This window comes from Arvicola amphibius, chromosome 12, assembly GCF_903992535.2.
Source record: "Arvicola amphibius chromosome 12, mArvAmp1.2, whole genome shotgun sequence".
In the NCBI taxonomy this organism is placed as follows: Eukaryota; Metazoa; Chordata; class Mammalia; order Rodentia; family Cricetidae; genus Arvicola; species Arvicola amphibius.
Window position 1 is genome coordinate 55,366,172 of NC_052058.2, and position 72,089 is coordinate 55,438,260.

Sequence of the window (72,089 nt, forward strand, 5' to 3'; positions counted from 1 at the left end):
CATCCCATCCCGTCCTGGGAGCTCATTGGCACTCAGGAGGCAGAGGCAGGCAGATCTCTGTGAGTTCGAGACCAGCCTGGTCTACAAGAGCTAGTTCCAGGACAGGCTCCAAAGCCACAGAGAAACCCTGTCTCGAAAAACCAAAAAAAAAAAAAAAAAAAAAAAAGTAAAGAAAAAGAAATACAAAGCTTCATACCCCACCCTTGGCCTTCCAGATCAATATGTATTTAATAAGATCGCAGGTACCCTGTGTGCACACCGGAATGTAAGAAGACAGGCAGCTGGCTTCCCCCAGTCAAGACACCAAACCAGGAACTAGACGGCAACCCTCGGGGATAAGGACAGATGATGAAAAAATGGGAGTAATTCACACTCAGAGCACCAGGGCCAGTGATCGTGAGACGCACACCTCACGCTGCAGTTTGTTAAACCCAGGCTGCATCTCAGAACCGTGGGGGTGATTTGTCAACAGATGGAGAAGCACACAGCCAGTTTATCTGGATTCTGATTCAGAAAATGCAAAGGAACCCGGTGAATGCAAATGGGTCAGAGTTGAAGGCCAGTACCCTGCCTCTCTCCCTCCGTGGAACACAACCCTCCTTAGGCTGGTCACACCTCACAGGTTCCCTTTGGGGCTGAGACTGACACTAGCTGAGACATTGTAATTCCGATCGCAATACTGACAGGCAGCATTGTGTTTCATCTGTGAGTGCTGGCTTCTGCCTTGTGCCTTCAGGGGATGCTCAGGCATCAGGTGGGAGGTGAACCTTAAGGATTAGAGCCAAGGCCCTGAGCAGAAAGAAGGATGATAGGATTCCCACCTCACACTTGCACTGCCCTGGCTCTGGCCCAAACGTTTCCTCTTGGGATCAAGAGTTGGTGGACGGAAGGGCGCTCTCTGATTTGACTGTTAACAGATATTCATGTCTGGGACTGTGCCCTCTACCTGCCCAGCCTAGTCAAGCCAACTGTACAGAGCTCAGACTCAGCACCAACAGGACAGAACCACGGAGTTCCCGGCCTGAGAAGCCATCGGGAACGTGGCACTTCAGAGTGGCAAATGGAAAACAGCACTTTTAGAAAAACTCACCCTGCTGGGGGCTTTATCTCCGATGACAATGGCCCAAAAAGATTCTAACATTAGAACAACCTCAGTGAGCCAGCAACTTGAAAATAGACTTCCCAGAATCCCACTGTGGCCCAGCACCCAGGGGGTTATTGAAACCTTTTAATGTCAGGGGAGGGGAGAGAGAGAGAGACAAAAAAACATTCTTTCTCATCTGGTATGACAGTTTGCAATGATAGAGTCCTATATTTCTCTATGAAAAACAGTATTGTTCTAATTTAGCATAGAAGCAACAAAGAAATTCCCTATACTTCTAGGAAGGTGTGTGTCTGTGTTTGCGTGCCTAGTTCTGTGGTCTGTGCGTGTGTCTTGTTGTGTATCTGTGTTTGTGTGTCTGTCTATATGCGTGTTATGTGTATCTGAGTGTGTTTCTGTATGTTTGTCAGCGTGTGTGCCTGTGTGTCTATGTGGAGTCTGTGTGTGTTGGTGTGGGGGTGTCTATGTGTGTCATTGTGTGTCTGTTTCTGTGTGTGTATCTTGTGTGTTACTGTGTGTGTGTGTCTGTACATGTGTTTTTATAATGTCAGGGCTTGGCTCCTGACGGAACTGATCAGTGACTTCTCCCTTTAGAGCGTACCTGGTGGGACCCTCTTTACACATCTTTCCACCTGTTAGGGGATCTGGTGGTTGAAAACTTTCTGGACTGGATGGAAGAGCCTCAATTTTGTGTACAAAATGGAGGTTGTTTTTTTTTTTTTTTTTTTTTTTTTTTTTTGTAGCCTGGGTGGGAGGAGGTCAGGCACATGGTGGCCGTCTGGGTGATAACTTAGGACTCATCCACACTGACTTCGGAGTCATTTCTTAGCTCATTTTGATCAGATTGGAGCTCTTAGATGATGGCTCACTAGCGTCTCATTGACTTCTCGTTCCTGCATTTGTTCTCTCTAATGATATCAAAGATAGTAATGCAGCGTCCATCGAGTGCTTCCATGCAGAACTGGGTTCTAAGGCCTTTGCCCGTGTGAGCCGTGCTGCAGGTACAGTGGGCCTCTGAGGCATTGTAAATTAGCTCTGCGGTTTACAGACCACAACGCTGAGATTTTACAAGGTGAAGTAATTTGCCCCTGCTGCCCGTGCTGCAGCCAGACAAAAGAGGTCCCCAGTTGTGACAGCATTATGATGGGGATGGACATCTGCCTGACGGGAAGCTGTATTTTGCCAGATTTTAGGAATATCAGCATATGATAATGAAAGCGGGCCAGTTTTAGTCCTCTGTGTGTGCACGTGCGCGTGTGAACATATGTGTATACACAGATGTATATGCCTATGCAGAGGTTACAGGAGGATGTTGAATGTCTTCCCCACCACTTGACTTGGCTTTTTTTGAGATAAGGTTTCTCACTGAATGTGAAGCTCCCTGTCTCAGCTAGGCTGGCTGTCCAGCAAGCTCCAGGATCTGCCTGTCTCCACGCCTCCATGCTGGAGTTACCCGCATGCATACCCAGCCCAACACTTTTTATGTAGGTGCTAAGGATTTGAACTCAGATCCTCTCGGCTTCACAGCAAGCACTCTGACCCACTGAGTCATTGTCTCAGTCTCTTTAGTCATAAAACAAACAAACAAATATAAAACCCTCTGGGCCTCAGAAGTTAAGAACACTTGCTGCTCTTGCAGAGGACCCAAGTTAGATTCCCAACACCCACTTGCTAGCTCACAGCCATCTCTAACCCTAATTCCAGGGAATCCAACAGGTATGTATGTGGTACATAAGATGCATACAGGCAAATATTCATATGCATGAAAGTAAAACAAATCCGAAAAGAATTCTAGGGTGCCAATTTATACCACCTCCATATAACCTTATGTGATATCTTCCACTTCCCCAAAGTCCAGTGAGCCTGGGGCTACCTCATAAACTCTGTGCCCCTCTCCCAACAATCAGCACAATCTCTGATGGACACAGTGAGAGAGAGAAGGGAAGGAGGAGGCCCTCTGTGAGTCCTGCCTAGGCTTCCCCTCACACAAGGCAGGAAGCAATGCCCTCCCTTGTGGCACTGCCTGATGGTTTTTTGGTTTGATCTGTGGTGGTACCGGGGATTGGCAATGACTATTCCAGCCACTGGCAGACTTTCCATGTGTTGGGTGTCCTCTGCCCCCACATGCCAACCCTTCCTCTTTGAGTAGGTAGAGTCGTGGAGGAGAAAAATGCGGTGGGCATGCAATTCTGAGCTGAGCTGGCAGGAGAGAGGGGAAAGGGGGTAAGGATAGACTGTACTCTTCATCAGTGTGCAGGAAACACCCCCCACCACCACCACCAGAACTTGTTCTGCTGGCTGAGTTCACCCAGCGGCCACATGCTGCACACTTCAGGGGGAGGCCACCAGCCTGCCCTAGGTAGTTCAGAATTCAGGACACTTCTCACTGCTAAGCTGCGCAAATGACTGTGTTCTCAGTTTTTGGTTTTCCCCTCAGCCAGTATTACTTCTCTTTATGTACACATGGGTTAGGGCTACAGAACACAGGGTTTTACACTGGTGTGTGTGTGTGTGTGTGTGTGTGTGTGTGTGTGTGTGTGTACAGAGAAAAGCCATGCCTCAGGAGAGTGTCAGAGTCCCTGAGTCACAGAGGGGTGGGTAGCCATTTCCTTTCAGCCTCATTTCCCTGAGGCTAGCATCTTCTATTCAGGCTGCTATGAGTCCATTCCTAGGGCACCTACACAATTTCTGTGTCCAGTAAAAAGAGCTGAGCAGACAAGGCAATGAGTGGCCTCATCATTATTACTGGTGAGTGGCTACACCATCTAGGTGGATGGTAAGGAGCCAGCTGCCTCAGAAGGATAGAACTGTTGTGAACACAGAACTTGAATCAACTAGGTTGATTAACTCCCCCTTCATCCGTTGATCTGATCCGTCCTTCCTAGCAGGCTGTCCTTCGCCCCAAAGCCAAGGTTCAGAAACAGGCAGGAAAGGAGGCCAGGAGACCTGGAAGGACTCTGCTGGGTGGTGGCCCCGGTGATTCCTAGCTTGCCAAGAAATACAGAAGAGATAGCTCCCTGGGCTCTGCTTCCCAGGCTCCTTGGGGATCCTGGGTTTCTCTTTCAGCTTTCACTTCCTCCCCCTGGATCCTTGATCCTGGAAGCCAGCAACAGTTTCTGAGCTGCGAGCTGAAGGCCAAACAACTAGCCTAAGGGGTCGGAACTAAACTCCTCCCTTCGGCCTCCCCATCCTAGACCCCCTAGACCCCCTGATGCTGGAACTTCTGTCCCAAGCCTCACCCAGCTTGCCCATCTCCACACAACCACTTTGTTATTTATCACTTAGTGTGGATTCAGCTGCTAACCCACAAATTGCTGATTTGGGGGGAGACAGGCGCCTCTCTGCTTGAGGCCTCAGTGCTCAGAGTAGGCAGGGGTAGGGAGCATCTAAACCATAGCAAAGGGCGCAGCGTTAGGAAGGTTGAAAACCTCTGCCCCAGATAGTGACTATTTCTAAATCCACATCCTGGACTTTTTAGAACAGCCCCTGATTTCAAATACTGTGTCTCCCCAGTCAGATATTTCTGAGCCTTTGAGCTACTTGTTCCAGCAATGGGATGGTTGTTTACCAACTAATCAAGATAAGAATCATTTTGATCTTGGAACAGGCCTGGAAACTGCCCCCCCACCCCCGCAACATCAGAATGTCTAGTTCTGCTCAGTGGGACACAGTACGGCTGGGACCAGGGGAGGTGAGGGTCACTAGAACAGCCTTTCCTTCAGCCATCATCCCCCTGGAGTTGGCGGGAGAGGGGCTTACTCACTTGTGCAAAGCAACCACAGCGCAGGTCCCACCTTCTCCAACATGGTCTTGCTCATTTTCTGCCCCAAACCCAGGCTGGAACTGGCAAGGCGCTGGACGAGTCTGCGTTGACGGGCTAAATGACAGCAGCCTCTGGCCTGGTTCACCCTGAAGTCCCTGCTGCTCGCCTCCTATTCACCTGGCACATGCCCCGCCCTGTCAACAGACTGACAGGGTAGCTCACCAATGGGCGAGGCGCACACTCCACCCACTCTACCAAAAGCCCCAACAAGAGTTTCCCCCAGCGTTCCCTGGAGCCAGCCATCTCCCTGCTTTCTCCTTCCTCAGTAGTGGTGCAAAGTCCTGGGCCTCTCGCTAGGTGTGGGCCTCTCACGTAACTGACGGGAAATTGAAATAAAAAGGGACCAACCTCAGAAGTAGGTTTCCAAGCTAGTAAAAGAAGGGCGTTGTCCACGTTTGCTGAGGTACATTAAGACCCAGCATTATATTTTTCTCCCCGCCCCCTTTCTTCTCTGACACCCACACTAGGACAGAGACCCTTCATGGAGGGCACAGGAAGTTCCTGCACTCCGGGTTGGTACTCTGCCTGGGAAAGCAGCAAATACACAAGAAACCGAGGAGATAAATATGTCTTCGCTCTCCTGACTCCATTTTCAACACCAAAGTCATGTATCCCCGGAATCCCTCAGTTCCAAAGCAGTGAGGTATTTGTCACCTTTAAATTTAACAGATGAGCCACAGCGCCCTGAATCTCAGTACTCAGAGGCAGAGGCAGGAGGATCTCTGTCAGTTTGAGGTCAGCCTGGCCTACAGCGGTGAGTTCCAGGACAACCAAGGATTCATAGTGAGACTCTGCCTCAGGGCAGGCACTATAGGAAAGGGGGCTTCAGGAGAGCTCTCTGGTCAGGTTCTGCCCCAGACCTCTATACATTATAGAATAACACTCTATACATTATAGAATACACACAAATGATATTATGTCATTTAATAAAACAATCTAGCATTTCCCGCATTCATACACACAGCACCCCGACTTCTGTTTAGTGGGTAACAATATTGCAGTGATATCCTCACCTCCAAGTTTGTTCACATTTCTGAGATATTTATTGGTCTTGAGCTTCCTGGCTTCAAGAGGCTCTTTGTGTTCTTGAAAAACCTATCACTTCTGGATACAGTGATGGCTGCAAAGGCTTCTCTGGGCTTCTCTGGGCGTTGCCCTGTATTCTGAACTCCCTGTGTAAATTACCTGTAGCAGGCTTTTCGAGCTACTAGGCTTAGTCGGCTCACAGAGGTTATTGCTTTCTGTTTATTACCCTTCGCTTAGTCACACTGCTGCATTCTTTAATTGTATAAAATACTTTTTCAATTCCAGTATCTTATGACACCATTGCCAGATTGCTCCTTCTTAGATGCAGTCCCTCTGACACGGGGTCTCTGCTCTGGCCTCTTGTTAACTCCACAGAACTTAACAAATGAACATCCCTCAAACTGTCCTTTCAGGTGTGGTAGGACTCATTCTTCAACGTCCCTCCCTTCCAGGAATTACCTTCTGGAGCGTGTAACCTCTGTCCTGACTGTACTGGGACATTTCTTTATAGCACAGCTCATTCTTCCCTGCCCCAGAACTGTGAGCTGCATTCTCTGCAGTTCCTCGCCTCTATTATATCGGTTATATTTCATCTACCTCATCCTTTAAACGCCTGCTCACACATGGCTTCTCCCACAAAGCCTTTGCTGCCTTCCCAGTTCTGGAGGGCTTGCTCTTTCCTATGGTTCAGTGCAGCGTTCCAAGTTTCTTGTAGGCCCAGAACTACACTCTACCTTACACTTCAGTTATATTCAGTCTGTGTCTCAAGCCTCCTAATAAACTCTGAGCTCATCCATTCATTCAGCCGATGTCAGATGGCACTATACTAGGGACCGTTCCATCGAGCTAGAAAGACGGGATGCTTTCCCCTATGTGTCTAACTATCTCAGTCAAGTACAGGGCCTGGTGCGCAGGAGGTAATTAGTAAACATCTACAAACGTGGAGACAGACGGGAAGATGTACGGATGAAGGTGTGATCACAGAGTGTGGCGAGGGTGAACTGGAGACCAGTGAATCATGAAGATGCATGAATGGAAGGAAGCGGAGTCTCAGGGCATCTAGGATGCGAGGGTCAAATGTTGGGTTACTGGGGATTGTGGGGTGGTGGCGGGAGTGTCATGAGATAGGGTGGGTTTATGAAGCTCTCAAAATTTTTATGTTGCCCCTAGTTACAAATAAGGGCCATGAATGTTGAGGCAAAAATGTGAAGGGGAGGTACAACTTGCCCACTGGCATGGTCCTTACACATTTCTGTTAAAAATGTCAGGCCAGTTTCAAGCCGTGACCTCTCTTTAAACATAACGTGGTGCTCTCCCCAAACCTGTCAATCAAGGACTAGTCTGTTCTGTATAACTGGCATTTTCATTCCTGGGCAGCCTCCGGCGGGGAGGAAACGGGCTTTCTTTAGGTCCTTCCATCCACTGCTAAACTTCAGTGTCTGAGAATCATCCAGGAATGAAGGGGTTAAGTGAAGCCTGCATTCCTTCCTCCCTAAGAGCTGCCACCCGTTGGGGCCAGAGGCTAAATTTAGAGACTAGCTAAGGTTTCTTGCTAACAGCTGTCCCTCAGAGGAGCCCTCCTGAAGGGAGAAAGCTTGGTCCCTCTCTAGCTGGAGTTTCTGGGCATTTTCCTGGGGTCCTTGGCCCTCCGTGTGGACACACCAGTCAGAGGTGAGTCTTCATCCTCTCAAGTCTGCTGTGGTGAGCTGGGACTTAGATTTAGGTGGGTGCCAGTCTGCTTTGAGTGTCAGGCCACAGCCATAGCTGGGACCTCAGGGACTTTTTGTGGCTTGATAGGTTATGGGGATAGTACCTGGCCCAAGGCCTTGGCTGTCACAGTGTCACTGAAGGGGGCCTGCTCTCCCTTATAGTAAAAATAAAGGGTGTGCACATTCATGTAGTTGGAAGGGGGCCTATGAGTGTCGTTTTTAGTCTGGAAAATTTGTTGTCTTTTAACCTCCTGCACTACAGTTAAGGTAAACTTTGGCTTCCCTCTCTACTTCCCTGGTACTTCCATAAAAAAAGGAGGCAAGTTGCACTTCTAAAATATTGTGTCACTTCATGGTGTCCTGCTAACGATAGCTGAGCTCCATCTTATTGGTTCCCCTGTGGGCCCTTTACCCGCTGGGATAGTAGCGTGCAGTACCCTCCCCATGCTCAGTCCACCAAGGTGACATTGGTGACACACCCCCTCCCCCTACAAAGCCTCTGGAATTCCCTAGCCAATCTTTTCCTGTCAAACAGGCCAAGGCTGAAGGCTGAAGGCTATCATGGCGACGGGTGGAGACCCAGAGGAGGAGCAGGTAGTTCCGAACGAGGAGGATGAAGCCGACGTGAGAGCAGTGCAGGCCCGCTACCTCCGGAGTCCCTCTCCAAGCCAGTAAGTGAGCCATGCTGAGCACCACACATGTCCCTCAGCATGCTCCTGGGGTTTACTTTCCATGATGGCAACCTGACAGCACTGAGGCATGGTGAGGACCAGACATTGGTGTCTCCGGGATTTGTGGTGCCTGCCTCACACTGGCATGGTGGTGGTGGTGGGGGGGGGTGACAAACACATGGGGAAGGACCAAAGGCTTCTGGGAAGTGCTGCTGCTGGCCTGAACCTGGTTACAGGAATTTGGCAGGTCTACCTTCAGGGTGTGCTTGACTCACCAGGACCAGGGATGGGTGAGCACTGAGACACCAGAAAACATAAGAGGGGAAATGAAGAAGGAAAGGGGCCGTGGGCAAGGTCTGGGTACTAAAATAATTTTACATCCTCAATGGAGTTGCTGCTTTCCAAAGGCTAGAAACACCCTGGGGCAAATGGCAGGATGCCAATGCGGAGACCAACATCTGCTAGAAGAGCCCAGAACTCTCTGATGAGTCCTTTCTGTTACATCGGACGACATAGGTTGACAGATTCACACATGGGCTAACGGAATGCCATTGGGCTGTAGAGATGATTCTCTGGGGAAAGGCACTTGCCGCCAAGGCAGACCACCTGAGTTTGATCCCCATAGTCCACATAGTAGGACAGTGCTGACCCCTGCACATTGTCCTCTGACCCCCACATACGATCCTTAGCATATGTATCCTTCTCCCTCCACGCACAGAAATAAACAAGTGTAATTTTAAAAATCAAAGAAAAAGAATCTGGGTGTGGCGGCACATGTCTTTAATCCCAGCACTTGGGGGGCAGAGGAATTCTCTGAGCAAGACCAGCCTGATAAACAGAGCTAGTTCCAGGACAGCCAGAGCTACTCAGAGAAAGTCTGTCTCAAAAACAGAAAAGAAAGAAAAAGGAACGACTAAGACAATAGAGCTTTCCCCGGGGTGCCGTTTCCTGGAAAGAAGGCCATTTCCCTTGTGCTCTGAGTCCACCAGCTGGAACTCAGCAAGGCCCTACTTGCTTGCCAGGGTTGATAGGTCCCAGGTCCATGGGCCCAGGGAGAAAAGGAACTGAATTTGTTTATACCCAACAGTCTTGGCCACAGTGTGCCCCTTCCATGAGTCTACCCACATCACGTTTGTGCCCACACAAAACAGTGACTGTCTCAGGCCCGAATGCAGCACCCCCTGGTCTCTCCAGGATGACAGGTAGGAAAGCTTCCAGAGGCGGTGTGGCTGTCCTGTTCCTGGAGAACACGGTGACTCCAGATGTGAAGGAATTTAGTTGAACCAGGACCTGCCTCTAAAAGGAGCTCTTTTATCTCTCGCTCTGGCCTTTGGCTCCTGCGCAACAATGCTCTGTGTCTTTCTTCGTTCATCGTCTTCTATTGCCATATGTGAAGTGGGCAGGAAAGTGAGGCTTCCTTGAAGGCTTAATGGCCTTTGCAGACTAGGTCTTGCACATTGAAAATCGGAGCAAAGTTCATGCTTGTTTGGAAGTAGGATCCCTTCCAAAACTCAATAGATTGTGAAGGGTGTGCACTGGACAGCCCCATTTCAACCGTCATTTGTGTCTTTCTTCCCTGTCTCAACTTGATGATGGTTATCTTGAAGGATCACCTGAAACCGCACATTTGGGTAGGAAGTCGGGAACGGGTTGCAAAAGGATCCATAGCTAGTGTATAACTAACCAGGGCAAGAAGCAAGGGTCGGATATAATCAGCAAGGAAGGAAGGAAGAAAAATAAGGAAGGGAGAATAAAAAATACAGAAAAGGTACAGCAAATAAAAAGGAAAAGTAGAATGTGGGTTTAAACGGAAATGTATACATAATTGCATTAAGTCTGAATAGGTCAAATATTCCAACTAAAAGAGGAAAATTATCAACTCCCTTTTTAAAAAGCCTGAGTGCTGTCTGTAACAAGGAGATACAAAGGCTACCAAGAGAAATCTTATATTTTACTGATTGCTCAGAGCTTCAGAAATCAGTAACATAAAAAAATAAAACAATGAGTCGTGTTGATAATTTGGCACCTAGAAGGGCACAATGAAGTGAGCTTGCCTTTGGTCTAAGATGTCTGAAGCCTGAGCTGGAAGAATTTGAATATAGGGTGACTTTAAGGCAAAGAGACCTCAACAGCTGGGGCTGGGTGTCATAGAATGTCTCACGGTCCTCAGTTTGTGCTATGGCTGACTGGGCGGCTGTTCAGAATGCCCAAGGTTATCTCTCTATGCAATTCCTTCATGTGGGCCACTTTGTCTGCTAAAACAGGGCTGGTAAATGCCAAGAATTGTATTCCAGAGAAAAAGACATAGTGTTTGAGTTTCTTTATACCTAGACCACAAGATACACATCTCTTCTGTTATGGTTTGCACGCGCGCGCACATGCGCGCGCACACACACACACACACACACACACACACACTCCACTAAGTTTCAAAGGGAACAATATAGACTCAATGCCCAATCAGAAGAGTTTCAAGGTTGCATTATAAAGAGAAAACTAGGATCAAAAATACTGTGGTCATCTCTGAATGATAAATCCAGCTGCCACAAATATAGATACAAACAGAAAAGAAGCCCAGACAAGGCAGAGTTTAAGATAAGCATGCCAGAGACAAAGAAGGAAATGGCATAGTGATTGAAGATTCAGTTCACGAGGAAAGCATAATCATTTAAAATACCTATGGCCTAACAACATAGCCTCAAAATACTTAAATCAAAAGCAAAAATAAATCAAAAATCCAGGAAGAAGAGATGGCTCAGCAGTTAAAAGCACTGGCTATTCTTCCAGAAGACCTGGGTTCAATTCCCAGCATCCACACAGCAGCTCACAATGGTCTGTAACTCTAGTCCCAGGGGGCACAACATGCTCTTCTGGCCTCTGTGCACTACACACACCTAGTACACACACACACACACACACACACACACATACATAAAATTAATTAATTAAAAGAACTGACAGGAGTTTAAAAAGTTCACAATTTTAACCAAATATTTTAAACCTCTTATTAAATGATAGAAAGAGATAAACAAATCATGAAGAATACAGATATATTCAAACATCTAACCTAATTGGCATTTGCAGAACATATACACGTGTGTATGTGTGTGTGCATGTGTAATGTCGTGTGTATCTGCCCAGCTACTTCAAGATACTCACTCTCATCATTGGCATATAGAATATTTACTAAAATAGATCCATTAGTGGGCTATGCATATACCAACAAACTTCACTGATCATAGTTAAATTATGGTAAAAAAAAAAAAACAATTAAAAACCCAAATAAAATTAAACCAAAATTTACAGCTACATCATGCTCCACAGCATACCTAAAATGAAAGACTGCTGTTGGCGATATTAAGGAGGGTGTGAATGAATCAGAACTCCCCTGCATTGCTGGTGAGAGTGGGAACTGGCAGAATCATCAGGAGCTTTTACATTCTATCCACTAAAGTTAAACACATTGGCTCTCCTATGACATGGCAAGCTCACTCTCAATACATCCAAACAAAAATAAGAACAATAGGCACCAGAATATGTACTCAAACATTACGAGCTATCCAGTTAACACTAGGCTGGATAAAGGAAGTCGGTTGTATATAAATGCTGCCCTGGAGGACGCGTATTTTATTAACTGTCTCCTGATGTGGGTAGGCTTCTCAGATTATTGGCTGAGGAAGGCAAATGGCAAGTACACACAAAGTAAGGGAAGCCATTGAAACGGGAGGGAGGAGGCCCAGTTGCATTGCTTTGTAGCAAGTTAGCCTACCACAAAACAAAAGCTAATGTTGAAATTACACCTGGGTGGGACCCTTAGCCCTGAAGCAGCCAGGCCCCCTTCACAGGTAAAACTAGGATGAGCCTAAAACATAAGTGGACTCAGATGAGCATCCTTCAGACGTGGTCCAGCATTCATTGCAGATTTTCTCTAGTTCTCAGTGATTGCTGCTGAATCCCACTGGTTTTGATGCCTCTCTTGGTTTGTGTCTACTACTTACAATTCCCTGCAAGCAGATTCAGATCAGCTACCATTTACAGATGTTTTCAAGGAAAGCACACAGATGATGACATGCTATGGGCGTAATCCAAAGTCTGAAGCGTGAGCTATTACTCTGTAATAGCTATAAGCACAGGCGTTTGCACAAGCAATCCCACTGCATTGCATAGAACGAAGCTTGAATCAACCCTGATGAATGCATTCAGTGTGTGGTGGTGGGGTGTGTGTGTGTGTGTGTCTATGTGTGCGCACGCATAATCATGTATGGGAATAAATGTGCACCTGCATCTGAAGGCCAGGGGTCAACCTCGGGTGTCATTCCTAATGCTCCGTGCACTTTGTTGTTGAGACAGGCTCCCTCACTGGCTCCGAGTTCAGCCGTTAGGCTCAGCTGGCTGCAGTGTGAGCTCCAGGGATCCTCCCACTTATTCCTCCCCAGGACTGGGGTTATAAACATGTGTCCAATGCCTGGCTGTCTACAAAGGTTCTGGGGATCAAACTCGGGTCCTCAAGCTTTCACAGCAGGCACCCCACTAACTTAAAAGACAACTCCTTGACTAGGAGAAAATGCCTGCAAATTACATATCTGACGAAGGATTTACACCTAAAATGTAGTTCTTTAGGCCCTCGAAATACAAGGAATTGTTTTTAACTCTCAAAATTCAACTTCAGATGTACAAAATATTTGAGAATATGCTTCCCCAAACATGATATTCAGATCATTCACGAGCATGTGAAATTATGCTCAAAACCCTTTGTCACTGGAGACACTGAAACGAAGCCCATAACCTGGGCTGAAAAAGACTACCCCGCCCAGCTGTTCATGAGGGTGCAGCAGCTGGAACAATTGTAGGCTGGAAATACAGGGTGCAGCCATTTCACAAACCATCATTTGTTACAGAGATTCCTATCCCTGTTCTAGATATGAAATGAGACATGAAAGCTGAGTGTCATGGAAAGAATTGAACATGTGTGCTCATAGCAGCATTATCACAAGAACTCAGAAGTTTGAAACAGCCTAAAAGTCTATCGAGTAAATAGTCTCATTGTAGGACACTCATAACCAGAATACTATACGGCAATAAGAAAGCATGAAGTAGTAACTCAACATGTGGCTGGGTCTCGAAGTCATTACACTGAGTGAAACCAGTCAGACAAAAATGAGTGTGCAGCCTGTCACTCCGTGTTTAGGAAATTCTGGGAGATTTTTTTTCTTTTTGTGTAGAGGGATTTTTATTAAGGGAAAGGAAAAGTAAAAAGAGGTAAGGGGACCAGGGAGATGGGCCTCTGGGGACAAGAACAGCAGAAGAGAAGAGAGAGGCAGAGGAGGAGAGAGAGAGAGAGAGAGAGAGAGAGAGAGAGAGAGAGAGAGAGAGAGAGAGAGAGAGAGAGAGAATTCTAGGAGTTTGAACTTAACTCTGTATTGGCAGAGAACAGATGGGGGTTCCCTGGAGAGCACAGGGCAGGGAGGGGTAAGGTGGAGGGCTTATATAGGAGTGTGAACAGCAATTAGGGAGGGTTGATAAGTCAAACCTTAGTGCTCTCAAATAGAAACATATGTCTAACTCGCCATACTAATATGTATATTTTAAATGTGTGTAGTTTGGACATAAATTCAGTCTCAAATAAATCTATGTTTTAAGTCATGGGAGCAGGGAGAATTCATTGTAGTAGGCAGAATAGCTCCACAGAAAAAGTTGGATGTTGTTAGGACCAAAACTCAGGTCAGGTCTGCTCTTCAGCTTGTTAGTCATACAACGTGCTATATAAATAACAATCAGGATTAGTCATTTTTCTCAGTGATTGAGACTAGACAATATCGTGTCTATGAACACATTTTAGATATTTGATAAATGGTGGTCTAGTTCATTTTTCCTCCAAAGAAGGATCTCTTTCAGTTAGTCACAATATCAATAAACTTTTTCTTGAAAAAGTCTTGCTTGCCTTCCAGTGAGGCTATCACGTTTGTCTGATTCTTCTGTAAGCAAATGCTGCGTTCTCATCGGCAAAACATCGCTTCTGGCTCTGGATCCCCATCCTGAATGCTCCTCCCTGAGACTCCATCCCTCTTGCTTTATTGCTTTAGTTGAAGGTTTGGTTCTTTCTAAAATATATACACTAAGTTATCAAGTGGCTTGCCAACACTCTTCATTGTGCGTTTGTCAAAGACAGGGTCTTACCGTGTAGCCCAGACCGGCCTCCAGTTGCCTCGCCTCCTGCCTCAGCCTCCCAAATGCTGAGATTACAGGAAAACATCACCACACCCAATTGAATACTTCTTGGACTTGTTTCCTGGGGTTCTGAACAATCGGTGTGGCTGAAAAGTCATAAATGTGCTGTCTGGTAGTTTAGGAGGCCGGAAGTGTGAAATCAAGGTCACCATGACTTGCTCCCTTTGAGGCTTTAGTTGACTATAGCCCTTTCTTGCCTTATGATAGCTTTAATTTCGATCTCTGTCCCCTCTTTGTCCCCTCTTATAAGGACACTTACCATTGGCTTTGAGTATCATCCTAATCTAGGGTGATTTCATTTTAGTAGATTTCATTTAATTACATCACCATGATGCTTTATTTTAAAAAAATAAGCATATGCAGGCTGTGGGGGATACAGCTTTGAAGGACAGGGCACCCTCAATCCGCTATAGCCCTATATCCCACCCTTGCAGACCAAACTTTTCTATAAGACAAAGACAGTGCTTTGTAAAACTTCAACACATGCTCCAAATGGCCACAGTCAGCACGGCAACTGTAGCTGCGGCTTGACGGGGCAGTGTGCTAGCGGTGCCGGCAGGAAGTCTCCACATTTCACCTCATAGGGGGACCTAAGAGCCTAACCAAAGAATATCAATAATGAATAGGCACGGAAACCTCCCTTTCTAACTGAGGCGGACCCTGGCCTCAAGCACCTTAAGTTCCAAGCCAGCCCCTGAAAACCAAACTCTCGACGGTGGGAAAGCCTGCAGATTTTCCTAGGAGTTCATGAGCTAACAGTGAAATAGAAACCTCTGTCCAGTGTAGTAAGTTCTTGAGGGCTTCTCCCTCGCCCGTAATCTCCATTTTACCTCCTAGCTACCTGAAGAAACCAGGGTGCACACGAACCTCTGCCCACCCCTCCCCTATCAGTGTGGACCTGGCACCCCCTCCTGAGACTCTGCCCCTCTTTCATCTGCAAAGGGTGTGCTGGCTGAAAGTAATTAGCTGCAAGTGGATCTGGTGGGAGCATCACGGCTCCATTCTGCCACTAGGCTGCCTGGCAATTGCTTTAGTGCGTTGGCTTTCAAACTCTGCTGTTTATAATCTAAATAGAACAAACCCTCCAAATCACAACCCAATTTCTGCACTATACATATACAATTTAAAATGTCTTCCCAAACCACCCTTATCCTTACATTGAATGGTGGTGTCCGCTCGCCCTCCCCCCATCCTCTTCCCTCACTCCCTACCTCTATCCTTCCGTTTTTTTTCCTTTCTCAGACCCAGGGCATCACCCACTGAATTGACTTTCTGCTGCACAAATGGGTCATAGTCTGCAATTTTGAAAAACACAGGTTTAAAGAAAGCGGCACCGTCTCCGGCTCTGGGTGAGGAAGTCCATCAAACTCCCCTTTATTGTTCTCTTTCAATTCACCCTCCAGGCTTTTTTAGCCGCTGCCTTCCTGATCCCGTGATGAGGTATGTATCGATCCTAGATCCTCTTTTTTCTGCCTGTCCTTCTGGAACAGCCAGCCTTGCTGCTTTCTAATCAGGGTGTGCGTGTCATCTCACTCCATCTCAGGAATACTGGTTGAGGCACAGATGTGGTCATAAATCAAAACCTCAAGGCTGTCATCTCACTGACCTTGCAAGTATCAACAGGGCCACTGTTCAGACCTCTCTGTCCTCTCTCTCTCTCTTTCTCTCCCCCCCTCTCTCTCCCTTTCTTCTTTTCTTGCAATCTGGAGTCTCTGCAGAATGCAAGGTCCTTTTCAGTTTCACGCACCCCTCCTTATTAGACTTCATAAACCGTGTCTGTGGTCGAGGAGTCTGAGGACCGTTTGGTTTTTATTTCCTCGCGGCAGCGGACTCAGGAAAATATTGGTGTCCGCATTCCACACCCCACACTAGATAATGCTGAACAACCAAGGACAGACGTATTGTGGGGCTTAGCGGGGAAATCGGCTTTTGCCTTTCTTGTTTCCCTGTTATGAAGCTGACAATGCCGCCAAAATGGTGATCCTCTGTTTGCTGATCCATTAGTCAAGTTCAGTCTTTGCATCCAGGAACAGGAATAAATCTCAGCCATTTTTGGTTTTAAATTTTAATTTCAAATCTTTCTTCAGAGTCTCAGAGTTTAGGTACATTTAGGGCACCCTCAGTTCCTACGTTAGTCACTGAAACCAACCAAGTCTGAAAACTGGCTGTGGTGGCACATGCCTGTAATCCCAGAGCTAAGGAAGTGAAGACGACAGGAGGAGTCTGAATTTGAAGCTAATTTAGGTTACACAGAGCGGTCAAGCCAACCTGAGTTACAAAGTGAGAACAGGTGTCAAAAAACAAACAACAATTGGGCAGAGGTGGCGCATGCCTTTAATCCCAGCACTCAGGAGGCAGAGGCAGGAGGATCTATGTGAGTTCGAGGCCATCCTGGTCTACAGAGCGAGTTCCAGGACAGGCTCCAAAGCTACACAGAGAAACCTTGTCTTGAAAAACAACAATAATAACAACAAAAATAACAACAAAAACAAACAAAAACAGACAAAATCCCCAATCCTCACAATTTGAAGGGAAATGACACCAGACCAAGATCCCACCAGCACCGCATGTTGAAGTCCTTGTGGGGCATCTTTCCACACCAGACAAGTGAGGACACGGCTTGTATTAATTTTAGTGGGTGTCAGATTACAGATGTGAGAAAGCCCAAAGGGGGTGCAGAGTCCTGGAGGCCCACAGTGGAGCACAGACAGATGACCCTGCAGGAGAAATGAGCAGCTGTCCAAAGAAGACCCCTTTATAATCCTTACAGTGTTGCCAAAGTCCTCACCCTGGGTTTGTTTGGTTCACTCCAAACACCATTTTACATAGAGCTGACCCTTAGCAAGTAAAATGATTAATATTTTATTAGTACCAGTATAAATAATGTTATTGATAAATAATTAATAAAACTCCCTGTATAAATATTGTTGACATGAAAATATGACTCATACTATTATAAAATTTTTAATACTGGCCATGACTTTGGGAAATGTATTTGAAAACCAAGACTGCTGTACGCCCTGGGCTCAGAACGACCACAGATCTAGTACAGAGGCTGGAGTTGCGTTATTATGTTGTTACTTAACACCCACAACATATGCAGGTCTGTCAATGACTTTGACTTGGGTCAACACTATTAAGGAATGCCTTAGTATGTGCCCAAACTCATCTCTTAACCCTTGGAATAACGCTGCTCTCACTTCTTAATTTTGTACTTAACAAAATTTAAGAACTTAGACAATAATTTTATTTCAATTCCTTGTTTTCAAGTCAAGACTCAAATAATCTGTTTCTTGTGATATCAGCTGGAATGGTCAGAAAGGCTGGGAGAACCACTAAGGGACTTGGTTAGGGCTGGAAAATTCAGCGGGGACTTTTAACCAGTGACCCTTTCAAATTGATGGTTTGGGGGAGTCAGACTCCATTTATGGTGCTCTGTGGCTTTTTCTGGGAAGACATAAACAATGTCTACTTACCCCAGATAGGGAGGGTGGGGTGGGGGAATATTGGTAAGTAAACAGAATAGAGAAGGACACAGTGATTGTGGACAGCTTGATTTAAAAAATGGAATAAAATATCTTGTAGGAAGTCACTTGCTGCCCAGTCTAACCCAAACAACCTGAAGATAATCCTTCCGAATGGGAAATGAATATCTAGTTGTTAATACAAGCCTTAGAGACTGTGTATAGCTTGGCCTCAGAGGGCGGAGAGCACACAGGGACAGAGCACAGCCACAGCACAGGTTTTGTGATTCGCTTGCTGTTGGCGCCTCACATGTAGCAAATACCTGGATCAGTTGCATATCTTGTTGCCTGTTGTGGTAACTGCCATGTTCCCTTAAATGCAGTACTACAGAGGATAAATTCAGTCTGTGAGTCAGAAAATATCTGTTACACATTTGTTGTATGCCAAACCAAGCCTTGCCTAGATTCTGGAACACAATGCCCAACGAAACAGCCAGCCATACATGGAGGGCATGGACTAGCTTAGGCGACAGACACTTAGGATCAGGTTTCATTTGATGGAATGCCACAAAGGGAAGGAATATGCTGTAAGACTGCAGAGGACTTCTCTAAAGAAGACATGGTTGAAGTGAAACCCAAAAGAGAAGACTGAGCATCCATGCTGCCAAAATGGGCATCTGCCAAGTCCCATAGCAGAAGTAAACATTATGAAGACTGGAGTACCAGACAGGAGTAGAGTATGGAGAACCCAGTGCAAGCACTTAGGTTGGAGAGAAGGCCAAAGGTCAGGACCTTAGAGACCACAGAGTTTGATTCCCATGATGAGATGCAGACACTTTGTCCAGTGCCTAATATCCATCCATCCATCCATCCACCCACCCACCCACCCACCCACCCACCCAGGAACCTATCTGTTCATCAACCCTTACCAATACTTATCCGGTCATCACTCATCACCTCCCACATGCTAGAGACAAGGGTAAAAAGATTGTCTAATCTGTACCACTTCATTAGGTACTATTATTATTAATATTATTTATCAAGCATTGAAATTTCTAAAGACTTCCTGGTTCTCTCACCCAATAATAATATACACAATCATTCCCCTTCTATATTAGTTATTTTTCTTTTTGCTGATACAGAATGCTTAATGAAAGAATTAAATGGAAAGAAAGATATTAAGTTCTGAACCACAATGTGTGTCATCGAGAGCATGCAGTGGCATTATATGGGCTCCAGTGGGCTTGGGCAAACCTTCCTCTACTGCTCTACTCTCTGTGGCATACAGGGACTCTCTTTGGCCAGATCCACTGGGTGCCTGTAGCACCCAGTATAACAGTAAATGTTAAATGTTCCTGATATCTCCAGCACTCTGGGGTCTCTATTACAGCTTAGGCTTCACCTTCACACCAGCCCATACCAGAGCTTCCTGCAGGGAATCTGACCCCACTGCACCTGGCCTGGACCTTTTTGTTTACTCTGGAACCTTGGTTTAAGCCAGTGTGTCTCTGTATTCTGTTGTTCTGCATGCTGACAATTTCATCATCATGTGATTAATATTGAATTCTGCTTTCTGGTCAAGATACAGCCAGGCTCCCATGCACTATGGCTACAGTGGGCTCTGAGTGCTTGAGTGACTGAATTGAGGGGGAAATAACTTATTTGTTGATGAAGGAAACCTGAAGCTCTCTCTGTCCAGATCTCTTTTTTTTAAATGGCTCTTGTTTAAATGAAAGTCTTTGAAATTAGTTTTCTTCAGTGTAAAGGGTCTTGCTCTCTGGGGACCTTGCCTGTGATCCCAGTGCAAAGCAAGCTTCCCCTTGACTTCTACTAACCTCTTTCACAGATATCACCTCTTTCACAGCATTTGCCTTCTCTTAAACGTTTAATTTGTTCACACTTCTTTCTTCATCAAATTGCGTGTTTTTCAAGTCTTTCTGCCCACAGATCTTGCTCTAGATTTTCACTGTAAATCTGGCCCAATAAGTAAACAATAATCATGCTACAGCCTATATGTACTGCCTCAAAATTACTGTGTTAATTAGCCCACTACTTTTTAATTCAAAATATCAAGGCCTGGATAAAATGCACCCTAATTCTTTTCTATGTTGTAATATGCATGGCCTCCAACCCCACTCCCAATAGAACCCCTGTGTTGTTGGAAGACTGCTTGTTTGTTTTCCAGCCACCCAGACTCCCAAAATAATCATACAGAAACTATATTATTTAAAGTATTGCTTAGCCAATCACTTAAGCATATTGCTAGCTAGCTCTTATATCTTTGGTTAACCTATATTTATTAATCTGTGTATCACCATGTGGCCGTGGCTTACCAGCAAGGTTCTAGTGTGTCTGTCTGTGGTGATGGCTACATGGCTTTTCTGATTCTGCCTACTTTCTATATCTCTTTCAACCTGGCCATATTCTGCTAAGCCATTGGCTGAAACAGCTTTGTTCATTAGCCAATAAAAGCAACACATATACAGAAGGAATCCCACATCATCACCCCTTTTCTGTCTTATTAAGAAGGAAAGTTTTAACTTTAACATAGCAAAACATCCCACATCATCTCTGTTCCCATCTGAAACCACATGAGTAGAGTTTTCATTGTCCTCATTTCTCTCAGAAATTCTAGTCTTCTGAACTCCAACCAGGGTGGTCCATTAAGCTCCCCCAGCACTTTGGAGGTTTTTTTTTTTTTTTTTGCTCATAGTGCATATCCTAAGCCAATTGCAAAGGCCATATGGTCAGGTTGAATCACAGAAACATTGCTATTTTATTAGTACCAGTTTTCTATATTACTTATTTTTTGGCACTATGGCAGAATAACTGACTGAACAAATTAAGAAAAAGGTTTTATTTTGGCTGACAGTTTTACACCAATAACAATCTATCATGACAGGGAAAGCATTAGCTGTAGGAGAAGTTCTACCCTTGGTCATTAAAGCATACAAAGACTGCTCCTCCATCATAGACCAAGGAACAGAAGGTGATAGACCAGAACCTGAGAGAGGTACAACCTTCAAGGCCTACCCTAATGACCTACTAGGATTCAACTGTCCAAACATATGAGCCTCTGGGGAACATTTACTTTTACACAGTGATTCTGAAGCCATATACATTTGAAGATATACTTTCTGTTCATAAGGAAGGTAAATTAAGAATGACCTCAATGACCCTTTGCTATTGGAAAGTTCCCAGGAACTATGCTTTATAATGCCACAGTGTGCTGTTCTTTGGGCTGCATGAGTGGATCTTGCCACACTCTGGGTAGAGTCACAGGTCACCTCTTTCTTTGAGCAAGGCATCTTTGACTTGACTAGCTGACACTAGCTGACACTAGCTGACACTGAGCACATGAGTCTCCCAACGTTATACTCCAACACCACAGATGTTTACAAGAGAGTTTTTCTGGTGATCAATTCAGTTGCATTCCATTCCAGCTTATCTGAAGTTTGCCCCCATTCAATTCAGCTAGATTCTGCTCAGCTCAACTTTGTTCACCTTAAATCCATCTCTCTATGCATATTCTCACAAGTGTTTTCTAAAATACTTTCCTGTGTCCATTTTTGGGCCTGGGGTCCTAGCCGTAATTGCCTTCTCCGATGGACTCATCTCGCTATTGCAGCCTAGATGGTAGCAGTGGCACTGTGCTGAGAACAAGACTGGACCTTGAGTAGGTGCAGTCCTCTTGCTGTCTACACTCTGCCATCTGGACAATATTCTTGAGCTCTCTGATCATGTGTCTTCATCTGTAAAACAAGAGTAACAGTTCACTTTACCTGGTGGGACACTCCCAGAAGGCACTCAGAAATGCTACCCACTGAGTCTCCTCACTTTTTGAATCACTCCATCTCCAATGGTAGGACTAGATGGGAGTGGAAAACTAATACCTGGGAAACAGAGCTCAACAAGAGTGGAGTTCACTAGTGCACTTTACAGGGGTCCTAACCTTTGCTCTGCCCCAATTCTCCATGCTCCTTCATGCTCCTGTTTACACTTCCATTGATTTCTTTTGAGAAATAGCTTTGATATTTACCCACGTTGCTTTATTGATTCCTTGGACTCAGCCTGATCCTTGGTCTGTTGAGCTCAGAATCAGGAAGAACCTGGGACTTGAGCTCACCTGTGGCATTTCTCATTGCCTCCACTGTCCACCCATCTCCTCTCAAGCAAGGAGAAGGTATTGGGCATGGAAGGAACAGTGGCAGCCTGGCCAGGCCACCACTCCTGCAAACCCCTACAGAGGCACATTTGGTGACATTCTCAATAGTACTGATGGCAGAGTGCGGGGCGATGGACATTAGCACATCTGAGAGAGTAGAGCCTTCGAGTCAGCCCTCTAGCTATAGACATGTACTCCACATTATTTCACACCAACCCAGACTCAGAGGTGATAACTCAAGAATCGACAGGTACCCAAGCTATAGAACACACATCACGCATCATTCTCAAAACACAGTGTGGGCTTCCCTCCCATCTCTCATTGTTTACCACATATAGGTAGAATCAGACCAGGTTTCTACTGTTGGAATGCCTTCATGCACACAGTGCTGAGCTTATTCCCCTTTTCTCAGGTACTCATTGGTCTCAGATGCAGAAACTGAAAGCATTTTCATGGAGCCCATTCATCTCTCCTCAGCTGTGGCTGCCAAACAGATCATCAATGAAGGTAATAAACTGGCATACAAGTGGGCAGAGGGAGGGTCTGGTAGCATCTGAAGACTCTTGCGGGCAGGAGGGAGGGTGGTGGGATTTGAAGGGCAGCCATGTTTGTCCAGTGGTGCCCATCACGTTGAAGAGAGCAGATATGGCAGAAGCAGGTTGACTAAATTCACCTCAATAACTTTGATGGGACAAGGTAGAACTAATCCCATGCCATGTGAATGGTTCTCTAGGCCACAGTCATGGAGGGAAGTGGCTCTACTCTGACCCCAGAGCTGTCCGTTCTGGTTGTTAGCTTCAAGGGACTGAGAGTAGGGCTGGGTGTGTAGGGCTTGTAATAGACACAAACCTAAAAGCCCAAGACATAGGTAGGAATAAGGAAAGCCCAGAGGGTTCTGTTCAAAGAGATGTTTACATTTGGCTGTGTATCCATTCTGCATGAGGATAATCTTCCAACGATCTTTAAAAGCTGATAAAAGTAGGGCCAGTGAACCGGCTCAGTGGATGAGGATGCTCGCCATGGAGGATGGTGACCTGGATTTGATCCTCTGGTCTCACATGGCGGAAGGAAAGAGTCAACTCCTGCAAGTTGTCCTTTGAACTCCACACATACACCAGGGTGTATATGCCCCCCACACGCCAAAAAACTAAACAAACAAACAAACAGTTATTTTAAAATTTTAACTTGCTAAGGTAGGTTGGTATGAGGAAAACTGGGGGAAGTAGGATAGGTAGCAATGTTCATATTTCCGTTCAGATTATGGTCAGGGATACCCATCCTGGTTGAAGTTTGGGCCATTCTCTTTCACAATTTTGCCCTTTTCTGTTCTCCATGACCTATCCAGGTGGCTGCCTCACTTCTGATGGGGTTGTCCAGAGCAGGGCATCAGTACTGGTGACAGAGGGCTCAGGTAGCTGGAATTTGAACTCATTTAGAATCTGAGTGTTCTGACATTTTGTCAGAAAGGCTGTGGGTCCTGGCTTGAGACAGGTTCAAGAGATCATACTCCCCACTCTCCTGGAAGCGAGGAGGTAAGGACCACAGGCAGATGAGAACCATGGGCGGATGAGAACTGCAGGCAAATGAGAGTCACAGGCCCGTGAATTCTAGAGCGGGGAAGCCCATAGGGAATTTGACAAATAAGCAAATTAAATGTTTCTCAGAAGGTAATGTCTCATAATTGACTCATGAAAGTTTAACTTTCCCCAGGAGTATCTGTGTTGCAGATGGGGTGGGGTGGACTATGCCAGGAAAGAACATCATTCATTCATTCATTCATTCATTCATTTGGTAAACACTCATGACCATCCATGTTGTACTAGGCACCGTGAGAGTTAAAGGCATGAATCAGACACACTTTGGTACCCAGACACTGAGGTATAAAAAGTTATCAGCCAGCTTTACAGACAAAGAAGTGAATGACAGAAACCAGTTTGACTTTCCCCTCCCCCACACCCACCTGTAGTGGATCCTGATCCCAAGTCTAGATCAACACCATGGTCCTTAGTCCTAAGTAAATCCTTCCTGGCAGATCCTCCTGGTACTCCATCTGTGCCAGGGTCCAGGTAGCAAGCTGGCCCAGACTCTCCTGAAGGGCAGGGAAAGCTGTGGTGTTTCTAACTCTTTGATCCAAATACCACGTGTCCCCTCTAGAACTGAAGCCTCGGGGTCTCAGAGCAGACACGGAGTGCCCAGGTATGCTGGAGTCTGCCGAACAGCTGCTGGTGGAAGACCTATACAACCGTGTCAGGGAGAAGATGGATGACAAAAGCCTGTTCAACACCCCCTGTGTGTTGGACCTGCAGCGGGCACTGATCCAGGACCGTCAAGAGGCCCCTCGGAATGAGGTGGATGAGGTCTGGCCCAACGTCTTCATAGCTGAGAAGTGAGTGTGACCGCAGAGACCTGGCCCTCTGTCCTCCTCTGTTTAATCCCTGAGATGAAATTCCTCTAGCTGACCCAATGCCCACACAGTTTCTTCCATCAGCTGGTGCCTGCCTGACCGCTTACCCAGGCCTAACATGGGAGAAGGTCTATCACCCTGTACACGGAGATCCCCAGACAAAATGATCACATCCACCTCCTGTCCATTGGTGCTCTCCAGCACAGCCTTGCCCTTCCAGGGATCTTCCTGACGTGGGTGCTTCCCAACTCCATCACCTCTACCACCCTACCACGTCTCTAATAACCAGACAAGAGAACACTAAGAGCTACTGACAGTGCCCGTCTACATATGTGTTTAACAGTGTATGAAAATGTATGCAGTATAATAAAAGAAGAGTGTATTGTGATAGCATGATACTGGTTAGGTAGTGTGTGTGTGTGGTGTGTGTGTGTACACATGAACACACTCTCATAAGCCTCAGATTAGAAAGAAATGTGACAGAAAGTAATAGTTCCTAAGAGCCGGTTTTACTTGTTTCTCTGGGTTTCTTTCAAATATATACAGATCTTCCAGATATTGTTTTTCTAATCAGAAAACTTAGTTTCAAATTAATCAGCAGTTTCTGGAGCAAAACCAAAACCAGTTCTCACAGTTCATCTCTTCAAGGTCTTGTCAGTGCATAATTGAGACCAGGAACTAATTTTTGCTGAAGCATTGGTTACTTAATGAGATATCTTTCTGATGCAATTACCCAAAGAGCAAGAATTGAAGGACAGAGGTTTGGACCCTGGAGTGTTGACTTAGGTTTCTGTCCCGCCCAGTCCTGCAGTTGTTCAGTCCCAAAGAAACACTCAGAGGTCTACATTAATTATAAACTGATTGGCCTCTTAGCTCAGGCTTCTTATTAACTCTTATAACTTACACTAACCCATAATTCTTGTCTGTGTTAGCCATATGACTTGGTACTTTTATCAGTGCTTCCTCTATGTCTGGGTGATGACTGCAGACTGACCCTTTCCTCTTCCCAGAATTCTCCTGTTCTCATTTCCCCACCTCTACTTCCTGCGTGGTCACCCTACTTATACTTCCTGCAGCATTTTATTAAAGCAATACAATTGATAAATCTTTATAGGGTACAAGATTATTGTCCCACAGCACTCCCTCCCTTTTTTTCCCAAAAATAAGAACTCTGAATCTAATCTCCTTTGTTTAGCTTTCTTCCTATTATCCATAACAACTTGTAACTAGCTCAGTTGGTAGAGCAAGGAACTCTTAATCCCAGGGTCATGGGTTTGAGCCCCACGTTGGGCACCAATTTGTTGTAGGAAGCTGCTTATTTGTTTCCATCTGCTCAGCCCGAAATAACCACAAAGAAACTGTATGAATTAAATCAGTTTGTACAATCACTACAGCATATTCCTAGCAAGCGCTTACATATTAAATTAACCCATTTTTATTATTTTATATTTTACCACAAGGTTTGTGGCCTACTGGCAAGGTTCCAGCTAGCAACTCGTGTCTTTCCCCTTTGGCAGCTACATGGCATGCCTTCTTGATTCCACCTACTATCTATCTATCTATCTATCTATCTATCTATCTATCTATCTATCTATCTATCCATCTATCCATCCATCTATCTATCTATCTATCTATCTATCTATCTATATCTCTATCTCTCTATAGATAGATAGATAGATAGATAGATAGATAGATAGATAGATAGATAGATAGATAGCCTGGTTATACTTTACTAAGCCATTGGCCGAACAGCTTCTTTATTCACTAACCAATAAAAGCAACACATAGACAGAAGGACCTCCCACATCACTGAGGCAGGCAGTGTGGAAAGAGCTTTGTGCACTAGGTCTTATGCTCCATCATGCAATGGTCAGTTGCCCACAAACTGATTCTCAGATCGTCAAGCCCTGAGTGACCTCTAACCAGACATGCAGGTCCAGAAGCATTTATTCCATGGTCACCAGACAGCTCCAGATGTCCCCAGCTAAAGGCTCCTGCAGCTCTTTGAGCAAAGCTGTCCTCAGGGGCTCTTCAAATTGAGCTCTACTTACTCAGTTACAAAAGGAAGAGCCCCGAACACTCGTCTTGCTTGGTCTTTTTTCTCCTTTCAAAGCTTGAGTAAAAGTTCTCGAATTCATTTTTGTAATCTTCAAGCAGGAACAAAACTGCCCCTTCTACCTCTTCAGTTTATGATGTGGATAAAATAAAATGATGTGTAAGGGCTCTGGAAGAACACCACATGTGACACCAGAGTACAAGACTTCTAATTTTTCTTTAGTTACTGTTTTTAAAAAAATATTTTGTAGGCATGTTTTGCCTGCATGAGCATCTGTGCATGCCTGAGGCCAGAAGAAGGTGTTGGATCCCCTGGGACTGGAGTTATAGATGGTTGTAAGCCACCATGTGGGTGCTGGGAAGAGAACCAGGATCCGCTGGAAGAACAGCCAGTGCTCTTAACCACCGGACTATCTTTCTGGGCCCCTACTTTTACTTTTCATGCCACCTTTATGCTTTGATGTATGTACATTTCCAATCACATTGCTCTTGTCCTCCTTTTCTTCCTGATTCCTTGCCCAATGCCCTGTCTCTCCTCTATCTTGCTGTAGCCCAAAGCACTGGCCTCTCTTTATGAAAGGCATTAGCAGTGAACCCCAGACTACAAGGGGCATAGGAGGGAGCCCTAGCCCAGCTATGGGCCCCTGATCACCCTGACAATATACCTTTCTGACTCTGCTAACCATGCCCTGTTTCTTGCCCCAGGAGCGTAGCTGTGAACAAGGGGCGGCTCAAGAGGCTGGGGATCACCCACATCCTGAACGCCGCACATGGCACAGGTGTTTACACAGGCTCTGAATTCTACACTGGCCTGGAGATCCAGTACCTGGGTATAGAGGTGGATGACTTCCCAGATGTGGACATCTCCCAGCATTTCCGGAAGGCGGCCGAGTTCCTTGATGAAGCATTGTTGACCTACAGAGGTGAGGCTCTGGGCTGTTGAAAATCTCCAGTGGGGAGATGGGAAATGTTACGGAAACCTTCTGATTGCCTGGAGAAAATCTGTCTTTGTGTGGTGATTTTCTCTGAGAAAGGAAAGAATGATCATTCATCCAGGGGGCAATTATTAAGGGCTGGACATGTGAGCATCGTTCCTGTACTGTCATGAGGTGTAGCAGTGAGGGGAAGAGAAATCAAAGAAGGAAGGAGGGAAGGAGGAAGGGGAGGTGGCCGTGGTAAATGCAAGGCAGAAACTAACTAGAATGACACACTGGAGTGGCAGGCTAGCTCCCTGAGGGTGGCAGGCTAGCTCCCCGAGGGTGCCGGGAGCTATTATAGACAGGCCATTTAAGCTCCATAGGAAGAGGAGCTAGCCGGGAGCAGGAGGGCATTCTTGGCTAAGGGAAGTGCTAGTGTAAAAGCCCAAGTTTGATGTGTGCAGGGATCAAAGACTGGGCTGGAGGAACACAGTGCATAAGGGCTGCCTGACAGGGACAGCCACAATGGCAAAGTGAGGGGGGGCACAGGATGAGAGGCCTTCGGGGTGATTGATGACCTAGAAGTCACTCCCTCTGCCTTGGAGAATGGTCAAGAAGGAGGGAATGGAGCGGGCCTGAGGCTGCTGTGTGAGGCATTGTGAGAACAGACCAGAGTCCGTGGGAGTACCCAGAGTTCTGCACACTTCTCCATGACAGGTTTGTGTCCCTGCAAGGGCTACAGCCTGGTGGTGAGAGTGCAGGATTTGCTGACTGGAGGCCCGGCATGCAGTCCATGAGAAGCTAGCTTTAGCCAGGACTATCTTTCCCCCAGGAAGCACAGTGGCCTTGTATTTAACTAAGGCTACCGTTACACACACACACACACACACACACACACACACACACATGAGTTCTCTTTTTATTTTTTCCTTTTGATTTTTTTTTAAATCCTGGGATTTTTGTGTTTGTTTTAGAGACAATGTCTTACTCTGTAGCCTAAGTTGTATTATAATTCACTGTGTAACCCAAGTTGGCCTTCAAATTGAGGTAATCCTCCTGCCTCAGTCTCTTAAGTACCAGGATGAGCTACCCATCCAGCTTCAACTTACTTTTAAAAATGCAGGTCTTTTCATCTATGTGGGGCCAAGTGCATCATTGTCTTCGGCAAAGAGACTTTGCAAACAGGGCATGGCTGTGGATGCAACATGTGGCCATCACGGCAGGAGAGCAGGGGAGCATGGATTTTGTGGTAGGCAGGGACTTTGGCAGACGTTAGAGTTGCAGCTAGAGCAGGCCTGTGAGGAAGAGGAGCTGCACTGGAAGTCTCCTGCATTAGGCTTATGGCGGGTACGCGCCTGACTTCTAGGATTCATGCACCAATGCAAAGCTGAGCATTAGGCCTGCCTAGGCCAATGATTCTCAACCTTCCTAATGCTGCAACCCTCTAATACAGTTCCTCATGTTGTACTGACCCCCCCCCACCATAAAATTATTTCATTGATACTTCATAACTGTAATTTTGCTACTGTTATGAATCATAATGTAAATATCTGCTATGCAGGATACCTGATATACAACCCCTAAGTGGGTTGAGACCTACAGATTGAAAAACGCCTGGCTTAAGTTAAACCTTTAGCCATTGCACAGGGAGCCCCAGTGCCCACTTGCCAGGGCCTCTCCTGTCCCCATTCTAGCATTGAATCACTACCTCCTACAGGTATTGTGCAGAGGCATGGCTGCCAACTTAAGGTAGTTCCCACTGGGAGGTGGAGAAGTAAATATCTGAATTCCCCAGAGCCTTTCTTTCCTTTGCTCTAGAATGCACTGGAGGGAGGAACACCAGTACCCATCACATTGACCTCCATGATGGGGTGCTGTTATTCACCCATCACAGTGACCCCATAATGGGATGTTGCTGTTCACCCATCACAGTGACCCCATGATGGTGTGTTGCTGTTTACATTTTACAGCCTGGGACGTCGAGGCTCCTAGACAGGCCCTCTGCTTTGCCTCTGTGTAATAATAAAACCCTCTTAGCCCAAGGTCACGGCAAATGTGTGTAGTCCTAACACATGGAAGGCTGAGGATGAAGGACTGTCATGGCTTCCAGACCAAACTCAGCTGTATAGCAAGTATCAAGCCAGGCACCAATACAAACCAAAACCCAATCTCCAGAAATAAGAAATACGATGCACACATATGGGGTGGGGATGTGGATTTTGCTAGTAAGTGCAAAACCAGTTCCTGCTCCTCAGAAAAGCACTGTGCTGAAGCCAAGCTGCCAAGAGACATGGGAAAGAACTTCAAGACAGGACCCCAACATGGTCTGAGGGAGGCACTAGACATTCTTGGGACTCCTGGTTTCTGTTTTCTTTCTCCCTCTATGTCAGACAGGAAGACTGCCATTAGCTACTATCTACTTCGGTCCCATCTCCAAATTTTGTGGTCTGGTGGGCCCTAATCTCTTTTCTAACCACCCGAGTTCCATCAACAATAGCAGCTGGGACGGCTTCTGGGCTAGCACTTGTTTCTTTAGGGTGTGGAGAGGTATGTTCTGAAGAAAGGGGGAATTATGGGTTAGGAGGATACAGTGTAAACCCACAATACACACACACACACACACACACACACTGAGGGGTAGAGAGGGTGTGGACACGGTCATGCTCAAGCCCTGCACGGTCTCCAGTAGCATTCTCTAATCTTTGAAGCAGCACCCTTATCCAGATGGTCCTTCCACCCACCAGTCAGCCCAGTTGCTAAACAAAGTGATGACTGTGTACATTGGCCACCTTCCTGGAGCCATTATACTGATAGAAAGTTTCTATCCTGTCAGCGGTGGCAGGGATAGAGGCACAGTTCCACGCCGTTACCCGCATCAGCCTGAGGAGTTCCCTTAATCTTTTGGCACTCTCCACTGAGGTAAAACTGGATCCTTGACACAAAAGAATTTTGGGATGATCTGTTATGAAGCAGACTTGGTGTTTATTAAAAGGCATTTTTAACACATTTCAAAACAGGGGTTGCTAGAAAGAGGGGAGCTTGAGAAGAAAGTGAGGCACCCCCAAGAGCACGGGCATTGGCCGCTCTGACAGAGTGGCACTTGGCTGCCTTTTACAATAGCCAGGCACACTGTTCCGGTCGGGTTCTGAAGCTATTATCTTTAAAGGGTTGCTAGCCTAAATGAGATCACAGAGTGGTTCCTGAAGGGCAGCCAGTGGGATTGTGGTTGATAAGGCAAAACTCTAGATCCCAGGGATGCAGGAAGTTAAGTTTCTTCACTATAAACAAAGTGAACAGATTTGTTAGGGACCCCTAGAAAATGTCTGGGAGAGGAATGAAACCTATCCCAGGTCGTATACATTCAGCTTTTAAACCTAGGTCGCTGCTATTTTAACATAAAGTGTCCATATATGAAAGGAAGGCTCTCATTATATGTAACCTTCACAGTGCTGTGAACAGTGCTGGAATGCTTGCCCTCCACCAGCGAGAGGCTCCAACGTGGGCTCGTTTTCATTCCCGTGTTCCCATAATTTTCTCCGTATTCCTACCTTGCTTCAATAGCATAATTTTACTCCATTATTGAGGGTGCTCCCTGGAGTTGTGCTCAGTGCCTATTCCCTGCTGCTCTGGATCAAACCCAGGTCCTCCCAAATGCTAGGCAAGCTCTTTCCCAAGTGCTCCTTTCTCCTGGGCCTTGCACTCGATAGAGAAAAGAGAAAAACGCCTGTTCTTGTTTTAGATGAAGCGAGTAGAAGCCCCAAAGTCCAACTCAGCCTCCTCCCCTTGTCCTTCAGGCTGCATCCCTGAGGTTCTGCAGAGGAATCCCAGGAGACAAGAGCACAGCATAGGAAGACTTGCCCCCACTCAAAACCCGCTTTCTGCCAGATGGGTCTAAACAGGACTCGATGCCCTTAGGAGAAAGACGAGGCAGTAATGTCCTGAAAGTGAGCTGGCCTTTCAAGGGATGAGTTTGGGATCTTGATCCTAACAGCAGGAGGTTGTGGCCTGGACAGAGGGTTAAGAAAAGGTCCTTGGTGAGGCACAGGTGTGGTCGGAAGGGCTAGAATGAGAACCAGAGCCCTTCATCATTTTGACTCTGCTCCCTCTAGTGGCTGCTGACTCCCGACACTAGCAGCATTGCTAGGCCCTGGGTCCTTTCCAGTCCTGCTCTCTGACCTCCCCTTTGACAAAGACGTGGCCTTACTGGCACAAAGATATGATAACAAAAGAATCATCCCCTATTCATATTATCAGATAGGACTCCTGCCGATTTAGCAAACACCTCCAAAGGCTGTTGGCAAATAGATTGATGATAGCCAGGAGGAAGGTCTCCAGGGGTCTCAGGCTGCATTTTAAACAGCCATTAGAACGAAGGTACTGACAGAGTGTCTGTCACATTTATGAAAGATGCAAAGCAGACGGGGAGGCCAGGGGACAGCATGACTGCTGAATGGTACAGCCTTTCCTTCGGAAGCTTCTGTGGGCTGGAAGGACAGACTGCATAGACCAAAAGTATCAGTAGGAATTTGTAATGCTACCTTCATGCTTAAAACATACTATAAGATGAGAAACATGACTTAGTAGCAGGTGGATTTGTTTGTTTGTTTTTGTTTGTTTTATAGATTTCAGTTGACATAGAAGAATTTAAGATCTTTATTTGACCTGTCTTCCACATTGGATACAACGTTATAGTTTAGACACTTTGTGTGCCCCTCCTAGGGCTTTCTGACCTGAAAATTAATCCCTGTTTTTTTTGAGATAATAAGAGGGTAGAAACCCGATCCAACTGTAGTGTTTGAAGATGCAGCCTTTAGGGGATGATGAGGGTTAGATAAGATCATTAGGGTGGAGCCCTCATGATCCAATCATGGTAGCTTCTTAAGAGGCAGAAATGAGGACACAGGGGGACACACACACACACACACACACACACACACTTTCTGTCCTTTACCCTGTGGTGTGCCTCAGGACTCCACCAGCAGGAAGGCTGTCATTTGATACCGCCTCTAGACCATGCACCTTCAGAATCATAAGCAAAAAATAAACTTACTCTCTTTGTAAAGTAGCCCGCCTTGGGTGTTTCATTATGATAGTAAAAGGTGAGTATAGCACCGGTGGCATAAGGCGAGGCTGGGTGTCCACAACAAGTGATGTGGGAACCACCCTACTCTATGTGAGTTGTCCAAACCAGAAATAGCTTGTTCCATCCTGAAAACAAACTCCTCATAAAAATAATAAAACTATTAAGGTTGATGTTTCCATTTAATGTTTGAAGGGGAATGTCCTGTAGTCATGAGGGGAATGCTTAAAAGATTAACCAGGAAGAAACCAAATGTGATGGTGATCTTTGCAAAGGCCTTTGTACAAAGGGTCTGGTTCATCCAAATGCATTTGCTGTTGACCCCAGAATGTCAGTGTAGAAGCCCTGGATTCCTATTGCTCTAGGTTATTCCTTACTTTGTTATATGAAAGAATTCTCCACAAATTAGACAGTCCACTATGGAGGGAGGTGTATGCATCTGTAGATCTGTGAGCCAGTGAGCTCCTATTGCTGTCAGCATCCTGCAGAGGTCAGATGATGGGAATGATGGTCAGATGATCCAGGATGCTGTAAAGAGAAGTTTCCAGGGGTTTTTGCCCCTGTCTTCTGCCTCCTAACTTCTTTAACTTTCCCTTTCTTGAATGAGGAAGTGTTTGGGGGGGGGGGGGAGAAAGTAGAAATGGACCCCAGTGTTTCAGAAGTGACAGCAGTGGGGACACTCTGTCCAATGTCCGTGGGACAAGTGCCTGTGTGATTTGAGCAGGGATGAACACCGGAAGCTCAACACATCAAAATAACACACTAGAAAAACAGCATGAGGAAGCCAAGCAATTGTGTCATTGCCTCTTGTGCTCATTTTGCCTTTAGGGAAAGTCCTGGTCAGCAGTGAAATGGGGATCAGCAGGTCAGCAGTGCTGGTAGTCGCCTACCTGATGATCTTCCACAACATGGCCATCCTGGAGGCCTTGATGACCGTGCGCAGAAAGCGGGCTATCTACCCCAATGATGGCTTCCTGAAACAGCTGCGGGAGCTCAATGAGAAGCTGATGGAGGAGAGGGAAGAGGAGGATGGTGAGGAGGAGCCTGAGGAGGATGCTGGGAGCACACTGGGGGCTAGAGTAAATTCACTGATGGTTGAAGAAGAAGACGATGCCACCAGCCACCTGAGTGGCTCCTCCTTGGGGAAGGCCAGCCGGGTCTCTAAACCAGTCACCCTCATTGATGAAGAGGAAGAGGAGAAGCTTTGTGAGGAGTGGAGGAAGGGGCAGGGCCTCCCCAAGGGCGAGGCTGCTGGGTGTAGAAAGGGCAGTTGCTCTGCCTCCTCTGCCCAGGACGAGGACGACTGTGAGGATGGGGATGTGGGAAGGATAATCCAGGAGTGGCAGAGCCGAAATGAGAGGTACCAAAGCAAAGGGCACCGACAGTGGAGTCGGGAGGAGGAAGAGGAGGAAGAGAGCTCCTACTCCGGCAGAAGGCGCAGGCACACTCTGAGCGAGAGCAGCGTCTCAGAGAGTGTAAGCAGCCATGACATCCGGGTCTTGAAGCGGCAACTGGAGAAGAGCAGCCAAAGCCGCAGCGGAAGACGCTGTTCCGACTCTGAGTCCTCAGAGAGCACCTGGGACATGTGGAACGAGAGGTTGCTTGAGATTGAGAAGGAGGCTGCCCGGAAGTACCACTCCAGAAGCAAGAGGGAGGAGATGGACACGGATTCAGAGGCAGGGGGCAGGGTTCGAGAGGAAGATGAGGAGAGTGTGTTGTCCGAGGCCAGCTCCTTCTACAACTTCTGCAGCAGGAACAAAGACAAGCTCACGGCCCTAGAAAGGTGGAGGGTTAAGAGAATCCAGTTTGGATTTCACAAGAAAGACTCGGAGGTGGGAGACGGAAGCAGTGAGCATGGTGCTGAAGAGGCAGCCGGGGAGACAAGCCTCTCTGATGTCAACCTGACAGCCTACCAGGCCTGGAAGCTGAAGCACCAGAAAAAGGTGGGCGGTGAGAACAAGGAGGAGGTAGTAGAGATGAGCAGGGGAGAGGATGCGGCCTTGGCCAAGAAGAGGCAACGGAGACTGGAGTTACTGGAGAGAAGCAGGCAGACGCTGGAAGAGAGCCAGTCCATGGGAAGCTGGGAGGCAGACAGCGCAGCTAGTAGGAGCATCCCCCTGTCTGCGTTCTGGTCTGCAGCCCCCTCGGTCAGTGCAGATGGGGACACGGCATCAGTACTCAGCACCCAGAGCCACCACTCTCACCTGTCCCAGCCTGCAAGCAACATGCTCACCGCGCCCTTGCCTAACTTGCCAGTGGGGCCCGGAGACACCATTTCCATTGCCAGTATCCAAAACTGGATTGCCAACGTCGTCAATGAAACCCTGGCCCAGAAGCAAAATGAAATGCTCTTGCTGTCCCGCTCGCCATCTGTCGCAAGTATGAAGGCAGCGCCAGCAGCCAGCTGCCTGCGAGATGACCAGGTCTCCATGCTCGGCTCCTCCTTAAGTGGTTGCTTACCACCTCAGAGCCAGGTGAGGCCTAGCACCGACGTGCAGTCTGTGCTGTCCTCCACCAGCTCACTGACCTCCGGGGCAGAAGGCAGTGGGAACAGAGTGAGGGGGACCAGCAAGCCCATCTACAGCCTCTTTGCTGACAACGTGGACCTGAAGGAGCTCGGCCGGAAGGAGAGAGAGATGCAAATGGAGCTTCAGGAGAAGATGTCCGAGTATAAGATGGAGAAGCTGGCCTCAGACAACAAGCGCAGCTCCCTGTTCAAGAAGAAGAAGGCCAAGGATGATGAGGACAGCGGCGTGGGTGACAGAGAGGAGGACACAGACAGTGCCATCGGAAGTTTCCGGTATTCCTCCCGCAGCAATTCTCAGAAACCTGAAACAGACACCTCCTCCTCCCTGGCCATCTCCGATCTCTATAGAAATGGCCACAGAGCTGGCAACGAGATGGATAGCAATATTAATACGTGGCTGAGTGGCCTCAGGACAGAGGAAAAGTCTCCTCCCCAAAGCGATTGGTCCGGAAGCTCCAGGGGGAGGTACACCAGGTCTTCCCTGGTCCGGGAAACCGAGTCTAAATCTTGCAGTTACAAGTTCTCCAAATCCCGGTCAGAGGAACAGGACACCTCCTTCCACGAAGCAGACGGCAATGCTGTGAGAAACACCTCACGGGTCTCATCTTCCACCACCAAAGAGGGCAGAGAAGTTCACAAGTTCTCCAGGTCCACATTCAGCGAGATGGCGAGCTCCCGCGAGGAGAGCCCAGAGCCCTATTTCTTCCGCCGGACCCCTGAGCCCTCCGACGGGGAAGAGTCCCCCGGACCAACACGTCCAAACTGGACTAGGCCCAGGGACTGGGAAGATGTGGAAGAGTCATCTAAGTCAGACTTCGCTGAGTTTGGGGCCAAGAGGAAATTTTCCAAGAGCTTCATGAGGTCGGAAGAAGAGGGAGAGAAAGAGAGGACAGACAGCAGAGAGGAAGGGAGGTTTGCGTCTGGCCGGCAGTCCCAGTATCGGAGAAGTACAAACCGACAAGAGGAAGAAGAAATGGACGATGAAGCCATCATCGCGGCTTGGAGACGGCGGCAAGAAGAAACCAGAACTAAACTGCAGAGGAGAAGGGAGGACTGTGAATAAGGCCCACACTGGAGACACTGGGAACACAGAAGCCATTCTGCTTAACATGGGGCTTGGGACACCTTACTACTGCCTGCCAAGGGTTGAGCAGGTAGGCAGGATCTTCCAGATATGCAGAAAATGCAAGTGTCCAAGAAGAAAGGGCCTGGGCATACAGTAGCAGGGAGAAGCAAGAAGAGCCATCCATGTGACGCCCAAATTCTGCACTGGCTGACGCTGTCACCCAAGGCCCTCTAAACTTTCGGAGTTTCCCTTCTGTGTTTGATAGTGTCCATTGCAGAGCGGAGAAGCCAGTCTGGAAAGCCACCGAGGAAGACTGCATAGGCAGACCGCAGTTCTATTTGTAGAGGTTTTGTCAGGAGACCCAGGTAATCTACTCTGCGGTAGGTCTGACCCCTCCCTGCAATGCTCATCTGTGGTGGTTTCTTTTCAATGTTCTGGATCTGAATTAAATTGGTATGTTGTCAAACAGTTCTGCGTTCCAGTCATTTCTAACCCTGGTTGTTAAAGGACCCTCATTTGAAAAGATGCAACTGGGTTTTCATGAGACGGCCACACCTGTGCGCTGCTATGTTCCACGAAAGCTGTGTCGTCAAACAACACCATGGGTATCTCATTTCTGAAGAGAATGATAAAGGGTTTAGGATATCACACAGTCAGTCAGAGGCCATACTAGAAAACCTCGGAGAGAAACAGAAGAAACTAAGGAAATAGAGAGCAAGTTTGCTTAGACGAGGTAGAGAGAAAAACAGGCATGAAAGAGAATGAAAATAAGCTCAATTCAAAGTGATGAGGACTTTTTTTAAAATGAGAGTTAATAGCCATTCTTGCTTTTAACTTACAGATGGGTCATTTAATAATGCAGTGGATAACCTACTTTATCCTTTGTTGAACTGTGTATCGGTTAGGTTGGTGAGAATTGTTTGCCCTTTTCCACAAAGTCCTTGTGTCTCTAAAACGTAGCCTACATTAGTGAAGTTGCAGGATTTGAACTCTTGCCTCCCTAAATTAGTGCTGAGCAAACATTCAAGGCATGCGTCCTCTTGTTTCACCCCAGTGGGGAAGCACCTGTGACAGACGCCATCCATGTGGCTTCTGACCTTGAAGTTCAGTTTTACAAAGGGGAGAATGAAAGATCGTTGTATTTTCTATCTTTCCCTGAGGAGCCATGCAGAGCTCCGAGGTACCAACCATTAAAAGTTCCAGTTCCAGAAGAAAAGTGATCAATACATGATTATTGAGAAGAAAACAGAGGAGCCCACTGATGGGAGAATAATAAACAATAACCATGTGATCAGTTTTCTGAGCTGAGTTTCACAGAGCACAGAGCTTATACACCCTCTTGTGTGTTAGTTCAGCATCACACATCACAGTAAGCACGCGTGATAACACCAAGGCAAGAGGCCGACCCGAACAGCCCGAACTTGGAAGGGTACAAAACGCCATCCACGCAGCTGGATTGATTTGCCAGCCTCCACTCATCTCCCTCCATTGACGACAGGAGAGCAAGGCCTTGAGAAAAGTACTCAGGCCCTTCCCATTCACCCTTTCCTCCCCTTGCGAACCTTCAGTTAGTCAGCTCCAGTCCCTAATTCCTGAGGCTCAGGAATCCCATGGTTCATAAAGATGCTACCTAATTAACTCCCCCATAAGAAGACTGGTACTACACATTCTATACATTCTGTCTGTGAGAGAGTTCAAGGTCCCTCCCACTTCATTCGTATGGGAAGGCATCGGATACATGTACAATTGACCTTTGAACTTCAGTTTTCTGAAGGGAGCAATTTGAGTACCATTGAGTGAAGTCCCTTTGCCTTTCTACCAGGAACCAGTTACCTTCCATATCTCTTTATATATATGATCTCTCTCTAAAATATGTAATTAATCTCACTCATGTCAAGATAGGCAATGCGTTTTGAAATCAAAACCATTCCTAGTCAATCCCAATTCATATCTTGCAGAATGAATGTTGAGCACACATTAAAGGTGTATTGATTTCAAAAATTGCCCTATCTTTCTCCAAGCCTGGGAGAAACAGACCAAGAGACAATCTGTCTGGCTTTGGCTGAACCCTAGATTACAGGGACAATAATGACTTTCATGGCCAAGAGGAAGACCATTTTAGCTCAATACACCAGAAAAATATCAGTGTCCAGCCCCAAGAAAACACCTTTGCCTGCAGTGACTCCCAAATAGCTGCTAGGGATCCTGCACTCAAAATTCTGAGAGTTCAGCTTCTTCCTAGAGTCCAGAATACATTTTTTTTTAGAAATCAAATCAATGAAAATCACATTTGATTTATGATGAGCTTGAAGGAATATCTGTGAAGTAAGACTCTAAGCAAGGGCAATGGCCAGTGGTATTGTGTTTTAGTCTCTAAATGACATTAAAAAGTAGAGGTCAGTGGAAGTTTCCATTGGAAATAGATGGCAAACCCAAGGCGATAGATGACAAGCTGGGAACTCAGAAGTTACCAATGCTTCTAGTGCAGAAATTATGTTCACAGGTGGGGGGAGGGTTAAGGAAGCTAAGAAGTAACTAGGTACCAGCAACCACAAGAAATTGATACCACCTTAGGCCTGAGAAATGGAGCTAGGAAGCTGGTTCCAGTCTGGGAGGACACACAGAATAAATGGGGGAGCCTAACAACCTGTCAAAGGAGTGAGAGAATCAATCTCCTCTGTTTTATCTTTTGCAAGTAACTTCCAGCAGGTAGGGCTAGCTGTCTATGGAAAGATCTGCAGTGTGCAAGGACAGATGGAAAGCTACAACACAAAAAGCAACATGTTAAATTAGGAGACCATCTCCAGAACACCATTTGAAGGGTGCGGTCTGACTTCAGGGAAAATAACACAGTCACCAGACACCAAAACAACCCACAGCTAGGAACTAACATTTGGAATGGAATTGCAGCTACATAGAACCAACTGTTAGAGAGAGCAAGGATTTTGTTTTACAGAAACAAGAGGAGGAGACTCTGAATATGGTTTTTGTCCATCCTGAATAACCCAGAATTTATCAAGAGAAAGCTGCTACAATAAGAGTAATTGTACGCAGAAAGGCTGCCCACAAGAGTAGAATCCTGCTCAGGACTTAGAGGCAGGGTAGGGAAGGGATGGGAAAGGGGCTTGATTTTTTTTCTTCACCCAAGTAGAAGTCCAGGAGGTAAATGAAAACATGGCAGATGTGAAGAGACAAGGGGTATCACCCAGCAACATCCCAGTAAGAAACAAAAGTCACACCCAAACAGAGCAGTTCAAAAGGAAAATCTCATAAAGGGCTATTTACAAAAGTGCTGGCAAGGTGGGGAAGCCACAGGGCACCTGTGCACTCAGGGAAGGGATGCACCTGCAAGCTGGGAGAGGGAGCATTTGGAGAGGGAAAGAGCTAGGTGGAGGGGCAATTAAAACCACCAGCCTGGCACAACCTCACCCCTTTTTACTCTAATCTGCTTTCCATTTCCTCACAGGTCACAACCATCTAAATTCTAGGGGAAGGGAGTTTTATACAGAGTGTACCAGTGTGGGAGCATGGCTGGGATGGAGAGAAGAGTGTACCAGTGTGGACCTGGAAGGACAAGCAGAAGCTAGGCAACAGAGCAGGAAAGCCAGGGTCAGTGCATCTGTTAGAACAAGTTTGATGATGGATTGCTTTTAGTGTTTGGGATAGTTCCAGAATCAAAAATATGAATTTCTCAGATTCCCTGAAACTTTAGTTTTGAAAGAATCATTAACCAATGAAAATTAATATCAAAGTCTTGCCACAATCAGCCATCAAGCATGCTATGTAGTATCCTCCATGAGATGACCCTTAAACACAAATATATGCCCGAACTTAGGATCACCTCCTCTTCCTAGTTGTGACATCAAGTTTATGTTGTAAAGGGAGGCCAATTTTGTTTTCACTGTGGTAAGTTATTCCCGAGCTCCATTTTCTCTTCAGGGTGCCTAGCATCTGCTTCGGGTACCAACTAGAAACACACCACCCTCAATTCACATGCATTCCATGTAAAAATTCATATTTTAAATCATCACATTTCCCTAACTACCTACCAAATCTAGCATGATTCTTGTGAAGGTCATCAGCAACATAACTTCATTCTCATAGGCTCCACACCTGCTAACAGTCATCCTCAGACATCTCTGACCTTGCGGCACCTGTGAGCAGGTGTATATAGAGACCAGCTGGTGCAGGAGCCAGGCCTTTCAACCACCACCCATCCAGCCATCTGTAAAATAACTGGGCATGCCCTCAAGCCAAGAGCAGGTGCACTGGAATTCCTTTCCTCTATCTTTAGATCCTTAAGGCAGAATCTGAGAGCTAGTGAGATGACTTTATTTGTAATATCCTTTCCATGAAACCATGAGGACCTGAGTTCAGATCTCCAGAACCCACACACAGAGTTGGGTACAGAGACACACACCTCTAATCCCAGAGCTGGGAGCTTGCTAGCCAGCCATTCCGGTTGAAACAATGATCTCCAGGTTCAAAGGAAGTCTCAAAAAAAAAAAAATAAATAAGATAGAGAGCAAGTGAGGAAGACATTCCACATCAACCTCTGGCCCTCACTAACACAAACATGTGCAAGCACAATTGCACACACATGAATGAATATCTCACACACATGCGCGCGCACGCACACACACACACACACACACACACACACACACCACAAGCTTGCTTCTGTTTTACTGGCAACCAAGACAGCAGCTGTGCCTTGTTGTTTTTGTTTGTTTGTTTGTTTGTTTCTCAACTTGACACAAGACAAGGTCATCTGGGAAGAGGGAACTCTGAGAAAGTGCCTCCATCAACTCACCTGTAGGGCATTTTCTTGTTGGTGATTGATGGGAATGGGCCCAGCTCAGTGCAGGCAGTGCCACCTCTGGGCAAGTGGTCTGGGGTTGTGCAAAAATGCACGCTGAGCAAACCCTGGGCAACAAGCAACATTCCTGTATACGCTCCACTTTGGTTCCCACCACCAGGCTTTATCCCTGCTTGGTTTCCTGCCTCTGCACCACTCAGCGAAGGACTGCAATCAAGACGCGCAGGGCAGATAAATCCTGTCCTTCCCAAGCTGCTTTTGACCATAGTGTTCATCACAGCAGTAGAAGGAAAACTAGCAGAGGGGCTTTATCCAATAATTCAGTTCAATCTATTTCAACTTAATCTGCTTTAATGTCATCTTTGTAGTATTATTGCACCATGGCACCGTGCTATCAAGAGAAAGCTATGTGAAGTAACAGATAAATAAGAAAAAGTTTTAAGACACTCATGAGAATTTAAAAAAAAAACTGAGTTAAAGAACTATTAGCTACCTGGTTCTGAACTTAACATTTTGTTAAATGCACTAGAAAAGGTCAAAAGACTAAAAGTTGGAACCTCACAGCTGAGACTGATGCCTCCCTTTGCCTCACATGGGCCGGATAATGTTGCTCCACGTACCTGCTTCCTAAGTTCTGTCATCAGCACCATCTACGCAAACAAGTCTCTTCTTTCCCGCTGTTTGACACTTACAATAGCTTGTTAAGCAATTTCAGACCCCCTCATCTATCTTAGGGCCAAATAAATCTTTCCAGAGCTCACACTTTTGGTACTTTTTATTTCTCTGTGTAAAACCTTCAACGGCTCCTCATTATCTATGGAATAAATCTCAAATTTGTCATTGGAGGAACATCTTACCTACCATTCACAGTCCTCCTGCAAGGTTTCGTCATGTCCCTCTGTCGAATGGACCAGTTTCTGGAGCACTGCTCAGGGCTCACTTCCCATCTTTTCCTCTGCCTGGGCATCCCACCACCAATCACTCTGCCAGCATCCTGCCCCCTCTAGGGTTTTTCCAGCAGTGCCTCCCCAGTTCCATCTCTTCTAGCCCTCTGGCTACCTGTGTCTCCACCCCTAAGCTCACAGAGCGTTTGCTTGTACTCATTTTGATGCTCATCCCAGTCTAGATTTTATTAGAGGAATTTGGTAGTTAAAGACGTGCAACTTTCAGGATTATTGTGGCACTATAATTAAATAGATTCTTTTAATGTGCCTAGACAGTTCACGGCATGCAGTAGAATTCAGTAATTGTACATTGTTATATATAATTCTGTGATAATAATCTGTTATTATTATGTCTGTTATTATAGCCAGTGTGGTAAAGTAGTTAAGAGCACAGCTTTGTAATCTAATTGAAAAACAGCCAACACTTATATTAAGTGTTTACCACATTCCAGGCACTACACTGAGAGATTTAGCATGGATTATCGACTTTATCTCTACAATTATCTCCTTTACTCTTCAAAATCCTACTCTTTCTGTGTTTTGCCTTAGTTCTGAAGAATATGCTATGCCTAATGCAGTGTGGTAGAGGCTGAGAATTCAGTAGAAATCAAGACAGATTGACTCTCATCCTTAAGGAGGTAACGGTGACACGAAGAGATACACTAAGGAAATGGTACGTTTGGAGGCGCGGGATATTATTTGCTTATTTTCAGCTTTCTGTGCGGCTGGCTGGCTGGCTGGCCCCACTAGGATGTGAGCTCCAGAAGGGAGCTGGTATTCTGGGCTGTATCTCCTGCAATGAGACAGCAAGCCTGCTCTCAAGAGGACCAACTCATAGCCAATGTTTTTAATGGATGACGATAATAAGTAGTTGGAAGGAGATACACAGGGTGGCATGACAGCGGACGGGGTGGAGGGGATGGGAAGGTTGCTCTACTCAGGGAGGTGTCTCTAAAAGGGATCATTTAAACTGGAACCTGAAAGCCAGACAAAGGGAATACAGCTCCACTGGGGAAACTGATGAAAACCTTGAGACTCACAGAGATGAAATAATGGATTACTCAATATAATAGGCCACTGGAACTCAAAACCCCAACTGAAATCAAGACAGCCTGACGGTATCTCAGAGTTCACACGCCTCCGGGGGAGGCAGCTTTTAACAGGTGTTTTTGCACAACGCCTGGCGCATGGTGGTTGCTCACTGCCTATCATCTGTTACGTTTTACGCTCTTAAATTAGTCCTAGTTTGAAAACATAGAACAAATTACTCCATATTTAATTCATTAGAGATCACATTTAAAATCCAAAGAGTCAGGTTTTTTTTCTCTGTCTCATTCCAAGATACCGCCTACCCCATGAGTGAACAAGATGGTTAGAGTGTGAGGGAGAAAGACCGCCTTGGCATGTGAGCATGTCAGGGTCACCCAGAGTCAGGGTAACACAACAGAGGTACGATAGTTTGTGTCCCATGCCTGGGAGGAAAATCTCCTATGTCACCCCCACTGACTGCCCAGTGGAAGGCACTGAAGGTATTTCTCTCCAGGCCACGGGGGTGTTTTCAACACTCCAATATAACCCAGTTTTGACAAGTGGCTGTGCCTTTTGAGACAGAGCAGGGAGCATGATGGGGGAGAAGGGAGGAGACATGAAAGAGGCTTCAGATGCCACCAGAGTGATAATTAGTCCTGACCCTGCTCTGCACCCAGCCAGCTACAACCAAGCTGCTGGGATTTCATTTCCAAGGGCTGCCAAGAACTGCTCCAGGAGAAGCGGGCATCCCTTAAGGGAACGCAGTACGATCAAAACTCATGGCTGGCAAGAAGGCAAACAGTGGGCATGACTCACTGCCCTTTGTTGAGTACTGAGAAGCCTGCCTTAAGTGCGCCATTTCCTAGCTTACGTTTCTCAGAGAAGAGTGCCCTGCAGATAAGCCCTCAAGCAAGAAGGTCATGGAGACAGCTTCCTGCTCTCAGCTCTAGTGGTCCCAGAGAGGGGCACAGAAAGAGAGACCCCCCCCCCCCGAATTCTACAGCTTTTCCTTTGGAAATTCCACTGGAAAACCAATTGACAAGCATCCAGTCAAGTTCCATTCACCCTAGAGACTGCTATGACAATCCATAAAGCAGGCTTTACAGATGAAGAATTTAGATGGGGTGTTATGTTTGTGCCTTCCCCAGTTCATGTAGTAAAATCTTACCTCTGATTCCACAGTAAATAGTATTCAGAAGTAGGGCTTTAAGCCCCTGATTAAGTCACGAGAATGGGGTGAGTATGCTTATAAAAGACACTAAGGGGAATCCATCTTGCCTACCTCCTCCACCTGGTGAGGACATATTGAGAAGGTATGTTGGCCATAAAACCAGATAGTCCTCACCAGATAGTGAATCGGCTACAACCGTCATCTCGGATTTCTCAGCCTCCAGAACTGTGAGCAACATTTTTCTGTTGTTTACAAATCGCCTAGCCTATGCCATTTTGTCGCGATGGTCTGCTTAGACCGACAAGGGGTGAAGCAATGTCCTCGGAGCCACACAGTAAGTAAGGAGCCAAGGACTTTACAATTAGATATGTCTAATTTTAAAACCACTTTTTGTACCGTACCATTTTGCCCTTTTAAAGATCCATGCCTGGGGAGAGATTAAAACTGCAATTACAGAGAAATCTAGACTCTAACTGCAGGGCTGCTGGCGGCTTGGCCATTCAAAAGAGACAGTTCCTGAACAAAGCGGGGGGGGGGGGGGCTGGAGTTGGCCTTCCTGCGTTTTGCACATTAGCCATCTCACTAATAAACAGTGCACAGCGAAGGATTGTGGGGAAGATGACAAGCACGTCGTCTCCTGGGACAGCCTTTAAATAGGAGCTTTACTTAAAGGATGGCATGTTCAAAGAGGTTAAGATTTCCACACGCTCTCTCTTCCTGGCTCCCAGGAGAGACGCTTTCATTGTGGGGAGTCACAATATTTGTGCGCCTCTCAGACAGCTTTCCCCTTTAAAGCTGCACAGCACAGGTAACTATGTAGCTCTCAGTTTATTACAAAGGCTGACAGAGGGCTGGAGGAGGGGAGTTTCAGCAAGGCTTTCCTGGGCTGAGGTTCTCAGGAGATGAGGGTTCTGTTTCTGGATTGATTTCAGGGTGCACGGGAGTGTGAGAAGAGAGACGAAGACATTAGGCAAATCACCCAGTCTCAAACTGAGAAAATAGTCACCTGTTGAATAAAAGTCGGGTCAAGGCAATTGTAGATTTCACACAAAGCCAAAATTGAGACGCATAGATCTAAAAATAGATCTATTAAATAGACAAAGCCAAAATTGAGATGCATAGATCTAAAAATAGATCTATTAAATAGACTCTTCCTGATGTCTGCTTGTCTATTAGATGATAGATGATAGATAGATAGATAGATAGATAGATAGATAGATAGATAGATATGATAGACAATTTTTTTGAGACAGGACTTTATGTATCTCAGGCTTGCTTTGAACTCACAATATAGCCAGTGATGGTCTAACATGAGATCTGCCTAGCTCCACCTTCCAAGGCTGCGTGTACAGACATGTGCTGTCACGCTCAGTTTTATGCTGTGCTAAGAATCAGACCCAGGGTCTCTGATATGCTAAGCAAGTCCTCTACCAGTTGGGATACATCCCTAGCCCTTGATGTATACTGATAAACGTAACAAAAAGTTTAGACATGCCATAAAAGACTCCATTGTCCTCTCTATTCCTCCCGTCTTCTTTCTTTGGATAAGCTCTCTGGGGCAATTAATGTGAGACAAGATGGTTCTGATGCTAGAAATGCAAAGCTGACCAAACACAGTGTTACCCACTGGAGAGTTCGCATGAAGTCTAGTGGAGTCTTCGACAACGGAAGGCACTTCACACAGCCTTATGAGACAGATACCTCTACACCCACTTACAGATGAAGAAACGAGTCCAAGGAAGTGAAATGAGTTGCACAAAGTTGTCATGCCTAGATCGAGAGGGTTGACTTTAAAATCATTTCTGCCTGACCCTGGAGCAAACGGTCTTCCCCATCTGCTGTGGATTCCCAGTTACAACGTGCTCTATGGGAATGGTGTGGCATTTTGGAGTCCACAAACTTTTCTGTCATACCTAATTTATTTTATTTGCTATCTCCAGGCTCCTCAAATCAAGGACAAGTACCATAAATCCACCGGGGGCATACACTTTTTAGTTGAATGGTCTGTGGTGTTGCTGCTGCCTCATTGGGGTATCCTGATCTTGTCTGGGGCGTTCTTGGTTCCTTTTTCCTTGAGATAATGTTTGATCTGTGAGCATCTGCTCTTTTCTGCCTTTTGTTTTCAGCTTGGGTTCTGTATAGGAAATGGTCCTGCTCTCAGCTTTGAATGAATGAGTTTATTGGCTATGTAGCAAGCAACAATAAAAGAACAAATAGCAAATAGTGGATAGTTAGAAGCAGCAGGTAGAAAGTAAAACACCATCAAATCAGGCTCTTACAACATCCAGCACAAATGACTGCCATAACTGGACTGAGCAAGCAAGCAAAGGCAACATCGTAAAATCAGGCACTTAAGGCACACAACAGAAATGACGGGGGAAGCCCTACTGAACCTGCCGTACTGGAGGTTCAGGCAAACCAGAGGGCTGTCTCCATGGATGAGCTTTCTGGCTTCTGTTCCTCCTGCAGGTATTTTTATGCCATTAGATAAACAATAGTAAATTCTATTGGAAAGGCTTTACCATATAGCTGCTCCCAAGGGCATAATGTTTTTAATACCCTTGGCTGTTTGCTGTTTTCTTTTCCTGTTGCTGTTACAGAGCCTGTTCCAGGAAAGAGAGTTTTGGAAGACACTTGAAATAAACACTCTTTTTTTTTTTTTTTTTTTTTTTGGTTTTTCGAGACAGGGTTTCTCTGCGGCTTTGGAGCCTGTCCTGGATCTAGCTCTTGTAGACCAGGCTGGTCTCGAACTCACAGAGAATAAACACTCTTGATCCTGGGACAAGTAAACCCTCCTTGCTCCCGGAGTCCCCTTGCAAGAAGCATGTGACAATTTGCCAGTATAAAGTGGATTACACTTATGCTACAATGTTATAGGTGTCAAATATACTTCCTCAGAATTGTTGGTGCACACCACACACATTATAAATACTTATTACATAAGAATATTTATTATGTTAAATGAGAGCGGCCTTTGTTAGGACTGCCATGATGAACTTTCTTAATTAAGTTGCTGGTACTTGGTGGTTTAGGAAAGTTAGGTGAGACAAAATAGACGCGGAGCCCACATAAGGAAGGCTATTCTGCAACTGAGCGAGCTAGTCGGGTTCACCGTGCGCATGCGCGGAAGAGAGAGAGCTGGGAACCTGTTACCGGTGATTGGGAAGTGCGCTTTTGAATTTCAGGAGGTTGCACCTGGTGGGACATTGGCGTGATCACAAACTGCTTCAACCTCTGCGGTCATTCAGAGTGGAGCTGCTGTGTGAAGCTGGGTCTGAAAAGCACATTAAGAATAAATGCTCCCGGGTGGTGGTGGCACACGCCTTTAATCCCAGCACTCAGGAGGCAGAGACAGGTGGATGTCTGTGTTTGAGGCCAGCCTGGTCTACAGATTTCTGGAACAGCAGGGGCTGCACAGAGAAACCCTGTCTCAATAATAATAATAATAATAATAATAATAAATAAAATTTAAAAATAAAGAATAAACTCTCCAGGTAGAAGGGTTTCCTGTAAGACATATAGTCTCCAGTCTTTTGAAAAAGACAAAATTTACACTCAACAAAGAACTGGAGACTCAATTAGATAGTGTTAAAAAAACAGTGAAATGTGAATTAAGGCAACATGGACCGTTAGACATTTTTAGTCATGTAATTATGAAACATACAGAAAAATACAAAAGGGAAGTTAAATGAAAAGTGTCTGCAGGGGCTCTGTGGCTAACAGTGCTCTAGCCTCGTGAGCCTGAGGACCCAGCATCATCCCTGGAAGCTACATGAAAGAGCTAAGCTCAGGGCGTCCGTATAAAATCTTGGCATTCCTATGGCAATAAGCGAGGTGGCAACAGGAGACTCCCCTGAAAGATGAAAGTCCAGCTATCTGCCCAGATGAGTGGCAGAGCGGCAGAAATGGACGCCCTGCCCTCCCAAAAGTTGCCTCCGGACCTCCACACATGTACCGTATGTGCCTGCATATTCTCTTTCTCTCTCCTGCTCTCTCGCTTGGTTTTTCTCTCTCAAGAAAGACAGAGCAAGAGAGTGAGAGCGAGAGAGAGAGAGAGAGAGAGAGAGAGAGAGAGAGAGAGAAATACCTTGAATTTGTACAACTATCTGTAATGTACTACCAGAAGATAGTCACTGTTGATATTTTTCTATGTCTATAAAATTTTAATAACCTTAGGGCAGTCCATCTTCATGTTGAAACTTGTTTTTTAACCAGTCTTTATTGTTGAACAATTAATTCTCTTTTCTATGTTTTTCCTATTACAAACAATGCTGAGTTGAGTCACCAACTCATAAACAGCTTGGGATGAATCACCTGATTGTAAACACCGCTGGAAAGAGAGCGTGGCTGCACATGTATGTGCCTGGTTATGTCTTCAGAATAAATGCTTAGGAAATGCTTAGGCTTCAATGCGCGGACATCTTAAAAACAAGAACAGCTTCCTTCAATACAAGCCAAATTGCCATCTAGAAAGTCTGTACAAACTCAGTGTCAACAAAAATACTTATTGCCCACTCTCTTACTTGTGCCCTGGTATTATAAAACACACTCAATGTAATAACACTAAGGCCAGTAAATGTTACGTGCTGATTCTGTGCCAATGTTTGGCTAACAGCTTGTATGACAAATCTGTCACTTTTGGGTCCTCTATCAGCCCAGCTATGACAGGACTAACTTCTAAGCCAAACAACAGCCATCTCTGGGGAGTTCCACTGTTCCTGATTGCAAAAGATCATCCCAGCTGGTCTTGTTGACCTCCTAGAACAGTGATTCTCAACCTTCCTAATGCTGTGCCCCTTTAATGTAGTTCCTCATGTCGTGGTGACCCCTCAAGCATTAAATTATTTTCATTGCTATTTCATAACTCTAATTTTGCTTCTGATATTAATTGTAATGTTAATATCAATGTTTTCTGATGGTTGTAGGGCCACTCCTGTGGAAGGGTCCTTCAAACCCCCAAAGGGTTTATGACCCACAAGTTGAGAACCACTGTTCTTGAAGGAAGGGTAGGGAGAGTCATGGAATTCTCTCTGATAGAGGAAAGGGCTCTATCTATGGAGCCGTGGGAGAGCTGTCAGCTCTGATGTCTGAAGACTTTCCACTATGGCATTTTATGTCATATGTGAGAGGGGACCCCTCTCACAAACCTGTAAATATCCATTTATCTATACTCTGTAAGTAAGCCAGAAAGCTTACCAGTGACACAGAATGGACTTTGGTGGCATCATACACAAGTTTATTGTTGGAACTTTAGTGAGGGACACTTTCTAGGGAAAGAATGTTAAGGATACCAACTGAGACAAACCTTCCCATACCAGGCCACTGTCAGCTGCTCTGGAAAAAAACTCAAAACTAAAACTCTAATGCTTTGAAACCCCTTTCATTTGGTTATGCTCACGTTAGCTACCCTGGCCACTCAAAACAATATCCATGTAAAATAATGTAAATGTATTATTTGTAATAATCTTCAAGCTCATTTTAATGAACTAGTGCTTTTACAATGTTTTCTGGTGATATCTTTGACTGGTTTTGGTATTTAGGGTAATACTAGCATGGACTGGCAAATGATCCTTCATCTTCTATTTCCAGAATGTGTTTCTGAAAGATTAGGTTTTGATTTTCTGTTTCGTGTTTTGGGTTTGGGTTTTAGCTGTTGGTTTGGTTTGGTTTGGTTTTGTGAGGAACAGGGTTTCTCTGTGTAGCTTTGACTGTCCTGGAACTCTCTCTGTAGTCCAGGCTGAACTTGGACTCAGAGATCTGCCTGCCTCTGCCTCTGGGTGCGGGGATTAAAGGCGTGCACCACCACATCAGGCTCATGGATTAGTATTCTTCTTTACATATTAGGTTAAACTCAACAGTGAACATCTGGGCCTGGACTTTTCTTTGTGGCACATTTAAATAACTAAATAAGTCTCTACTGTCCATAAGTCAGTAAAATTTTGTTTCTTCCATTACTAGGTTGCATCTTTCTAGAAATTGGTTCACTTATTTTGTTATTGGTTTGCATACAGAGTTCACAGTGTTCCCCTTCTGACCTTTCTCATATCTGTAAGATTGGTAATGACGTCTCTTTTCATCCTGAATGTAAGTAACTTTTCTCCTCTTGTTTTCTTGATCAGCCTAACTAAAGATTTGTCACCTTATTGATCCCCAAAGAACTAACCTTTTTGTTGATCTTTTCTTTTCCTGTTATTTTTTCCTTCATGATTTTCTTCCTTCTGTTTGTTTACTTTGTTTTTTTTAAAATAATCTTTCTAAAACGCATTTATTATTTTACATGGAGGGGGGGTGAATGCACCACAACGCATGTGTGGAGGCCGGAGGACAGCTTTGTGGAGTCTGTGCCTCCTTCCTCCCTTGGTTCCAGGGATCAAACGCAGGTCCCCAGGCTGGCACAGCTTTACCCACTGAGCCAGCTCCGTGGCCCCTTTTCTGGCCTCTTATTGTAATAGGCTCGTTATTGATTTGATTATCACTCTTTTTCAGTATAAGAATTTGTAGCTCTAAGTTTCCTTTTAAGCATTGCTTGTATCCCCTCAGTTTTGAGATGTTGTGTTCTCATTCTTTTCTCTCAAGGAAAATTTCTAATTTTTCTTATATCCTAGTGGACCCCTGAAGTACTTAGAAAACTTTGCTGTTTCCTCAAATATGTACATCCATCTGTTGCTGATTTCTAATTTAATCTCACAAAGCATAGTTTGTAGGATTTCAATCCTTTTTCACTTTCTGAGACTCATCTTAAGGCCTGGCATATGTCTATTAAACGAGATGCCCGCAGTGCATTCTGCAAGCAGGCTTGTTGGTGCAGTTTTCTGTGGACAGCATTTGAGTTGCACACCGTTCAAGAGTTCTGTTTACTTGGTGATCTTGCTAGTTATTCTGTGCAGTATCAAAAGTGAGACTTCGCCGGGCAGCAGTGGCGCATGCCTTTAATCCCAGCACTCGGGAGGCAGAGGCAGGCGGATCTCTGTGAGTTCAAGACCAGCCTGATCTACAAGAGCTAGTTCCAGGACAGGCTCCAAAGCTACAGAGAAACCCTGTCTCAAAAAAACAAAAAAAAAGTGAGCCTTCGATGGTGTTCATTTTCTTGGTAAAATATATAGCTTAAATACTTACTGAAATGCTGGTCAGTGGTGGTGCACGCCTTTAGTCCCAGCACTTGGGGAGACGGCGGAGGTAGGTGGATTGCTGAGTCCAAGGCCACCCTGGTCTACAGAACAAATTCCAGGACAATCAGAGCTGTGTAGTGAGACCCTACATAGAGAGAGAGAGAGAGAGAGAGAGAGAGAGAGAGAGAGAGAGAGAGAGATAGAGACTTATATTATCAAAATTATATTAACAAAAAGACTTACTTTATTTCTGTGTGGATGGGTATTTTGCCTGCATGTGTTGGTTGCATGCAAGCCTGGTGCTTCACCAGGTTCTGAGGGAAAAACATGATGCCAGACAGGAGGTGACAGTTACCTCAGAAGCAGCACAGAGAAAAAGGGGAAGTCACCTCCAGTTGTTTTGCTCCAGTATGTTTGATGTTGTTTGAGTTTTTTTTTTTTTTGAAGAGTTGGTGTCGGTAAAGGTGTGAAATCCTGTCTTGGCTTCCTAAGTGTAGCCACACGTGAAGAGATTAAAAGCACACATGCGTCACTACACCCAACTTCCTCCAGTTTTTAATTATGACAAAGTGAACATAACATAAAATTTATAACTCTTTCTAAGGGCACTGTTCTTCGATGCGAAATATGTTTCAGAGTTGCAGCCTTAACCACCATCAGTTCCTCTGCTAACACTGAAGTTCTATGCCTTCTAAACAGTAGGTCCCAGGGTGGCTAGCGTGTAGCCCAGTGGTAATGTGCTTGCTCAGCACACGTGAGACCACTCGTTCTAGCCCCAGCACTAGATAAACAAAGGATTTTGACCCCTGTAAGCATTTCCTATAACTGAAATCATGCAACATTTGCTTTTTCTGTGACTAATTTATCTTGTTTAGAATAATATCCTCCAGGCTCATCCATGTTTTAGCAGACTCAAACTCCCCGTATTTTTAAAGCTAAAAGAATATTCCCCTATGTGTATACAACACATTTTTACTTCATTTGTAGCCTGAAAAATGGCCTATTCTGGAAAATGTCCCATGTGCAATTGAAAATCCTGTATAAGCTGCTACTGGGTAGGGTGAGGTGGAAATATCTGTCGCATCTACTTGATTTACTATATTGTTCAACGCCCCTGTTGACTTATTTATCTTCTCCCTGGTCATCGGTTTTGCATGATATATTTTGGTGGCCTGTTATATGCATGAATGCTTATAATTTTTATAAAAGTCTGCTGTGTTGAAGCACTTCTATTGGTACACGGTCTTTGTCTCCTCTGATCCTCTCCCTTTAAAGTCTATTTTGTTTGATATCCAGATGCCTACCTCTGCTTTTCTTTTTCTAACTTTCCTTCCTTCCTTCCTTCCTTCCTTCCTTCCTTCCTTCCTTCCTTCCTTCTTTCCTTCCTTCCTTCCTTCTTTCCTTCCTTCCTTTCTTTCTTTTTTTTTTCTTTTTTGACGGAGTTTCACTATGTAGCCCTGGGTGACATGGAATTCACTATGTAGACAGGTTGGCCTTGAACTCACAGAGATCATCCTGCCTCTCGAGATGAAATTGTTCAAATCTTCATTTTGGAGGAAGGGTGTGCATGCTGCAGCACACACATGAAAGGTCAGAAGTCAACCTTCAGGAGCCAATCCTCTCCCACCGCGTGGTACCTGGGAACTTATCCTGCTTCTGCCTCCTCGGCACCGGGACTAAAAGTGTGCACCACCACCCCTGGCCCCACCTCTGCTCTGCACTGATTACTGGTTGTATGGAGTTACGGAGTATTGTCTTCATTTTCTAATTCTTTAATTTCAACTTACTTTGTTTCTGGAGATAAAATGACTTTTTGGGTGGGTGAGTGGGATTTGAGACAGGGTTTCTCTGTGTAGCCTTGATTGTCCTGGAACTAGCTCTGTAGACCAGGCTGGCCTCAAATGCACAAAGATCTGCCTGCCTCTGCCTTCTGAGTCCTGAGATTAAAGGTGTGCGCCACCCTACCACCCAGTTAAAATGGCTCTTTTATAGACAGTGGCACACATCTAGATCCATTCTGACAATCCTTGTCTTTAAACAAAGGGTTTACATAATTTATATTTAAGTAGACTGTTGTTAAGGAAGGGCTTCTGGGATCTTGCTATTTGTTTTCTAACATTTTTGTCTCTCATTTTCTGCATTTCTATCTTCTTTCATATTCTGTTGAAGTATATGTGTGTGTAAAAGAGAGAGAATGGTGTATGTGTGTGTGAGAGGTATGTGTGTGTGTGAGAGAGGGTGTGTGTGTGTGTGTGGTGTGAATGTACCTGCAGGCATGCAGAGGACAGAGGAGGATGTCTGGCGTCCTGCTCTATAACCTTCCACCTACTCTCTTGAGACAGGGTTTCTCACAGAACCTGGAACAAGGTTGTTGGCCACCAAGCCCTAGTGATCCTTAGCGATCCTGTTTTCAAACTGCACACCCCCCCCCCCAACAGAACTGGGTTTACAGACACACATGTGCTCATACCTTTTTGTTTTGTTTTTGACTTGAGAATTGGGGAATCTGAACTCAGGCCCTCACACTTACAGGGCAAGCACTCTTTCCTATTGTGCAATCTCCCCAACCCCCAACTTTTTTAATACCGAATATATAGTTCCTCTCTCATTCCCTTTTATGTGTGCCCTATAGTTATTTTCTTTCTGGTTACAGCAAGGATTACACTTACCAACCAGTGTTAGTAAGCCTCTTGTCACCATAATGAAATCCCTGACTCAGACTACTTAGAGAGAAAGGGGTTTATTTAGTTCTGGTTTCAAAGATTCAAAGTCCAGCTGCACAATGCAAGTTCGGAGAAAGTTATCTAGTGTCCTTTTGTTTCAGGCTGCACACCGCCGGTGAGCGTTTCTTGCACAAGAATCTAATGGTCTCAAATCCCATCAACTTAGTTTATTTAAAAATGTCTTCATTTCTTCCTCACTATTAAAGAAAAATTTTTCTGGATGTCGGGTTGTTTGTGTTTTCTTTTCACAAGTGGACTATGTTAGTTCACTGACACTCTTCTAAAGTTTCTAATGAAAAATATACTGGTGATTTACTGTGGATTTCGTGACAGTGGGTCTCTTTAGTATGTCTTCATTCTTCACTTTGCTTTGGTAAAAACTGACAGGCAGAGAGGAAATTCCAGGACCCTTGATCAGTAGTGACTCCACCTTCCAGTCACCAGCAACCTGATTTCAGCAGAGACTGACTGCAGCAGCTGATGTGTGAGCTGACGGGCCTGCTGGGGCCTGGTCCACAGTGCGTGGAAGATGTTGTTGGCATTAAGGCTTTATGAGTGTTTATCCTGTCCCATGGGAAGGACTATCCTGGGTGGAATAGAGTCAGCCACTCATCTTTTCTGTAAGCCAAATGAAGTAGTCCTGGAGGGGCTAATCTCCGGGGGCTGTATCGCCTACGAAAGACTGCTAGTTATCTACCCAGGATCATCCATAATAATAGCCGCGATGTGACCATTAACTGTTTACCCAGAATCCAACATGTCTCTTTTGTCAATAACAGAACTCTGATTTCATCAAAGGTGGGGTGTATACAACTGAAAATATGAATTCCCAGCTTCTCTTACAGAGAGTGAACAATCCCATGACTAAATTCTAGCTTCAAATGCATAGGTCTTTGTGGGGAAACCCTTGTAAAGTGACTGTTAAATCAGCTGTCTGTCCCCTTTGACCTTCTCCACCCCCTCTTCATGCAGAACCGGGATTCACTAGCTGGAAGGGCAGTATCTAATTTGTGACCTTGAGGTGGCTTTGTGAGTAGGAGCCGAAAGGACACTTTGTTGAAAGAGTCACTCCACAGACCCTGCGTTTCTGTGTTTAGTTATCTATATTCTAATTTCTTTTATACTAGAGAAACAAAATAAGCCTCTAGCTTCTAGACATCTGTTGCTAACAGTGGAATGTAATTCCTAATGCCCCACAGGCCAGACAAGTCACCCCAGAGATGGTAAGTGAGCTATATCTACCATGCATGATAAATACAATTGGGTAATAAAAGAGCATTTGGGGGACACTCTTAATTGGGCCAAATGTGACAGAGGGAGGTAATACATAGGAGGAGCTCCAGCCTGACCCAAAGAGACCAAAAACCTACTGTTTATACAGCCAGAAAAGAGGCATGGGAGGTTTTGCACAGTGGCCAATCCTCTATTCACAGACTTCTGTAAGTCCCCCGGAAATGTGTCCCCCATGCTCTGTCTGATCAGATGATTGGGGCCCATCCAAAGCTACTGTGGATAAGATCATCTGATGTGGGATCTCCTTTGGTATATGTGTTGCCTTTATTGGTTGGTTGATGAATAAAGCTATTTTGGCCAGTGGCTAAGCAGAAAAAGTCAGGCAGGAAATCCTGACTGATATGTGTGTGTATATGTGTGTGTGTGTGTGTGTGTGTGTGTGTGTGTGTATATATATACACATACACATACATACATATATATGTATATATATATTTACATATGCAGAGATACAGAGAGAGAGTAAGCAGAGTCAAAGAGACATCATGTAGCTGCTGAAGGAGAAAGACATCAGAACCTTACCAGTAAGCCCTGAGCCTTATGGTAAAATATAAAATAATAGAAATGGGTTAATTTAAGTTTTAAGAGCTAGCTAGGAATATGCCTGAGCCACTGGCCAAGCAGTGTTATAATTAATAAGGTTTTGTGTGATTATTCGGGTTTGGGTGGCAGTCTCAGTTTACAGTCATCTAGTCCCTGAGGCTTATCATATCAAAGTAGAGCTTCCCAGAACCCATGCAAGTTGCTTGGGACAGCCTATCTGGAACAGAACCTTCTATAGCAGAAGCTGTGGTCCAGCAGCAGTCAGGATCGCAGTGGTCTTCACAGCTGGAGTCTTCTAGGGAATTCCACGAAGGAAGGGTTAAGGCAGCCAGGCTGCCAGAATGATATCCTGGCTGAGAGCCAAAGAATGGAGCTGCTTCAGTGATGAATAACTCCCTGCTCAGGAAAGCCAAACATAGGGGAAAGCTCAGAGAGCTGTTCGTCGAGCAGCTAATCGTTCTGCTCCTTGCAGCTTAGCTTACCTGAGGAAAAGCAAGCGTTCCGGAGTGCTTACAATAAAGTCCTATCATGAATTAAGCATTCTTAATAGTATTTAATAGTACTTAACCCTCAGAGGAAGTCAGGTTGTCTAGATCATTCTCACTCAGGAAAACAATAAAGAAAAGAAGCCCTGAAAGTGTGATTACCTTTTTTAGCTAAAAGAAAGTTATGAAGAGGAAAAATTCTGGCATCTTCAATGCAAACCAAAACTGCCCCCCCCTCACCCGCCTCACACCCCTGTGAGCTTGAAACTGACTCGTATCCCAGAGACTCTGGAGTGGGTGGTGCAGCCATCCCTGACTCCCAGGCAGACACAGTTTCCTGACCTCTGCTTTTGGAATGCCTATATGTAGCCCTAAGAGCCCAGGATGGCTCGAACTTGGCAGCTGCCTGGTTCATACCTCCCACACAGTAAATATTGGCTGTATTTTATGGAAGATGAGGGAAATCAACATCGAAGTAAACACGGCTGTAATTTTCAAGGGCAAAAAGATTATGGTATTTTTTTTAAATTTCAGCAACAATTTATAGTTACGATCTATGCTGATAGTCGATGGAAAGTAGGAGGAAATAGTCTTCTTTAAGAATAGTCTGTGGTTCTTATCCATACTATGATCACAGTAACAAATCAAACAAACACAAACTGGTTTTCTCAAGGCCAGCTGTACTTACCACTGACTATTTCGCTCCTAAGCAAGCCCTCTGCGTGCCAGTTGCCCACTCTGGCCTGATTGGCTTCTTCCACACATCTGCATTTCTCCTCAATGGAAACTAATCCATGGGTTGGTTGGTTTATGGTAAGGTGTCTGTGGCCCCAAGTACCTGTAGCTCCCTAGAGCAGAGGAATCAAGGCTAAGCTAATATGGATGATACTCACCTCAGAGACTCCCTAGTTCACATAACCCCAGAACAAAACATGTTCCTTCAAAGTAATACTTGGTACCAAGCTAAGGTCCAGAAACCTGACCCACCCAAAAACCAACACCCAAGACAGGCCTAAGGGTAAAGGAAGTAGACTTTTCTGGGGGTACCAGCAATCTGGAAGGAGGTAAGCCTCTAGATGCCCTGCTTCCAAATCTATAGAGAAATAGGGCAATGTTTCTAGAGAGCCGCGATAATGAATGGGAGGGATACTCATGTTTTTCTCTGGGAATAGTTTGAGATCGTTCAAGAACCTGAGTGCTGCCTCTTTCCACTGTTTTTACTGTCTTTTGTGGTCACGGTAGCTGGCAAGTATATCTTTAACCTTCAAAAGAGAAAGGAGAAAGCCTAGGTAAGTCTAGGTCAAGGCACAGTATTCTAGTTCTGGACAAAACATTTCTCAAATCATTAACATGTCTACATGCAGAGCCAAGTAGAATCTGCCCAAAGAGTGGAGGCTGCAAAGGAAACAGACGCCATGTGAAGTCAGAGGTGTCAAGCTTTTCATCTTGTCCCAGTTAACTGGACATCTGCAGACCAAAGCGAAAAGTCATATTTTCAGCAAAAGTGGTCTTTTTAAGTCTTTGAAAAGTAACTAGGCAACCATTATCATCATAATCCCTAGATCACAGGAATTGTCTACAGTAAAGCTGGCGGGAGACTAATAATGCGTTGCCCAGCTGTGTGACCTCCAAAATGAGTGATTTTTTTTTTTTGAGTCAACCAAAAGAATTGAAGCTTAATTAGGTTTTAGTAACACAACTTCTGTAACTGTTTAGTTACTGAGGACCACCGCACTCTGTGTTAGCTCCTCTGGTCACCAGCCTGGTTCTGTTGCTACCCCTGTTTTACGGTGAAGTATACAAACTTAAGGTATTTCCTCCAAAATCGTGGTGTGGAGTTTGCAACCCTAGGATCTGCCATGCCCAGGTGGTGTGCCGTTGAGCTGGAATTAAATCACTCTACTGTTTACTCCTTTCTATAAAAATGTAGAAAACAAGAAGGGAGCAAAAATTACTTCTGAATCTATTCACAGAGGTAACTCTTTGTTTTTCTTCCCATCTGAAAGCCTTAGTGCAGACTCAGCCTTTACGTGTGACTGATGTTAGCGCACCAAGCGCATGCCTGGGGGAAGCGGTTTCCCCATGCCACCCTGTTCATAGCTCAGGAGTCCTCCGCATCCCTTGGCAAAGTCTTGTCTCTACCTTGCTGCCTTTCCCCAACTTGTCATAGCAGCAGTTTCTGAACCCATTCCCCGAAGCCACCCTTCTTGTCATAGCAGCAGTTTCTGAACCCATTCCCCGAAGCCACCCTTCTTGTTTTCCACTCGGAAACCCTTTCTGCAGAAGTCTGGCTTCTCTCGCTTATGTCCCCGCATCCTGGTGTCAGGGAATGACCGCTAGTGCTCTCACAGGTGGGCCACCTCTCCCGGGTGTCATGCTCCTAAGCAGGCAGGCACTTTTGAAAGATGTTCTTTTTAGCTAAAAGTTTCCTAATAGCTAGGGCAGACAACTGGGATCTTCTCAAGGATCACCATCCCTTCTGTGGTGACTTCAGAGACAGTGTTTTCACCCCAAAATCTCGGGATACCGAGCTTTGGAGCAAGAGTTTGCGAGAGATGGTGGTGGAGGGAAACACAGAAAGTAAATGGCCTCAGGGCCCTGTGTCTTGATTCAGCTCAGAGGTGTTTTTTTGTTGTTGTTTTATTTGTTTTGTTTTGGTTTGGTTTGGGTTATCTTTCCTTGCCCCAAAGTGTGGGCAAACTATAAAGCTACTTCAAATCCCCAGGGCAGATAGAGACAGAGGCAGAAGACAGAGGCAGCCCATTTATGGAGACTAAACATGGTGCAGGGGAAAGAGGAAGGAAGTCTGGATACGTGATGCTCAGCCCTCTCAGAAACAGTCATACATAGCCTATGAAAAGCTGCTACCACCTAGAAGTGAGGCCCTTAGGCATCTAACCTACACGTATAATCTTCCTGCATAAAGAAATAGCGTGAAAAAAAACCACGGATAAGAAGACACGTGGAGTTTCCCAGAAGACTTGTCCCTTTGCTGGAGGTCGCTGTGAACGTAGCTTTGAGTTCAAGCAGATAGAGTTGTAATTAAATCGGCAGTTCAATATTATTATGAGAGGTATAGCTGTCAGAGACATGGGTTTCCAAAATTGTGACCAATTCTTGGTAAAGTTTTGAGCAAAATAAAATACCATCTCTTTTTAGCTCCAGTCCTAGAAATTCCAGGGTGTGTTAAAGCCACGAAGAAACTGTTGCAGGGGCAAAATATGAATATTCTAGGCTCATGTAGTTTTCTGTGAGGTCTTCCTTGATACATGCCTAACATATTTTCTAAAAGAATGTGGGGAATGTTGTTCTAATCGAAAGGGTTACCCAGCACATTCTAGAAAGAAAAGGCACACCCTTGATCCCCATTTTCCCAGTTGCATTCTCCTCTAGTCGTTGCAATAAGCAAAAATCCTTCCATCCATTTCCGGTACACAACCCCTCACAGGGTCAAGTGTCTGAGGTGAGCCTAGGAAACCCCTGGCAGGTAGATTACATACCTTAGCTCTCTGTAGGTCATGCTGACAAAGTACAAGCACATTTTAGGGACAAATTTCTCAACAAGAAAAGAAAAGAAAAGAAAAGAAAAGAAACATTCCCTCAATGAATGAAGCAATGAATGACATCAACATAACAGGATTGAACTGGGAAATTTTTCTAGAATATGTTAATGAGCCAGGAATGCCTCAGTTGAGGAAAGATTCAATGCCTAGCCAATAAAGGAAATAAATTTTAAAAAAAAGTCATTGGGTAAAGCTGATAAAAAAAAAAAATGATTCTTCCAAATATCAGTTCAGTGGAAGTCAAGTGACCATTTTACCAAAATCCAATGTACCCAAAACTAATTCACTTCATTAGAAAGATTAATTCACCCCAAACTAGTAACCAAACGTGTTCAAACTATTCATGGCAGCAATTTTACTCTAAGCCAGTTTTAACTGGCTGCTGAGTGCTAGCGTCCACGACACTCTGGCCTGTGTTATTAAGGAGAGAATCGTGTATTTAAAATCCCCCACATGGTGCACATTGCCAATGTCAAAGACTTGGAAACAGTTCCTGCGCCCTGTCAAATGCTGAGTGCACTGATTTTCCTGCAACCCTTAAGCATGGCTTTGCGAACAAGCTCAAAATCCTTTGTACGGGTCTGAAATTTCAGACCCTTCTAAGGCACACACAAAAGAGTGGTTTGTCCTTTAAGAACAGTTCTGTGCCAATGCATCCTCCATTTTTGCTGGATTTGTCTTTTGAACCAGTTTTTACCTATATTTCAGTTTTTTAATATGACAATTTTATGAACTAGGAAAAGATTATTTCCATCAAATGAGGCCTGTATATAAACTTAGGAATATGATCAAATCTATGACAGGCAGAAGGCTGCAAAACCGGGAAAGGTATTGACCTAAGTTGAAGGTCAAACTCACCAATTCACCTACAAAGTGCTCTACAATAAAACGGTCTTGACAAATTCTTATTGAGAAAACCGGACAAAGCTATTCACGTGAGAGCCACACCAAACGAAAACTGAAAATCAGTCCTCAAAGACAATGGAAACAACCGCTTACAAACAATCCAGATCTGTCGTAAGCACCATATATGCTGAGCAAAAGCAAGGTTTGGGTGAATTAAGTACTTGGTCGGTGGTTCGTTTGACAAACAGTTGCATCTTAGTGAGCTGACGAGCCGTGACGGCTTCGGAAGGATTCATTTGCTCTCCCTGGAAGTCAGGTGACAGGGAGATGGATATTGGAAATGAAAGGACCACAGATACTAGCACAGGGAACACCCGTTGAAGCACAGCCCATTAGAGGGGATGCCCATTCTCGATTCTGATCTGCACACATCTCCCCACTGCCGGGACAGATGCCTCGGGCTTGCTCAACCAGCTGTCAGTGGCAGGTGATCCCATTACCAGTTCTCACTCTAACTCCACACTCACCTGGAGCGCTTCTGATTATAAATGAGCTTGCCTGGTCATTTTCGTTTGGAGAGAGCATTTGTGGGACAAGGGTCAGGAAAACCTAGTCACCTTGGTGGCTATAAATCTCAATGTGCCCTAATAAATGGCATGTTGTTTTTACGTGGTATTTTAGGAGCTTTGTAAGTGTGGCTCCATACCACTGAGCCTGATCACCCCTAGGACCCCGGAAAGATAAATTTTTCACAGCATCTCTGAGAGCAATAGCCAGACCCAGCTCTGTTCTGAATTCATCTGGTTGCCTTTGCATCTTTACTTCTATAGTCTATAAAATTATAGTTGAGGAAGACTCTGCCTCAATGGCTGAACCTAAATTAACCAGACATAGAATAAAATAGTTTATTGCATATTTATATAAATGCCCCGACATGATAACCCAGCCATCCAAAGCCACAATCGCCTACAGCCCCAAGTCAGGTCACATAATGGCTATGTGATTGTTTATCTTGACCACTAAGCTGACTAGGCTGAGAAGTGGCTGTGAGGTTAGTGAAGGTATTTCCAGAGAGGATTAATTAAGGGGAGGACCTGCCCTGGATATGAATGGCACCGTCCCGTAGCTGAGGATCCAGATGTAATAAAGGGAGGAAGAAGAGAGAGCTAATGCATAAAGTATCTCTCTGCTTCCTCTCTATCATGATGCTCCCCTCTGCCACAGCCTCCCTGCCAGGATTGACCCCTGAAACTGCCAGCCCTTCCTGAAGTTGTGAAATAAACCCTTCCTCCACTGTGTTGGTTTTGGCAGTTTATTTTGTCATAGTGACTCAAAAGAGACCAGCACAAGACATAAACACTGTCTCTCTGGTATCAGCTTCTCACGCGTGTGTCTTTGTAGGAATGCATTCATTTAACCCAGAACAGCTCCGTTACTGCCCTGCCAGCTGTCTCCTCCTAATGCCCACAGCCAGGGCTGGCACTGAGAAAGGCATCTGCTGGACATTTGTTCTTCTTCAGCTGGGTGTAGATCTGTGGGGGCTACTCCAGGTTCTGCAGGGGTCTTGAATTTCCCAGGGCCAGAGTTGGGCTTCCCTTGCTATTGCATGCTGCCCAGAGCACAGAAAGGAACAGCTCTCTCTCTCCCTCTTTCTCTGTCTCTCTCTTGTGAGCCTCTCTCTGTGTCTGTCTCTCTGTCTCTCTCTCTCTCTCTCTCTCTCTCTCTCTCTCTCTCTCTCTCTCTCTCTGACTCTGACTCTCTCTGTCTCTCTCTGACTCTCTGTCTCTCTCTCTGACTCTCTCTGTCTGTCTGTCTCTCTCTCCCTCTCTCTCTCTGACTCTCTCTCTGACTCTCTCTCTGTCTCTCTGACTCTCTCTGTCTCTGTCTCTGTGTCTCTGTCTCTCTCTGTGTATCTCTCTGTCTCTCTCTGTGTCTCACTCTCTGTCTCCCTCTCTCCCTCTCTCTCTCTCTCTCTCTCTCTCTCTCTCTCTCTCTCTCTCTCTCTCTCTCTCTCTCTCTCTCTCTCTGCCTGTCTCGCTCTCTTCCCCTCCCCACAGTAGTTACTTGGTCTTGCCTTCTGTTTCCAGAGAATTCTCACAACAGTCATGGGGCCCCCACTACAGCCCTAGGCAAAGGAGCGGCTGGCTTTTGCAGAATCGAATGCAGCATGTCTGGTGCAGAATGAGAAGGTGAGCACACCCATCCGGAGAAGACAGGGCATAAGCCCCACAGTTGCAAAGGCCTTGGTTCCCACTGCCCTGTCTTGCTTGGTCTGGAAGGAGATGAAGTGATGAACTGATAAACATAGTCCACTTTGACGAAAGAAAGAAATAAAACCAAACCAAAAACCCAACACTTCAAATCATCATATCAAAGAACACATTTACTTAGTCCACTGTTTATAATCATATATACAAACTGCTGCAGGGTCACATGTCCTAATATTGTGGGTATAGTCACTCTCAATGAATTACGCTGCTGTTTCTGTAAAGTCACAGGTGAACAGCCTTTAAGGTGGTAGAGGGAGAGAGAATAGATGCATTTGGAGCAAACAGGCCTTTGTTCCCTGCATGAGCAAGAGAGGAAAAGAGCTTCCGAACACCCCTCTTCTTTTTCTGGTGCCTTCAGAAGAGGCGCTCAGTGAGACGTCTGCCTGTGGAGGAATGACTCAGGAGCCACTTACACACACATGTGCACACACACGTGCACACACACATGCACTCACAGATGCACACGCACATGCACACACATGTGCGTGCACACACACATCTCTCCCTCTCCCCAGGTGATTTCCAAGGCTTCTGTTTAACCCCGCGCTACTACTTCCTGATAGTTGCTCACACCAGGCTTTGTCTTAGAATCCAAAGAATCCCCTGATTCTGCTCAGTTTTCTCATGGGGAGAGCAGCCTGGATCACACCTTTCCAGCATTCTGTCCAGACAGGATGTCTGTGTCCTCTAGGCAGTCTACATGCTCACTCTGCAGGTTCCTCTAATTTATTTTTGCTTTCTGCCATCCTATTCCTGTGAACTCTTTTCTTTATTCCGTGTGTCGTTCTCTGTCACCCCTCCTGGGCTGACCTTCCCTGCAAACTAAGTTAGGAGAGGCACTCTGCTATTTATGGTTGACCTTATCCCATGCCTTATAAGGGATGCGAAAGGCTTTTCTCCCACCCTCGCCACTGGGTTTAGAAATTAATTTTAAAAGAGAGCACAGTTTCTAAGGCTGTCCTTCCTTGAAGGACACTTTCTAGTCCCTCTGCAGAATGTATACTGAGGATTGGTCTCTGGGAGAAAAAAATACTTCTGTGCCTCTGTTTTGTTTTATTCCTAGGGTGACATGGGGGATGGGTGGCTGGTGACACAGCTAATCCAAGGGAGCATCCGCTTTCTGTGACAGAGTTTAATTTACAGTGTAATGGGGCTTAGAAGAGCCATCCCCAAGAGCAAGAGCTTTTCTCCACAAAGCATCATCACTTTGCCTCTGGCCACACCTCCCCACCTTGATGGCTACTTTCGTCAGTGTCTAGTGTCCTGCAGTCACCATAGTACTTAGTGACTGAAGATTAAAGAGAAAACAGGTCTGTAACACACACACACACACACACACACACACACACACACAAAATGTGCTTTTATTGCGAAATTGTTCACTTTCTTACAGTCAAAACCCAGTCCCCTTTCTTAGCGAGGGAAAGTCAAAACGAGAAAAAGAGGCAGAAGTCTGAACAGTTCTCTGAGTCTGGGATATGGTGGCTTCTTCCTTCCATTCAGTGGAGGACTGGGACCAGAGTGGAAGAAGTCATCGAGAGAGGGGAACTTGCCGCTTCTTTTTTATTTTGTTCATGGTCAAACCCCAGCTCCATCAGCACAGATCCTGAAGTGAGGTTGATGGCAACCAAGTCTAGCCAACCCATGGTACATATGTGCATGCCTGAGATACCGCAGGAGCACCCAGTCTCCAGATTCTTAAATCCACGTAACCGAATGAGAGGGTTCTGGAAAGTTTGGCAGCAATAAAAGGTTTCTGAATGCGTAATGACCAAACATTCATTAAAAATTCAACGCATCGGGATCTGAGGAATCTCTAGCTATGCTTGCCCTGGTTGCAGCTCGTGAGTTCCCTTCAGCTGCGGTTCCTGACATACAGCATACTCACATGGCACTGCGCATGTCACACCATACAACACCTGAAATGGGTATGTGCGAATTGCAGCTTTAACTGCTTATTTTCTGTTCTGAAAGAAAAAAAATGAGAAATGGACAGACAGCTCAGCAGGTTGGAGCACTTACTGCTCTTGCAGAGAACCCAGGTTCAGGTCCCAGCATCCACATATCCGCTCACAACCATCTGTAACGTCAGTTCCAGAGGATCCAAAACCCTTTTCTAGTAACCTGAGGTTCCTGAACACACACACACTCAGGCACATACATATACAAATAAATAAATAAATAAATAAATAAATACGCAAGAGTTTAATTATAGGAAACAAAGACTTACTATTTCTTACTATGATTTTTCATCGTGTGTTAAACGTGTGTGTCTTTGGATTGTACTGTACTAGCTGTTGTATTTTTTAAACTTCTATTTGAGTTGTATTGAGTTTCAAAAGAAATTGTTACAGGAATTTTGGCTTCAATTAGAGCAGAATTAAATTTCCAACATTTTTTGAACTGGCCCTAAACATCCTTCTGCTGTCTTACAGAATGCATTTCTGCAAAGCGTTCTCAGTCCTGAATAATTTTAAACAAAAATCAATTTGCTCTGAAAAACACTGAAGATGTTCTTAGGCGCCACTGTATCAAATATTCAGTCACGTTTGAAAAGGCTATGCAAATATAAAGAAGCACACCCATCTCATGGGTATGCAAATTTTCATCTTTTTAACGGTGCAATTATGATATTGTTTCAACCAATATTAATATTTTTATAATATAATATCAACGCCCATTTTGTCCTGAGCCATTCTGCGGCTGGTGGATGAAGTGTATGGCCTGCTTCCTTCTGTCTGTGGGCTTTGGGCTCCGGCTTTCGATGTTCAAAGTCAGCTTTTAAAATTTATAAAATCCTTTACTCTCTGGTGCCTTGTCTTCACAGACTTTTTGTTTCAGCTATGAGTCCAAACAACCCTACTCAATAACTTGTTTGCCTCCTGTGCTCCAGCCTTATCCTGTGTCTGTCCTTATTCTAAGAGAAGTTATTGTGATATGGGATTCCCCTCTGTATGCTGTGAATACCACTGGTTAATAAAGAAGCTGCTTTGAACCTATAGCTAAGCAGAACTTAGGCGGAGAAACGAAGCTGAATGCTGGGAGAAAGAAGGGCAGAGTCAAGGAGAAGCCATGGAGCCGCTGCCAGAGAAAGATGTGCTGAAACCTTGCTGATAGGCCACGAGCCTTGTGGTAAAATATAAAATAAAGGAAATGGGTTAAATTAAGATGTAAAAGCTAGCCAATAAGAAGTTAGAGTTAATAGACCAAGCAGTGTTTTAAATAATATGGTTTCTGTGTGAATACTTGGGGAGTCTGAGCAGCCAGGAAACAAACAAGTGGCCTCCCTACAACATTATTGTTTAAATTTTCATTACTGAGAGACTGGTGAAGTAGATAATAACTCCACCTTTGCTCTGTTTAGCTTTCTAATTGTATTTCCTGAGTCCCTGGTGAGAACGATATGTGGGTGCTATGTAATAATCCTCCTGTACTCTGTAAAGATTGTCACTCGAATTGGTTTAATAAAAAGCTTATTGGCCAGTAGCCAGGCAGGAAGTAACGTGAGGCAACCAGACTAAAGATGATGGGAAAGAGAAGGACAGAGTCTAGAGATGCCGGTCACTGAACAAGCAAGACATGAAGAAAATGAAGTAACAAAACCATAAGCCACATGACAAAGTATAGATAGAAATATGAATTAAGTTTAAAAAGAGAGAGAGAGAGAGAGAGAGAGAGAGAGAGACAGAGAGAGAAGCCAGGAGGTGGTGACGCATACCTTTAATCCCAGCGTTTGGGAGGCAGAGGCAGGCATATCTCTGTGAGTTCGAGGCCAGCCTGATCTACAAGAGCTAGTTCCAAGTCAGGGCTCCAAAGTCACAGAGAAAAACCCTGTCTTAAAACAAAAAAAAAAGAAAGCAAGAAAGCAAGCAAGCAAGCAAGCAAGCAAGCAAGAAAGAAAGAAAGAAAGAAAATATGGGTTAAATTAAGTTAGTTAGTAACAAGCCTGAGCTATTGGCCAAGCATTTGTAATTAATATAAGACTCTGTGTGTTTATTTGAGAGTTTCTGGCAGTACAGAAACTTCTGCCTACATGTGGGTGTGGTAGTTTGAATGTAATTGGCCTCCATAATCTCATAAAGAGTGGCACTACTAGAAGGTATGACCTTGTTGGAGGAAGTATGCCAATGTGGGGGTGGGCTTTGAGGTCTCATATATGCTCAAGCCATGTCCAGTGGGTCAGTTCGCTTTCTCTTGCATTCTGATCAAGTTGTAGCCAGCACCATGTCTACCTACAGCCTGCCATGTTCCCTACCATGATGATAATGGACTGAACCTCTGAAACTGTAAGTGAGCCATCCCAATTAAATGTTTTCCTTTATAAGAGTTGCCTTATAAAGTCATGATGTCTCCTCACAGCAATAAAAACCCTAACTGAGACAGTGGGTTTTAATGGAGAAATTTATTTTACAAACAAGATTTCGTCCTCTGAGCATTCAGAGCAAATCAGATTGAATTTGTTTCCCTGGAAAACATCACAACCATCAAGTTCCTGATTAGTCTGCTGTGTGTTACAAATGAATAGTGACAGGAACAAATACAGTGTTGAATGTAACTTTTAAAATAGCAGCTGTAGGGGTGGGGAAGATGGTTCCCTAGTTAAGAGTGCGCCCTGCTCTTGCAGAGGACCTGAGTTCAGTTTCCAGGACCAATGTCGGGCAGCTCACAACAGCCTGTTGTTACCATGCATGGTCTGGTCCCACAAGGGCAGTGACCCGAGGCCAGTCCGGAAGGGTGGGGCATGGTCCCGCAGAGAGAGCTTGAGTATAGAGTTTATTTGGGGGGAAGAGGAGAGAAAATGAGAAGAAGGGAGAAGGGAGAAAGGCAGAAGGACAAGAGATGGGGAGGGGCTGGAGAGCCTCTTGCCTCAGCAGAAAAGAGGAGATTGGGAGTGGGTTGAGCTTGTCTCTTAAAGAGACAGGGTACCCAGGTGACAGGCCAGGCCAGCAGATTTACCTTTACAACACCTCTAACTCCAGTTCCAAGGGATCAGCACCCCCTTCTGGCCTTTGCAGCCATTAGTCACTGTGTGCATACACACTTGGGAGCAAGCACAGGTGAGGAGGAGTACACATGTATGTATTCATGCAAGTAAAACACCCATACACATAATTAAAATAGGAGTAAACAGTAGAAATAAACATATTCCTTTGCATTTTTAATTTTTATATTTTATGTGTGTGTGTGCATGTGAACATGTGTGTGCGTATGTACAAAGTGCATGTGTGTACATATGCATGGGGAGGCCAGAAGACAACTTTGGGTTTGTTTCCTCCTCAGATGTTACCTGTTTTTGAACTAGGGTATCTCTCAAAGATTTTTACTATGGTTGTTAGGTTGGCTGGCCAGCATGCCCCAGGATCTTCCACCTCCCATGCCCTGAGATTACAAGCACAGTGGGTGCTGGGAACTGGATTTAGGTCCTCAGGCTGTGCAGCAAGCCCTTTACTGACTCAGAAATCTCTACAACCTTTGTATAGTATTCTTTAGAACGGTAATCTTAATTGGGGCAGTGGCTGCGCGTCCCTATTGAATTATAAATCAGGCAACACACACATCTTGGCAACATTTGCCTCCTGATGTTTTTGTAATAACTCATCTTCTCAGCTGCTTTCTAAGATATTTCCTGCAATATTTTAACTTTAAAAATTACAATGTTCAGGATTAAACACAGAACCCTATACATGCTAGATAAATAATCTACTGTTGAGCTACAACCCAAGCCCTTCTTTCTGAAAAAGTTTAATAACTTCAAAATGTACTTAATCTCCCAGTTGGGGCACACTTTGACTTTTTCCCCCATAATATTTTTATTGGGGGTTGGGGTGGGAAGGTGGAGGGAATAGGAGGAGGAGAGGAAGTGGGAACTGAGATTGGTATGTAAAATAAAAAGACAGTTTGTTTTCTTTTTCAAAACGTAAAATTAAAAGAAGGAAAGCACACAAAAATATTTTTATTGATTATTTGGGAATTTCATATAATGCACCCTGATCAAATTCAGTTTTCAGTCCTCCTGGGTCCAACCCCACCCTTTAGACCTCCCTCAAAAAATGGGGAAAGTAAAATAAAAACTATATCTCAACTCCAGCTTGTGTTGCCCATACACTCACTGGAGCGTGGTCAAACTCCAAGTGGCCAGCCCCTTAAAGAAACTGAGTCCTTCCCCACCCCCACTCCCACTAGAAGCCATCAGCTGTGAAGGGACACACTTCAGCATCCCTATCACAATGTTTAAGAGTTCTCCTCAATGGCTTCCTGTCTAGACTGTTTCTTTTTGGGGGTGGGGGTGGCAGGGAGAGGTTGTCACATTCCATGTCTCTCACTGTCAACTGAGTCTGCAGACATTGATACCACTGCAAAAGAAGCTTCCTTGGCCTTTGCAGCCAGTGGCAGCATGGGTCATGGACTTCCACCTTTACAGACAGTGGCAGCATGGGTCATGGACTTCCACCTTTACAGACAGTGGCAGCATGGGTCATGGACTTCCACCTGGTCTCTGGCAACAACATGGATGACCACAGACATCCACATGGCCTCCAGCAACAGCACAGGCCATGACCTCAGCACGGTTTCCAGTGGCAGTACAGGCTACAGACACCAACACAGTCCTCAGCCACAGCCTGAGCCCTCGGGGCAGCATGGACCAAGGACATCAACATGGCCCGCAGCAGCAGTGCAGACTGCAGACATCTACCTGGCTCTTGGACATAGCTCAGACCACAGCTATCGCCATGACCTCAGGAGGCAGCCCAGGCCATGGACATCCGTTTGTCCTCTGGCAATAAATGGATCACGAACATCACATGGTCTCAGGCCGCAGCACGGACCACAGACACCAACATGGCCTCAGGCAGCATAGCTGACTACGGACATCAACATGGACCATGGGCATCTACATGGCCTGGGGTGGCAGCGTAGACTACAGACACCAGCCTATCCCCCAGCTATAGCATGGACCATGGACACCAACATGGAGGTCTTTCAAGAAGGTCCAGTCCAGAAAATGAACCGTTCTCCATCTCTGACATCCTGTCATTGCTCGGAGGCAGGGCAATTGCGCACCCAGGCAGTGTGTTCAAGGGTAGAGCCTTCTCATGCTCCAGGCTGCTGCAGACCACCCTGCCGGCCCAGCCTGGCAACAGCACACTCCCATCTTTCCCACTCCATCTCATATTTGTTCATGGAAGTGGCATTGCAAACTGTAGTGTGTCCCATAGTATATTTTTTTTCCCAAATACCTTTACATGCAAATACTCATTGCAAGGAGTCATTGGCCAGGTTCAAGGTTTCTGATTTCTGAAGCACTATAAATACTGAACCATCACCAAGACTCATCTCGAATATCCTGTTGTTGCCCACAGTTAGGGTGCTCTTTCGGCTAGGCAGGACATCAGGAGGCAGGATACCTGTGAGCTCCAGGCCCCACATTCCTCCCTGCCCTCAAGGGTCATCTGGCATGACTGACCATTGTCCTTGCAGCCTGAGGGCAGTGCCTTGGCCCTGCTCTTTTTCAATAATGACAAGTTGCTGAGTGAGCTTCAGGCTGCCCCATACCACCCTGTCCTTGGCCATTCTGTGGCTCAGCGGACACAAGCATAGTGCTAGCACCCTGCAGGAGGTGCTGCTGCCCCATGCTCTCCTCCCAGGACAACTAGCAAGAGTTAGTTCTCTCCCTCCACCACATGGGACCCAAGGATCGTACTCAGGCAGTCAAGCTTGGTGCTAAGGGACTTTACCTACTGAGCCATCTCGTCTGCCTACTCTCTCTTTGCTCATCCAATGAAATTTTTCAGAAATTATCCTACTATTGAACACTTATTTTCTATCTTGCTGCATACTGAATACTGAGAGTGACAAGCCTTTCTGCTGGCTACAAAGGGACTGGAATTTAAGTGACAGGGTGCCACAGACCCTTGGATCATATTCAGTTACCAGAATGATGGGATTTTTACAGCTTTATTGACATATATTTCACCTATTTAGAATGTACAGCTCAGGAGCCAGGGAGATGACAAAGGAGTTTAGAACACACATTGTGATGGGCATAGCGGTGCACCACTTTAATCCCAGCAAAGGCAGGCAGGTCTCTGTGAGTCCAAGACCAGCCTGCTCTACAGAGTGAATTCCAAGACAACCAGATTTACATAACAGAGATAGCCTGTCTCAAACAAAATAAAAGAAAGAAACAAACAAAACAAAAAGAGCATTTATGTAAAAGGAGACTCCTTGTTCGTTTCCTGGCCACTCAGACCCGAATAATCACACAGAAACTAAATTAATTACAACACTTGTTTGGCCTATTTGCTCAGGCATCTTACTAACTAACTCTTACATCTTACTCAATCTATTTCTATTAATCTGTGTACCACTGTACCACAGAGGCTATGGCCTACTGTAAGGTTCTGGGGTTTCTGTCTCCTTTGCAGCTTCATGGCATCTCCGACTCCACCTACTCTATGTATCTCTGTTCGGATTTCCCACCTGGCTTTATTCTAATAAGCCATTGACCAAAACAACTTTTTTATTCATTAACCAATAAAGGCAACACATATACAGAAGGACTTCCCACATCACATGTACTGTTCTTGCAGAAGTTACAAATTTGGTTCTCTTAGGAGGCTTACAACAAACTGCATGTAACTCCAGCTCCAGGGGACCCAATACCTTCTGGCCTTCTGGGGACACCTTCACTCACAATGACATAATACATGTGATGTAATACACTCACATGGCACACACATATATATGTAAGAAAAACAAATAACTCGAAATGTATCATTCAGTGGTTTTTAAATATACTCATATGGCTGTATAACCACATTAGCTAATTCTAGAACATTTTCATCACTTAAAAAAAAAAGCCCTCATATAGCAATCCCCCCCTCCAAGTCTGGCAACTATTAACCTTCTTTCTGTCTCTATGAATTTCCCTATTTTGAACATTTAACACAAGTCAATTCATAACCTATATTCTCATTTATGGCTAACTTCTTTCATTTAGCAAATTGTGTTCAAGGTTCAGCCCCAGTGCAGCATGTGCCAGTACATTATCCCTTT

The 72,089-nt window shown here is 45.3% G+C and overlaps 1 protein-coding gene across 1 annotated transcript; it reads left to right on the forward strand.

Annotated features, from left to right (window-relative positions):
- Nucleotides 1-8,221: 8,221 nt before the first annotated feature.
- On the forward strand, nt 8,222-36,234 carry Styxl2 (serine/threonine/tyrosine interacting like 2). The gene is made up of 5 exons (XM_038348556.1): nt 8,222-8,331; nt 22,601-22,695; nt 24,343-24,574; nt 27,353-27,570; nt 33,473-36,234. The coding sequence occupies exons 1-5, from the start codon at nt 8,222-8,224 to the stop codon at nt 36,232-36,234; spliced, it is 3,417 nt and encodes a 1,138-aa protein (XP_038204484.1).
- The last annotated feature ends 35,855 nt before the right edge of the window (nt 36,235-72,089 follow it).

Excerpts from the sequence above, each read along its gene's own strand:
- Styxl2 (XM_038348556.1), top strand. The coding sequence starts at position 8,222 with ATGGCGACGGGTGGAGACCCAGAGGAGGAGCAGGTAGTTCCGAACGAG. Across the intron at positions 8,332-22,600 it reads CGGAGTCCCTCTCCAAGCCA|GTACTCATTGGTCTCAGATG; the intron begins GTAAGTGAGCCA and ends CCCTTTTCTCAG. Across the intron at positions 24,575-27,352 it reads AACGTCTTCATAGCTGAGAA|GAGCGTAGCTGTGAACAAGG; the intron begins GTGAGTGTGACC and ends TTCTTGCCCCAG.